The 72,089-nt window shown below is 36.6% G+C and overlaps 3 long non-coding RNA genes across 5 annotated transcripts in view; all 3 read left to right on the forward strand.

The window, feature by feature from the left end:
* The window catches only part of LOC138707969 (uncharacterized), a 4,292-nt gene extending 3,419 nt beyond the window's left edge, over positions 1 to 873 (forward strand). The window contains exon 4 of the long non-coding RNA XR_011334499.1: positions 1 to 873. This exon is cut by the window's left edge and continues 1,085 nt beyond it. This is a non-coding gene — a long non-coding RNA (uncharacterized lncRNA).
* A 16,590-nt stretch (positions 874 to 17,463) lies between these two features.
* On the forward strand, positions 17,464 to 22,426 carry LOC138707330 (uncharacterized). Its single transcript, XR_011334179.1, has 3 exons — positions 17,464 to 17,756; positions 18,209 to 18,338; positions 21,491 to 22,426. It is a non-coding gene; the product is annotated as an uncharacterized lncRNA (long non-coding RNA).
* Positions 22,427 to 26,316: 3,890 nt separating this feature from the next.
* LOC138707970 (uncharacterized) lies at positions 26,317 to 35,800 on the forward strand. Of its 3 annotated transcripts, XR_011334502.1 has the most exons (6): positions 26,317 to 30,631; positions 31,604 to 31,760; positions 31,861 to 32,111; positions 32,374 to 32,499; positions 32,721 to 32,928; positions 33,223 to 35,800. It is a non-coding gene; the product is annotated as an uncharacterized lncRNA (long non-coding RNA). The 3 variants fall into 3 exon arrangements; XR_011334500.1 differs by lacking the exon at positions 26,317 to 30,631 and having other exon boundaries at positions 31,275 to 31,760; XR_011334501.1 differs by lacking the exon at positions 26,317 to 30,631 and having other exon boundaries at positions 31,275 to 31,760; positions 32,377 to 32,499.
* The last annotated feature ends 36,289 nt before the right edge of the window (positions 35,801 to 72,089 follow it).

Below are 72,089 nucleotides of genomic sequence, written 5' to 3' on the forward strand. Positions count from 1 at the left end.
GTTTGAGTAGCACAATGGACAGTTAGGAGACTGATATATTCCAATTCTATGCAGCAAAATAGTCCCCCAATCGGATTTCTGGGCGGGACTACTTTAATGGTACAGAAGCAACTAAATTTTTTATAATGGAATGCTTGTCGTATAACATCAGCTAAGAAGAGAGTAAATATGGTACAATATTTTGTCTCTTCTCACTTTATAGATCTCTTGGATGTGGAACAACAAGTTTTGACGGAGAAATCATTGTAATAAGTAAAAGTCTCAGGAATCTTCTATGCCACATCAATAAATTTAAGAATGCAGTTATATTGTCAGACTCCAAAGCAGCTATTCTATCAATAGTCTCTAAATACATACTTTCATCTCAAACAGCAGAAATAACTAAAATGCTCTCTCAATTAATATCACTCAATAAAAGAATTGTATTCCAGTGGATACCATCCCATTGTGGAATCCTGGGAAACGAGAATGCTGATGCTTTAGCAAAGAAGGGCAGCACTGCTACTTACAGACCTGTTACTAAATCTACGTATTACTCTGTGAAAAGATTTATTAAATCTACATACTTAGACTTCAACAAACAAAATTTGATAACACAAATCTCAAGGGAAAAAATGGAACACACTGCATCATAATCCAATGTTAATTCCCGATTTACCACTAAAATCGTCTGTAGCTGCATTTAGATTGGCAACAGGCCATGACTGTCTGGCCAAACAAACACCTCCATAGAATTGGAATATATCAGTCCCCTAACTACCCACTGTGCAACTCAAACCAAGAAATGGATTCGGAACACCTCAAAATCTGTGCTTCAGTGGCTGGCCATGATAATATCTTGGAAAAATATTGGAGTGCAAGAGGTCAAATGACTTTGTCAAACCCCTGGCATTAGAATACAACAACGACATATTTTGAGCAATGGGGCCACAATCAAATCAAACACTCAGTATCAAAGCTCAAAATTAGGAAATGTTGCGAAGTATAGACTTATCTCTAATAAATTGTATTGCACTTTTTCTAATATGTTCAGTGTTTTGAATCAACTATACATCAGAGAATGAAAAATAATTTTTTTACTTGTATTTCTTAATGGTGTTTTTATTAAAAGTCTAAGTTAATTTTATGTCTGTTGTAGACAAATAGTTTTCTTTGTATTCTTTATCAGTGGTGATTATTGATTACTTAGATTTTTAATATCCATATATTAAACTAATGGCAGTTACTTTTAAAAATAGATGTTCAGCTCTGACGGTATAAAACAAATAAAGTGGTGTTTTATAAATGTTTATGAACGTGCGTTGTACTATGTCACAGCAAAACATCTTATGACTATTTTCAAGCTAATGTTTGACATAAAAAAGTTAAGAGCGAATTATAATTATATAACTGACCAATAATAACTTCGAAATCAGTATTCCAAAGTCAATCTTTGTTTTTATCTTCCAATACATGATACATAACATTATTTAAAAATAGTGCTTAAGGTGTTTTGGAGAGAAGTATCCTATCCTATTCGCATCCTGTATCTCAATTACATATTTGATCTAGAAGATGCAAAAACTTTTATTAGTCAAATTTGATAAATTAATTTAATAAAAGGGTTAAATGACGGTGTGTGTTAATGGTTTTCAGTTTCATATTCAACCATTATATTTATATTCACATGTTAAAACAAAAATGTGATATAAATATTGTGGTTAAACATGTTATTTAAACTGATAAACCATTACACACTCCTTTGGCGATATGAAAAATACCAGTATATGTTGGTATAATAGGTATCTGCAGTACCGATCGTGCTCTAATGTTGGCATAACGGATACCTGTAATACCGATCGGGCCGTGTAACAAGGGATGTAGTTCCGCATTCTGCCGCTATGTGTAACGAGACTTAGTTCCGATGTTTTGCCGCCAAGTGTCTCGACGTCGCGTCAATAGCGTGTCGAAGGTAATGCATTGAGTTGGGGGTCTTTCTATTTATTTGTCTATGCTACTACTAGGCCTATTACTACTACTGCATTAAAAAGCCTGTACTGACAGCTATACAATTAATAAATTGTTCAATGATAAAAATTTATTCTTGTTATGTTTTAAATCAGGTTTCCAGAATTTTGATAATCTCATATTTCACCACAACATTTTCTAAGCACCATATATCTTTCTCTTCCCTTGCATGAAAGGACTAAAATATAGATTATTTTAAATATTAGAGTAGTTATCTATTATTGTGGCCTTAATCAATACTGGTAATACTGAAAATTCATGTTGGCATTGCCATTATTCAATATTTCACTTACTTATCCCGAGTATAAACTTATATGGGTGATTGAATTGATTTTATAATATCGCCAAAGATGAATCATATAATACTTCAATAAATACAGCGCTCCTCTGCCATTCATCTTTATTTCATTACGATCCATCCTTGGTAAAAGATGTTTAAAACAGTGTCTATCACCAGGCTACATCAATGTATTGTGGTACTGTTTCCGAATTTCGCGCCGCAAACACTCCCTTTAATGGCGGATTCTAGCCGATTCAATTTGTGACATTTTCCTTGCCTGCCACTCACGGGCAGGGGGGTTTAACTCAAATGATAGATGTTGGATGCTCATAGATGTTCCATAGTTTGCCGCATGTGGTCAGGACAGCGCTGGCTGTATTTCGATCACAGAGTTTGTAAAATTAGCAGTACAAAACTCTTTGGTTTCGAAAGTTCTTTGGTTATAAGTTTTGCCAATATGACGGTTTTAAACAGATATTATTAATATCCATTATTTACAGAATGTGTCAGTTTTATAATATTCGAATTATTATTACTAATACTATATAGCTAATTTGCATTTTCATTCGAGGTCAAAGTAGCCATATTAGTGTACTGTGTATGACCTATTAACCTCATTTGTTCAGTTGATCAATTGTTGGATGTTGGCATTCCTATTCTGTTTAAATCTTGTACATGGTGGAAGAATACTGGTGTGGCGGATCGTTGACACAAATGCGTCGGGTCTGCGCATGTGACGTCACACTGGGAGGTCAGAGCTGGGAATCAAGCACAGCAATCGCTTTAAACTTAGTTATGGTGACAAAGATTGCGCGAATTTTTTTAATCTATGCGAAAGGAATATGCAATAGAATGCCGGGCTGTGTAATGTATGGCTACAATAGCCACTCGAAGAAAACGAAATGAACCAACATAAGATACTACGGATTTCCGAAGGACAAAGACGTAGCGACTAGCGAGCTCGTGGATCACTGTCGAAGGGCGGACAAGTTCAATTTATAAGACGCTAAATTACGATTTTTAAAACAAGAATGTTTGTTGTGACATTCCAATAACTTCATAAAAGTAAAATACTTGTTAAAGTCTTTCTCAAGATAGTAGAAACATTTGAATGTGCGCATTTACAAATATATTAAATATCATTGATGTGGAAATAATAATAATAATAATAATAATAATAATAATAATAATAATAATAATTAGGCCTATTATTAAGTTATTATTATTACCATTACAATTATTATTAATATTATTATTACTACTACCATTACCATTAGTATTATAATTATGATTATTATTATTATTATTATTATTATTATTATTATTATTATTATTTTTTTTTTATTATTATAGAAATGCATATAGAGTGTTAGTTGGGAGGCCGGAAGGAAAAAGACCTTTGGGGAGGCCGAGACTTAGATGGGAGGATAACATCAAAATGGATTTGATAGTACACACTGGATTAATTTTGCTCAGGATAGGGACCAATGGCGGACTTACATGAGGGCGGCAATGAACCTCCGAGTTCCTTAAAAGTTGTATTATTATTATTATTATTATTATTGTTATTATTATTATTATTATCAACATTATTATTATTATTATTTACATTAATATCACTATTTTTATTGACACTTATTATTTTTCTATTTTTATTTATTATTTCTGGGTCCATAAGTTTTTCAAAATTTATGTTGGTTATGCAATAACCAGAGAAAATGACTTTTCGAATGCAACCATTAAGGATGATTTCCTATGTTTTCTTATCATTTATCTTAATGTTTCTTTTTTCTTTCAAATTTCACATAATTATTTATAATGATTGTTCTTTGTGAATTGATTAGTAGGCCGATCTATTGAACCCTTATTTAGGGCGGCTTTTCTTAATACAAATTTATTATTATTATTATTATTATTATTATTATTATTATTCATTTATATTGTAATATGTCTCACTGGCTAACTATCTTTTGAAAATTATTTTCATTTAATTTATTTAGAGACACTCTATTCAACCAATACGGTCCGAAATTTTAACATTTGTGTCCATTCATATTCTGAAACCAAAATCACTGTCAATATACAAAATATTACTGGCAATAATACGAATAATCATGTAAGTAAAACTTTATTGTCATGCAAAAATTTATAACAATAATGCAATGTTTCTAACAAGTAAAAATAATTATTTGCGTGTGCACTGCTGATATCCGCACTACATCCAAACGTACGCCATAATGAACCATTTTTTCGAAAATTAAACACACGCGAACACTGAAAATTAATTGAACTCTCTATATCAGGGGTTCTTGCTCAGGATAGGGACCAATGGTGGGCTTATGTGAAGGCGGCAATGAACCTCCGTGTTCCTTAAAAGCCATGGAGTGTGTCGCGAAATTTTGGAATTGAAAAATAAATTTTATGCCATTCAAAAAGTCTCTTTACAACGCATTTTTTTTTATTTATAACGAAGTCTCTGATATGGTACATTTTATTTGAGACAGACTTTACCAATGAAACGTGAACACCTGCAACATTGCTCAGTTTAATTTTTCTGCCTGGCGATAATTCGAATGGAAGTGAACGTTTACTCTTCCCACTAATAAAAACAAGAGTTTATAATCGTCAGAATATATTGGTCACTTTTAGTATATACGGTATGTGTGAGCGGGTGATAGTGCGACTATTTTATCAAAAGCGTTTTATTTAGATTTTATCATGGGCAAATTTTTAATGCGAAAGAGATAATATGAATCAAGTTCTGGGTTAGATGACAGCAGTGCTAATTCAAATAATGTGAGCGTAATTTCCCTCCAGGGTTTATAAAAACGTACCGGTACTGCGTTTCGTAAATAGAGTGATTAATACTTGCAATATGGTTTTACGTACCGTGAAGATGAATATAAACAAAATCCCAAGTGCCTTATATGCGGAAATGTTTTGTCGAAGGTGCTGAATAAACTAAAAATACACATAGAACTACTGTTTTGAACGTCATAATTGTGTGAATCAACATTTTCTACCATGAGAGTAGTGAAATATAAACAAAGGAACAGACTTACGTGATGATTATTTAAGTGTTGTCCTGTCAACTATAAGGCCATGTATAGAGAAACACTTTGCAACCTACCAAGCGCAGACTTCACATTAATTTAAATAGGTGAGTTTTCAAAAACGATCATAAAAATCTTTTATCGGACATCCAGCATAGATAGGTTAAAATTTTTGACGCATATCTTTGTTTTTTTCTAATGCTTCTCAAGTTGCTAATTGTTTCTTTATTATTTTTATTGCGTATTAACATCGACCTATCTACAACACTGGATATCCGACACTACATAGAAGTTTTTTTTTCCAGTGCTTTTCTCTGGCGGAACGCGCTGAACGGCGTTCGGGCATATTTTTGTTACATTTTTCATCATTGAACCGAAATATGTGTGAATAACTATGTTTTCAATATAATTTTTCTTTGAATTTCGCTTAGACCTTGACAGTCTTAATTGGGCGTAAAGGAAGATAAAAACGACAAAATTCCTGTGCAGTGAACAGTAATCATTTCCCTGTCGGCTATAAAATATTCTGCACAGAGTTCCATCACCTTTTTCTCCAGAAGAAAAGCACTGGTTGTTATTATTATATTGTTATTAATAAAAACAAATGTGTGTCGCGATATCGTACGTGTTCAGTAAAGTATGTCGTCAGTCAAAAAAGGTTGGGAACCACTGCTCTATGTTAACACAAAAACTGAAGTCACTGTCGATTATTAATTGAACTTAATTCAGTATACCGATAAAAAAAATCAGTTCAGATCACCGTCATTGCCATGGCCGACTCCCTAGAAATTAACTTATTAAGGGTACTAGGACGTGAAAATCGGCCAAAAAGTCACTTTTTGTTTTCATTGTTTTCGAATTCTTGAATAAATTCTCTATCCAAAAATATATATATTGTAGGGGTTTCTGGGTTTAAATGCCCTAAATTTAAAATGGAATTTAAAAATGGCGTCGTAGTAGCACGCCCCTTTTTTAAATGCCCAATTCAACTTATTAAATATGTTATAACCTCGTGTAAATTTTGTTGCAAAAAGAATCTTTGTGGTGTTATTTGCATCAGTTTTATTCAGCATTATTAGTGTGTGTGTGTGTGTGTAGTAAAAATGGGCAGATTAAAGAAGTTTGGCAAAAGAAAACCAGTGTTTAATGGTAATGTAAGTAAAAGCAAACATAATATAAGTCAACATAAACTGTCCGAGCCTAGCTGCAGTAGAGAAGTGCATTCAGCTTCTGCAAGAAAATTGTCTCACATAAAACCAGAGTGTGATGACAACTTTTATTTTAGTGATGAGGGATATTCAAAGGGTTTTATCATTGTGGACATTCAATTATTATCTAATTTGGTGAAGAAAACTGTACAGTGTAAATATTGTAGTGGCGTCGACTGTGTTGAACTTACAGAAAATAAAAATAGTAGGCGAGGGATTGCAACTAAACTGTCTGTTGTTTGTAATAAGTGTAAAGAGTCTGCTTCAAGTATGACATACAATAAGGTAGGGAAAACAAAATGTTATGAAGTAAATTTAAGATATGTGTATGGAATGAGAAGTATTGGCAGAGGCAGGAAGCCAGCACAAACTCTGTGTGGTATAATGGATCTCCCACCACCAACTGCCAAATTTAATTTCTGCACTTCCCAACTGTTGAAATGTCTGGAAGAAGTAGCAAAAAAATCTATGACAAATGCTATAGAAGAAGCAGTGGCTCTAAATGAAAACAGTAGGGACATAACTGCTGCTTTCGATGGGTCCTGGCAGAAGCGAGGCCACACTTCCCTCAATGGTGTCATCACTGCAACTTCACTAGACAATGGGAAAGTAATTGATGTCGAATGTTTCACAAAATTCTGCCATGATTGTAAATCAGACCAGCCTGGACATGTTTGCATGAAAAATTATGATGGCTTCAGTGGTGGGATGGAGAGCGATGGAGTAGTAAAAATTGTTCAGAGGTCTGAGAATTTATATCAGGTCAGGTATGTGAATTACTTAGGAGATGGGGACTCAAAGGGATATAAGAAAGTTGAAGAATTAAATGTTTATGGGAATGTGGAAGTAAGTAAGCTGGAGTGCTGTGGACATGTGCAAAAGAGAATGGGAACAAGACTAAGAAAATTATGTAAAGACATGAAAGGTAAAAAATTTTCTGATGGTAAACCACTAACAGGGAGAGGGTGGCTAACAGGTAGTGCAATAGATCAGTTGAAAACCTATTATGGACTGGCCATAAGGAGGAATGCTGGAAAAGATGTAGAAAAACTGAGAAGAGCAGTGAGGGCAATATACTTCCACAAGTATAGCACAGATGAGGAGCCATATCACACGTTATGTCCTCCAGGTACAGATGAAGACTGCTGGTGTGGGTACAATAAAGCTTCAGTCACTGGAAATAAGTATTCCCATCAGCATTCACTGCCTCCAGCTGTGATGGATGAAATAAAACCCATCTTTAGGGACCTCAGCAACCAGGAGCTATTGAAAAAATGCTTACATGGGAATACACAAAACCCTAATGAAAGCTTTAATCATTGTATATGGGAGCGCATCCCAAAAACAGTTTTTGTGGGTTTAAAAACCTTAAAACTGGGTGTATTAGATGCAGTCACCTGTTTTAATGATGGTTGTGTAAGTAGACTAAATGTGTTGGAGAGTTTGGGCATTGAAGTGGGCTCAAATACAAAAACTGCACTTTACACCATTGACAAGAAGCGCTTCGAAGATGGTGAAAAGTTTGCTTTGCAAATGATTAAAGAGGCCAGAACAAGAAAGAGGAATGCCAAAAGGAGCAGAGAGGACAAAGAAACACAGGAGCAGGATGAGTATGGGGCTGGAATGTTCTAGATTGGTGAGTGAAGTACAAAATACACGTTTTCAGTTTTTTGCATTTTCCCGTAACCTTGATTTTTTAAAACTTAGATACACTTATCTCATAAACTAATGAAGATAGAGTCATGAAATTTTTGTGGCAGGTACATATTAATTAACTCTTTAAAATGAATGGAGTGGTTTTCTTTTAAACTTCATCATTGAATTTTTAAAAATTATGTTAATAATTTTTTTTTAATTTTTTACACATGTGATGTTTAGTCAAGAAAGTAGTGCATTCATTTTGTCATTTGATATGTTCTTATTGTACCACAAAAAATTAGAGAGTTCTGACTAAAGTTCTATAAGATATGTGTACCTAACTGATGAACTATGCATAAGAATTTATTTTCTAATTACCTTATTTGGGGACATCCTATAAATATTCTATTGGAAATAAGTGATTTAATTTTTCATGAAAAGATAATATAAACATTGTTTAATGCATGGTATAAATTTCATAAACCTGTGACATAGGAATGCTTCAGTAGAGCCTACATGATATTTGCTAGTTCAAGAGCTAAAATAGGCACTCGTCACGTCCCAGTACCCTTAAACAATAATCAGAAGACGTTTTACATTTCTTTAATCTGTGACGTTCTGTTATTGTAGTTCTGCATTACGTGTATTAGAATAATGACAATCTAATATTTTATTGTATATTCAGTTTCATTACGCTTAAACAGCATAGGCTGTAGATATAAGCACAGTCTACTATATACAGTCGCGAAGCTTGAGGTGTTTTTTTGCAAATCTCGTGATAAAGCGCTCCAAGCGGTTAGCAACTAGAAACAATAGACTGTCCATGGTCGACTTTGGACTGTGTCGTATTTCTATCGAGTGCTAGCTCGTTGCGTATTTCACATTGATGCTTGTGAAATGTTCGTTATTGGTTATAATGAAAATGTTAATGGCTAAAATATAATAATTGGAATAATAATATGGGACAAGGAGGAGACGTTTGTAGTGCTATAAATTGTAGCAACAGTAAGAGAAAGAGGCCAGAGTTATCCTTTTTCCGATTTCCGAAAGATTCAGAAAGGTTCCTGGGTTTCCACAAGAATACTGTGCAGAAACAAAACTGTTAATTTGAAGTTCTTTGTGACTGTTGGAATACATTATATCCTTAAATTTCACATTGAAATGTTTCAGTCTAACCGAAAGGACATTAGATACCGGTTAAAGTTCTGTCACTTAGGCTGCTAAATTTCCAGAGAAATAAAGGTTAGGTCTACTTTTTTTTTCAGATGATATATTTTTAATTGTAGCGATTAATTTTGTTATTATTTTTATGCGTTATTTTACTAAAGACGTAGAAAAATTAAGTCTGTTTTAATGAAATTTATTGATCACGTTTTATTTTCAATTCTGGTGGGATTATTATTGCTTAGGCCTACTTTTCTCTTCAAAGGATATGTTTTTAATTATAGCTGTTAATTTTGTTGTTATTTTTATTTGTTGCTTTACTAGAGACGTAGAAAAAGTCTGTTACAATAAAATTTATTGATCACGTTTTATTTCCAATTCCGGTGTGATTATTATTGCTTAACTTCATCCCACTTTGTTAACTACGTCAGCCTACACTACAAGTACCGGTACACGTAAGTTACTCCATTAATTCATATTTGCATTATTATTGTTGTAAAGAGAAATGCAAATTAATATTTATTGGTTTCATAGTTAATTATCGCTATAATCTTGAATGAGTGAACTTATTATAGTAAATTTCAGTTCGTGTTGCACAAACAAAAATTCTATTAACTTATTTCTTGCAGGTATCTTCGAGTTTGTGGTGGAATTTAAAATACTTCATTAAAATAATAAATTAACTTTATGCATTTAATATTTCAATAATGGAAGGATGGTGTTAATTTTTCCAAAAGAACACGACAACGAAAGTGTAACATATTTTTTCGGCTGCTAGGAGAGAGATCTGCGATGATGAGGCGATAGTAGCGATCCCAGTGGTGGGCAACTACCCAAGTTTGCATTTTTACTACATATTGAGCTTCGCGACTGTATATAGTAGACTGTGATATAAGTATACAACACTCTAATATTTTGTATTCCTTAAAAAAAAAAAAGATTGATAAGATGCAGTACTTTTAATAATTAAATCGTTCTAATAACTTTTTCTAATCAGTATAGGGTCTAGTAATATTAATAACATTTACCCATAAAAGGTAAATTAAATAGGAACATAGGCCTACCATTTAAAGTGTTGTCGACACAAATTCCAAGAAACGTGGTACTATTCACAGCTGTAATATAATTATCAAAATTAAAAGAGAGTTCAATACTTGTTCGTAATTCACTGCTTTTTTTTTTTGCGGTTGTCCATTAATTCAGTTTTCACCTTCAGTGCACATTATTGCTGTAACGTCAGCATATTATCATTGTTCATAATTATAATGTCCCGTAACAAATATTTATTTTCATCAACGATGCCTTCAAGTAACATAATTATGATCAGAACCGCCTCAATGTAATGCTTTACTGTAGGCAAGGTTGGATCATGGTCCCAGCGTGACGTCATCTGTGCAAGTGAGAGGGGACGATACCTGCGCACCGCCACACCAGTATTCTTCCACCATGAATCTTGTATAAATTATGGAATGGACGAACATGGCTCCTTAAGGAAGAAATTTGAACAGATCGAGTTAATTGAGAAGTTACTGGCGCTTTCCTGCAACAAGAAATAATTCGCAACGTTAAAGGTAAGAAAGAAATATGTTTGAGATTACAACTACACGGTTCAACTTTTCTTTCAACTTCACACATTCAAGCAATGCCTGCAAGATTGGTATTTAATAATAACGGAAGTGCACACAATGAGCAGGATAATATATTATTTTAGCTTTCGCTGCTGCAGAACTTGGTCAGTGAAACTATAATATAATCACATGGTATTTTAATATTAATATGGCGTACCTTGCAGATAGAAAATCTTAATGTATTGTAATTTATTTCAACTCAACAATAGGATTTTATTCTTCCAACAATAATTCCTTTTCACTCAACACAGTATTCGTTATAGCACTCCACCGACGACAATGACAATTTACTTGGACTATTACGAACAACAATGAACTGTTAATCTTAACTAATATTTACAAAGCACTATTTACAAATCAGAACTATCAGTTCTCAGTTCACAGTTCTTCTAGCTCAGTCACTCGAGTTCACAGTATCTCGAACCACAGACCTTCAGAGACAGTTCACTGTACTAGAACTCAGGTCCCTCCAACTGCGGTCCACTGCACTCGAACTCAGGCCTTCGGATGCTGTCACAGTCGCGGACGCACACTCGAGCCGAACTCCGGTACACAAGACTGGCTTGCTTGCTCTGGCTTGCTCACTGACTGGCTGACTAATCAACTGGAAAACTGCTCGAGTTCGCTGGCGTTTCTACTTTTATAATCACAGCGACGTAGCCTCGAAAGTTCGACGCGTCTCCAAAGATTGCACTCCATAAAAATTCAGAGCCCTCTCCTCTCTACCAGCACCAGATGCGCGCGCACTCTCGTCGCGTTGACGTAATACACGCCCTCTTTTCTCTCCGCCGCGCGCCGTCCCAAAGTGCTCCGCGCGATCTTCTCTCTTGCGGGACGCTGGTCGTGAGTTCGAATCTCACGTCGCTGTCACATTGCTCCCTCCTTAGGGCTGCTCGTCCCGGGCAGTCCCTTCGTAGGCTGCTAATCGGTCCAGATGCACCACCATCATCTTCCCTCGAGGTTGTCGCTGGATGCGGTACACGACGTCGTTGATCCGGGTCACCACGCGGTATGGTCCATCCCAGGCACGCTGCAGCTTTGGTGATTTCCCCTTGGTCCTGGTAGGTCGATACAGCCACACCAGGTCGCCCTCCTGGAATCCTGCAGAGTTGGCTAATCTGTCGTAGCGTACTTTCATCCTGTCGCTGGTCATCTTAAGGTGCTCTCTTGCCAGTTGGTGAACTCCATTCAACTTCTCGGTGAGTTCTGCCACATAGTCAGTTGCTGGCTGGTCGGCGCTGGGTGGCGTGCCAAACAGCAGATCACAGGGCACGCGCAGCTCTCTCCCGAAGACCATGTTTGCCGGTGTCATCCCTGTTGTATCGTGGAACGAAGCTCTGTAGGCCAAGAGGAACAGTGGGACTCTGGCATCCCAGTCTCGCTGATGGTTGGACACCACCTTCCGCAGGTGCTCCTCCACGGTTTTGATGTATCGATCCACCATGCCGTCGGACTGTGGGTGGAGGGGAGTGGTCCTGGTTTTATGCACCCCCAGACGCTCGAGCAATTCTCCCATCAGGTTGGATTCGAAGTTGCGCCCCTGATCGCTATGCAATTCCTGGGGCACCCCGAATCGGCAGATGAAGTTGTCAAGCAGCGCGTCGGCCACCGTCGAAGCCTCTTGGTTGGGAATTGCATACACCTCTGGCCATTTTGTGAAGTAATCCATGGCGACTAGCAGGTAGCGGTTCCCGCGATCCGTGACCGGGAACGGTCCAGCAATGTCGATGGCGATCCTCTCAAAAGGAGCTCCCACGTTGTATGCTGAATGGCTCCCCTGCTGCGTGTCCTTGGTCCGCGACTGGCAGCACAGGTGTCGCATTTCGGCACCATTGTTCCGTTTCGGTTCTCTGATGTAGCCAGTAGAACCTCTGTCTTAACTTGTCCAGCGTCTTGTTGGCTCCCAGGTGGCCTCCAGTCACTCCAGCATGAGTCTCCCCCAGCACTTCCTTCATCTTGCTCCTGGGTAGGACAAGTTGTTCTATGCGGGTCCTTCCATCGGCTGATTCCCAAATCCTCTTCAGGATACCGTCCTTGACAGTGAAGGATTCCCACTGGGCCCAGTAGCTCTTGTAAATGGTGCTACGGTTGGCGATATCGGCCCACACTTGTCTCTGGCCGGACTCCACATCACGTAGTAGCTGCCCAAAATTTGGGTCCTCTAGCTGCTCCCTTCTTATGGCGGCGTTATCCCATCCTGGGCTCGGCTGGGCGGCAATTGCTCGGACTGCGTGGGCGCCATCTCTCCCTTCTACTTTCAGGCAGTGTTTGCAGCCATCCGGGCACTGGCGTCGTGATAAGGCATCAGCGTTGGGATGTTTCTTCCCTTGTCGGTGTTCAGAGGTGAAGTTGTACTCTTGCAGACGTTGAACCCAACGGGCGATCTGCCCCTCCAGATTCTTGAAGCCCAATAGCCAGGTGAGTGCAGAATGGTCTGTCCTCAGATGGAATTTCTGGCCATACAAATATTTGTCGAAGTGCTTCAGAGCTTCCACAATGGCAAGAAGTTCTCTACGCGTCACACAGTAGTGCCTCTCAGCCTTGGATAGTGTTCGGCTGAAGTAGGCAATCACCCTCTCTTGTCCGTGCTGTTCCTGAGAGAGTACTCCGCCGATGCCTACGTTGCTAGCGTCCGTGTCGAGCGTGAACTTCCTTCCAGGGATGGGGTATCCCAGTACAGGAGCAGTGCAGAGCGCCTCTTTCAGTGACTGGAAGGATGACTCCGCCTCGTCCGTCCATTGGAATTGCCGTTTCTCCTCGGTCAGCTGGGTTAGAGGCTTAGCCATGTTGGCGTACCCAGCTACGATCCTTCTGCAATAAGTGCAGAGGCAGGGAAAGGGGCGCAACTCTTGCTTGTCCCTCGGTCTCGGCCATCCTCTGAGAGCTTGTAGCTTCTCCGGGTCCGTGGCCACTCCGTTCGTCCCTACTACTTGCCCCAAGTAGCTGACCTTCTTCTGGAATAGATGACATTTCTTCGGGTTCAGCTTTAGCCTGGCTAGTCGCAGTCTCTCGAACACTTTCCTCAGGTTCGACAGTTGTTCGCCAAATGTCTTGCCCACCACGATGACGTCATCAAGGTACAGCAAACAGATGTCGTATGTCAGGCCTCTCATTACGGACTCCATTAGCCTCTGGAATGTAGCTGGAGCGTTGCAGAGGCCGAACGGCATAACGGTGAACTGCCATTGTCCCTGGCCTGTAGAGAATGCCGTTTTCTCCTTGTCCTCAGGATGTAGCGCCACCTGCGAGTATCCTGACTTGAGATCCAACGTCGAGAACCACTCTGCTCCGGCCAGGGTGTCCAAAGTGTCGTCAATTCGTGGAATGGGAAAGCAGTCTTTCCTGGTGACGTCATTCAGCCTTCTGTAGTCCACGCACAAACGCAGGTCCCCATTCTTCTTCTTCACCAGCACCACAGGTGATGACCAAGGGCTGTCGGATTCCTCGATGACCCCTCTTGATTTCATGCCCTCTATTTGGCTGTCAATCTCCCTCTGTTTAGCTAGAGGGACGCGTCGAGGAGGTTGTCTGATTGGGCGAGCATTTCCGGTGTCGATGCGGTGCTGAACTTTCTCCGTTCTCCCGTAGTCATTTTCAGACAGACTGAACAAGTCTTGAAATTCTGTCAGTAGATCGTGGACTTGTCTTCTCTCTCCTTTGCTTAAATTCGCCGGAAATTCTCGAGCCAGCTCTTTCAGTGAAGGGTCTAGATCTGGAAGTGGTCGGTGACACTCCTCGTTTTCTGCCAGCGACGTCACAGACACCACCGTCTCGACGTTAACTAGTACAGTTCCACTAGGCACCTCCTTGTCCCGATTGGTGACATTGAGGACCCTCACCGGTACCATCTTCTGCTTCGGGAGTAGGGATCTGGCCACATAAACCCCATCTATCGGAGTTGTTTGCGAATCGAGGAGCAGGTTTCTCTTAGGTTGTCCATCCAGTCTTGCCGTCACCACCATCTCGCAGCCTGCTGGGATTGTCACATGATTCTCCAAGGTGAGTCTGCTGGCCATGGGTTGGTCTTCGACGTCCTTCAGGAACATTTCATCCTGACCAAAACGCAGGATACGGCGCCGGACGTCCACCGTTGCATCGAAGATCCGCATGGCGTCCAGTCCCAGGATGACGTCTTCAGTGATGTTGGCGACGAACACCCACATCTCCAGTCTCCTCTCCCAAAGTCAAATCCAGGAAAACCTCTTTCTGGATGGGCAGGCTCTCGCCCGAGGCAGTACGTAGCTCATATCGGCGCAGCGGCGTCCTCCCAGGTAGGCCACGCACGACTTCCGGTCTGGCGATGGTGAGCGACGCCCCGGTGTCTACCAGTACTCTGCATGGGCGGCCTCTTGTCCATCCGTCAGCAATCAGCCCATCGTCGCATCTTCTGTTAACCGTCTTAAGATCAGCCGAGGGGTTGGTGATGACGGCGCCGACATGCCCCTCATCGCATCGGCCCCTTTTAGTTTTCCTGTTTGTAACCAGATCGGTCACAGTCCCTCCTCAGGTGTCCACTTTCGCCGCAGGACCAGCAGGTAGGCACTCCTCGTCTTCGTCGCTCGGGTGATTTCGGTTGATCCTCCTCGACGTCGGCCGCCGCGACGCTCCTAATCCGGTGCGATGCCGAGACGTTCGCGGTCAACTTGGCTGCCTCCATCCTGAGGGCCACCGCCAGAGCTGCGTTGATGGTGCGATGCTCTGCTAAGAGTAGGTGTTGTCTTATTTCCGGGTCTCGAACTCCGCTGCCGAAGGTGTAGGCCGCCTCTCCAGCGATGAAATCATTAGGTAGGGCCCTGAGTGCCTTATGGGCCAGTTGTTCCACCCCCATCGCGAATTCTTGTAGGGACTCGCCTGACTGTTGGACCCTCGTTTTTAGTTGGGTCCTAAATGCTGCAGCAAGTTGATGTTTATCATAACGTCCCTCCAGGGCCGCCATTATCTCAGCGGCTGTCCCATCTTCTGGAACGCAGTGAAGAATCTCCGACGCCTGTCCCTGAAGCGCGGCCAGCAGCTGAGTAGTTTTCTCTGCTGGCGTCCACCCATTGTGCTCTGCGATGGCCTCGAACTAGCGACGGAATATCGCCCAATACGTCGTACCGTCGAACTTCGGCGTCTTGACGTTGTAATCTCTGGCTGAAGGCGATTGTTCCGCAGGGCCACTATATGGAGTCCTCAACTCTGTGGCCGCTTCTTGCATGGCACGTCGAACCTCCTCGGCAACTATCTGTTTATGTTCTCTAGCCTGGCGATCCACCAACGCGAGGATGTGCTTGTTTTCTTCAGCATGTCGGTCCATGAACGTGAGTATGTGCTTGTTTTCCTCGGCGTGTTTGTCCATCAACTCACTCGTCTGCTCTTGACGACGCTCGAGATCGCGGATTTTGCCGTCGAAATGGTCTACATCCTGTCCCAACTCGGCTACTCTCTCGTTTATAGTTGTAAAATTCTGGTTTAGTTTATCCAAATCGGCCTTAAGTTCGTCTTTCACGATGGCGGCAATTCCATCTACGTGGGCCGAAACGCTTTCAACTTGCGTAGTGACGTCATCTTTCACTCCGCTTATGTCGCCTTTCACTCCGCTTATATCGCCTTTCACTTCACTTATGTCACTTTCCATCTCCGTTTTCACTTCACTTATATCGTTCTTAACCTCACTGATGTGCTTGTTCATGTTATCTTTTACTTCACTAATGTGCATGTTCATTTCTGCTTTAATTTCTGCAATGGCTTGCAGGATCTGCTGTAGGTTCTCCATTGTCTATGATGTCCCGATTCTGACACCAATTAATTTATTTCAACTCAACAATAGGATTTTATTCTTCCAACAATAATTCCTTTTCACTCAACACAGTCTTCGTTATAGCACTCCAGCGACGACAATGACAATTTACTTGGACTATTACGAACAACAATGAACTGTTAATCTTGACTAATATTTACAAAGCACTATTTACAAATCAGAACTATCAGTTCTCAGTTCACAGTTCTTCTAGCTCAGTCACTCGAGTTCACAGTATCTCGAACCACAGACCTTCAGAGACAGTTCACTGTATTCGAACTCAAGTCCCTCCAACTGCGGTCCACTGCACTCGAACTCAGGCCTTCGGATACTGTCACAGTCGCGGACGCACACTCGAGCCGAACACCGGTACACAAGACTGGCTTGCTTGCTCTGGCTTGCTCACTGACTGGCTGACTAATCAACTGAAAAATTACTCGAGTTCGCTGGCGTTTCTACTTTTATAATCACAGCGACGTACCCTCGAAAGTTCGACGCATCTCCAGAGATTGCACTCCAGAAAAATCCAGAGCCTTCTCCTCTCTACCAGCACCAGATGCGCGCGCACTCTAGTCGCGTTGACGTAATACACGCCCTCTCTTCTCTCCGCCGCGCGCCGTCCCAAAGTGCTCCGCGCGATCTTCTCTCTTGCGGGACGCTGGTCGTGAGTTCGAATCTCACGTCGCTGTCACAGTATCTTAATTCAACATGCGCTTTAAACTTGATTCTTTCAATATTCTTCCCAGACTGCGTGCGTACGAGCATAAAAAACTGAACCGTGTAGATGCAGCTTAACTGCACCGTCATGTTTTCTAATTTAAACTGAATTCTTCCATCATATCTTAAACGTTTATTAAACTGAGATCTGTAATTGTTTTGAGGGATAAACTTCAGAACGCGATTACCTTCCTTCTACCACTACCACATGATGAACTGACTTCTGTGTTGAATTACAACAGTGTATTAGGCCTAACTACAATTACGCCAAGAGCTTTAAAGGTAAGCTAACAGAGTTAATATACACTTTGGGTATGAACGAACATCTTATTTTTGTATATAGCTAAGTTAAGTTGGTCAGACATCTTAAAATTCGTGGGACAGAATCTGATATGACTAAATATGTTGTTCCCGGTGTAATTCTTTACAGTTGCGTTACCAAAGAATGGGGTACCTTAGCTTGGTAACGCAATAGGAAAGAAGTGTTGTTCCCGAAACGATATATTTTAGAAATTTGACTTTACAGTTAACAGTAGTACCTTTACTGGAATAATTTTGATAAAATAAAAAGAGTTAAATTGCCGGAGATAGTTATTATTTTTATAGACTCGTGGATAGAATTCTTCCAGGAATATTTCACAAACGTTGATTATACTGCAATCCTTCAATTGTTCTATGAAATGTAGTGTTATTAATGCATTATATGATACTAGGCTACTGCTGGTTTGTTTCAGTTAATAGAAAGACAAATGGCGGAGTTTTACACTGTGAATGTGCTGCAGTGTACTGTCAGAAATCGGATAGTAATGAGAAGACCTGGTTATTCCTGTTTCCTGCGCCAAGTAATGCAGCACAGCTTAAAAGGTAATCAATGGCATTGGCATAAGCTCAATGCAAAGATATCCTTATATATCATCAGTAAAAAGTCAAGGTTGATAAACTGTAGTAATTTTAAAATTTAAGTGAGAATTACTTGTCAAATTCAGATTTGTTTATTAAAATGAGTTTTTGCCTTCTTCTGTAATTCATTTAAACTTAATTTGTGCATTAGTTCCTACATAATTGTGTATTTTGTTAATGTGTTATTTTAAGTAATTAACAACATCGCTTCAAAAATAGTTTACTATGTTTACACATAGTCCTCATTATTAATACATGAAGAGTTACAGCACTAATAAACTGCACTTAATGATAATAATAATTAGCTTTGACTTAGGCAAGATATTATGCTCAGTTTGTTATTCATTAGAAAAGAATTCAACTATTTAGGGAGATTAATATTTACAAATAAATTTATCAGAAGAGCTTAGCATTGTGTGTTTTGAGAATAAATGTCGAGTGTCGTTTCAAATCGTATTAAATGCAGAAAAACAAATTTTACAGGAAACGTAAAAAACGTTTCACGGCTAAGATAATGGAAAAATTTTAAATATCTTAATGTCACTTTTTAGGCATTGTGAAATGACACCAAATGTAATAAACACTGACACTGATCGTTTAATCTAATGCATTGTATTGTCAATTGAAGTTTGCACTTAATACGTTTTGCACCGACACAGTGTATTTAATACGTTTTGAAGCGATTTTGTCACATAATAGGATTTGCATCTATAAACCACGCTGAATTGTGCCCAGTCATTTGTCAGTTTTTCTGTGGTTCTTACAGCAGCATACTACGTATGACGATATATCAATAGTTTTTATTGCTTTCCACTGGAAAATAGTGTTAAGGAACGGCGAGTTTCTTACCTGCAACCCTTCGAACGGAGCTGCCTAAAGAGATATACTTTGGATCATGCGGCCACCCGGGTCGATCTCTAACTCACATTGAATATAAATTTTAAATAATTATGGCATCTACAGGGTGAGCACAAAGTTCCGTTACCCCCTTAAATATCTGAAATACCTCAAAAATGCACACTATTGATGTAATTCTGGTCATAATTCAAACATACAAACAAAATAACCACTGTACACTAACTGTGTTTACCTAAGTATCTAAAGAGTCAGTATGTTCCCCATTATTCTCATGACACAAAATAGTATGGACTAATGGGACTTTTTGCCCACTCTGTATATTTTATTCTTCAATTCTTATGTATATCATTCATCGGCGAACAGCCTAATACATTTGATGAACTGTCGAAATTAAATTCACTGATAAATGTAGTGACACAAGATGCCACTTCAATAGCGCCCGCCCAGCCTGTGCTTCATTTCATGTAAAGAAATTTGGCTTCTGTGAAGCTTTATCAGTTACACAGAGAGTATAGAAAGCTAATTGTCTTGAATAATATACTTCACCTATGCTGAGTTTCGAGAGCGGTTGCAGTTGCTGTAAGTCGATACAAAATGACTGTATCTCATTAGGTTCTGTTCTCATAATTTTATGGAACATATTGGCACGAAGCTTATGTGCGCCTAAATCGACTTAGAGCCTTGTCTTTTTCGGTGTATCATCGCAGTTTCTTATTGGGAACAGCATTCATCATTGGCCGGTGTACAAAATCCTATAGCCTATTGAATTCTGTCCGAGAAACATTTGGGGGAGGGGGGAATCTTTTTACTCTTAAGTCGGGTATTAACACTTTAATTGTACATTTTGAAGAGCTTTGTAATATTTAAATCGGAAGCCAAATAAAGTCTCTGACTTTTACTCCTATTGTAATATGATTCCCTTGCTCTTTCTTATAGTAGGTTATTTTACGATGCTCTATCAACATCTGAGGTTATTTAGCGCCTGAATGAAGTAAAGGTGATAATACCGGTGAAATGAGTCCGGGGTCCAGCACCGATAGTTATCTAGCATTTGCTCATATAGGGTTGAGGGAAAACCCCGGAAAAAACCTCAACTAGGTAACTTGCCCCGAACGGGAATCAAACCTGGGCCACCTGGTTTCTCGGCCAGACGTGCTCACCGTTACTCCACAGGTGTGGACCACTTGCTCTTAATTTAGAGATAAATTACACTACTTCCCTCTTCTTAGCTACATATAGTGCTGTCTTTCGGGCACTACCTCTCGTCTCTCTGGTTCCCTTACTGCTCTTAATAGATTTTGCTATTGTAGATACCTTGTTAATCACAATGTTGTAAAGCAGCGGGAAACTCAATAATGGTGGGAAGATACAGCACGCTGGCCAACGCTGTCCATTTAAGATTTTAACTAATGGAAGTTGCACTTAATACGATTTGATCCGACACATCATAGAAGTTGTACATAATACGATTTGATCCAACACACAATTTTCATCATAGAAAAAAGGCGGGAAAGAATACGAATTGCTCCAATCTGAGATCAGGGTCATAAAGAATACAGTCTCAGCTATGCGAAATCGCTTTAAACTAAATTTCGACCGAGGATGTATTTAATACGTTTTGAAACGACACTCCACAAATACGTAGTCCATTTGGCATTGTGCAACTTTTACTTTGAATATTGTTATGAGCTACAACTATTCATTTCAATCCTCAACATCATACTGTGCTTTAATTAGGTGGTGATTCCGAAAGTAAGCTCTACTTGACTACCTGTACCATGTGTTCTGTTGCTCCTTAATTAGGAGTTGGGAAAAGACATATGAGAAGCAAACTTTCAAAACCTGTCCATTTCTTCAGAAAATGCTAGAATTATGTCTGTAATAAACAAAGATTTTTCTGTGGTGAAATTTTATATGAATTTATAACAAGAAAAATATATTTCACCATAGAAAATATTTTGTTCATTGCAGAGATGCAAGTTTGCTACTCATATATATTGCTAATAATTTTAAGAAGCAGCAGAACAGTCATATGTAAAAACGTTTATTTATTTTTTTTTTTTCAGGAAGTTAATTTCTCATCTTAATCATGTTAGGTGCATATAATTTTAATCTGTGATTTAAGTAGTAACAATTATTTGATGTAATTAAAATGAAAATTATTTTATTTACATCATGATTAAATCATTAATTTAATTTAATACCAACCCTGGTTTGTGTATTTTTTTAAGATAATAATAGAATTTTGATTGTAATAGGTACCACATGTGGGCAGCTGTGGCAGAAAATCCTCATCCTTACAGAAGGGCCTATATATGTGCAAGCCATTTTCGCAGTAATCAGTACAACGGTGACTTCAGATATAACTTACTAAGAGGGGCCATTCCATCAAGGGATGCTTGGTATCCCGCTCAAGAACTACGACCCACTTCATCACCAGCCTACTTACATTAACCTTTTTCACCACCTAACATAATTGCTTCATTCATTGCACTTCACTGTGGCATCAATTTGAACCTGTATTCTCTTTCATTGAGTGATTCATTCATTGTCTTTATCTTTTAACAAAATTGTGTTTAATTTTGTTGACAAGTGGATGGTAATGGACTTCATTCATTATTATTATTATTATTATTATTATTATTATTATTATTATTATTATTATTATTATTATTATTATTATTATTATTACTATTAAAGGTAAAAGGTAAAGGTATCCCCGTTGGTAGTAGTGACTGAGGAGATAAGATTGCCATAAAGCAGCTCTGTGTTTTCATACTCATATTTAACACAATTCTCATATATATATTCATAGCATCATATTTAAAGATACTTAAAATACACACTAATCATTTGATATATAAATCATAAATTCATAACATCCATTTTCCACGCAATTTTGTAATAATATACTTCGCATTTCATACACAACATAAATCGCCATATTGTAAACAGTTAACCTCAAATCAACACTTTGGTCACTATTCCCGACCTTTTCTTCTTTTAACTTGAGTAATTCTTAACTCATAAGTTGACTAATTTTAAGGCTCTTTGTTATTTGTAAAGTTGAAATATTTAATTGATACATAAGTAGGCTTAATTTTAACACCTAATATAGAACGTGTTTACATATTTTAACAAGGACTAGGCTAAATTATTAATAGCACATTTCAATATAAATACTATTGTTGGTTAAGAAATTGCGTGTGTTAACCCTTCGTTACTCGCGTTAAATTTCGTAACGCCAGTACTCACCTGGATTACAATGGTAATCCACATTTGTTTTTGTTTACAGACAAGGTTTAAACATTGCAAATAGATTTAAATGTTAAGAAATATATTGTTTTCAGTTATTACAGTAATGAGAATGGATATGTTACGCATAATGGAACGTATTAAATATAAATATTAATAATGAAATATATTATAGTACACAAATTGCATTCAAGTGACATGTTTGCATAATATTTCCACACTGGACGTGTCTCTGAGTCATAATTTATTGTTGCACCATAGTTATGAGTTAGTTCACTATCATATAATTATGTAGGATATCTAGCATTGTTGCTCACTCGATGTTTGAAGGTCACGTGAACTCTTTATGTAATCTCTTCCACAGGAAACGCAAGTTCACTATTGCTGACCTTTCTTACGTCATATTTGATAACTAAATACCTCACTCAGGGGTGTAGCAATGACAAAATTCAGGGATGTAACAATAATTCTCATTTCACTTGTAATATTTTACAGAAGTTTTTGTGTGTTGTAAGAAGGATATTGATGCACTTATTTTTATGTTTGCTGTTCACACTTTACACACGTGAGTCTAATCTACATCTGATTCAATTATCTGAGTAGACCTATGCATTTCTTCTACACAGTTCAAACAAATTACATCTGAATGAGTAGGACAAATTCTCTTCAAGCACTGGAAACAAGATTGTCTTGTGCTCTTGTTTCTTGTTCTACCACACATGTAGCACCTACCAAAACCTTCTGGCCGTGTTCCTTCTTCTTGACTTGTTTGTGGAATGCCTAAAAGTTGCTCTCCTCTTCTCTTTATTTCTCTTGAAATTATCTGTTGGGTGATACGCTCGAAAATTAGTGGCTTCATTAGGTCCAGAGAAAGCGTTTTTAGGAAGTTTTTCCGTAGAATCTTTTTTTTTTCTTTTTTTTTTTGTTTGCAGAATAAACAACAAGAGCATTGACACCTGCTATGTTTCGTAAGTCAAAGAAAATAGTCAAGAGGCCAGCGGGGTGAATTTCTGCTTACATCATAGGCTGAGCATAACTGTTTCAGGACATCCACAGCACAATTAGTTCTATTATAGAATGATATTGTTTCAGGTTTCTGGCTTCCTCCCGTTTCCTCATCCATTTCCTTATCATAATGCATGGTTGATAATGCTAACACTGTTTTGTTTTTCTTTGGTACATACGAATTAATTGTGCAGCTTTCATTGAATCCAAACAATGTACTGTTAACTTGCCTGTCTTGACTAGTTGTGAAATGGGGAGGGATTTCTCTCTCTCTCTCTTTTTTTTTTTTTTTTTTCCCCCCCCCCCCAAGGTTCCTACAAGTGTAAGTTTATCATTTTCTAGAAGATCTAAACACAGAGGTATGCTCGTGAACCAGTTATCGGTGGTCACATTTCTTTCTGTTCCTCTGATGGAATGAACCAGCCTCTTTACCACTGCATGTGCACTGTTACTTTGGTGAAATGGACAATCTGATTGAATACCAGCATAAATTTCCAAGTTATGAGTGTAATATGTTTTCACATCCACCATAGCAAAAATTTTGATCCCATATTTTGCTGGTTTAGTAGGTATATACACTTTCATGGGACATCGTCCTCTCAATGCAACCAACTGTTCGTCTGTAGTTACATATTCGCTTGGAATGTAGCACCTTTGTGAATTCTGAACAAATAACTCGAACACTTCACGTACAGCAGGCAGTTTATCAATTTCTTTCCTTTCCTGCCTGTTATGAATGTTATCAAAGCCTAGACATCGTAACAAAAATTGGAATCTATTGTAGGTCATAGTCAGGTAAATTGACTCTATACCTGTGCCATTTTTATCCCATAGTTCTCTTACGTTCAGTCTTCCCGATTTCAAAGTACCAGCAAGATACAAAATACCTAAGAGTGCTCGAATTTCAACGTCATTTGTCAATTTGCAATCTCTGTCACGTCCGTAATTACGCTTCACTTTTTCAATATAAATATTAGTACACCTTACTATTACATTGATTATTGTCTGATCAATAAAGCAGTCAAAACATTCTGTGTGTGTCCGCGCATTTTTTGCAGCTCTTTTAGGGCCCGGTAAATGAATCACTATATTTTGTGCTCTTCTTCTCCCTCGTTGAGCTACTGGTTCTTTCTGCCAAATTGTCGTGTTGTCTCTCCCCTTATAGCAGTTTTAATCATTTATAGACATTAGTCTTTCATCATCATCACCATTATCATCATCCTCCTCCTCATTGCCTTGTTCTGAATTAGAATCGTGAACTTTGAAGCAGTAATTAGGAGAGGGAGAGACCGATTTATTAGCGAAGTGATATCTCCATATTTCTATTACATGTATTCGCGGGGATGTTCTGGCGACTTCGTTAGAATTAGCTTCCCACACAGGTGTTTCGTCACTTGTCAGCATCGGACAGATTTAGGGCCACCTTGAGCGGGGTTTCGTATAGACTCGATGAAGCATAAAATCCTAAAGTCGGACTAGACCCGTGGGAAAGATACTGCCAAGCTTGGGTTTTCCAAAGAACGGGTATTCTTGTGAGATATACAAACTAATTTGAGGTTATGGGAAATCCAAAGTCTAAATTTAGAGATGACATATTTCGCGCCCAATAAGAAGAGATCTTGGTCCAGCTTATGAGGTCACTTTGGACCAATAGGGAATATATTTTAGGCCAGTTAGTGACGTAGTTTTTAGCCAATAGGATAGTTAGTTTTAGCGTAGGATAGGTTTTTATAAATAAGGGTGACGGGGAGCGGAGATCAAAAAAACAACTTCACATCGTGTCGGCGGCCCTACATACAGGGCACAATAACTACTTCGTTTGGTGTCGACAGGACGACGACTTCTTTTCGTGTCGACGGCACGACACACTGAGTTTTTTTTGGTGTCGGCGGCCCAACTTAATAGTCTTTCTTCAGGCGAAGACTCGATAGATTGAACTTTGTCATCGGCGAGACTACTCGCCAACGTTTAGGAGCTTCGATCGTAGTGTACGGGACAGAGTATTGAATTTATAGTATCGGATAGAGCTTATTCAGAGCTGCAACAGAGTCGATACAGAATTGCGACCAACGATTGAATTATAAGTCAGCCGGAAATACATACTCTAGGGTTTACCAAGTGAATACGACAATAAACTTATAGTTTTGGAATTTACACTGCCTTTTATATAAGTAGCCGGCTTGGGATTATTCCCGACATCAACCTACACCACAACCGTACCTCGGCTACCCTGAGTGAATCTCACGCAACACCGAGACGCACCCACCCTCAAATGGCGCCCAACGTGTAGTCACAATAACGACACCACCCACAAATGGCGTCCAACGTGGGACCTCAATAACGACATCTACCCACAACTTTGTTCAAAAGATCTTCTCTGTTGCTTTCATCATACTTTCATTTTCAAAGCCATCATCCAGATCTTCATCTAGCCACTTGAAAAATTACTTGTATTTTCCGTACCCATTGCAGCCAACTACAAAGACGATGGAACGATATCACACATTTTTTTCATGAAGTTATTGCATTGCATCACTCAAACCATATAAAAACAATTTCACTTATCTGATAACGCCAGTACTCGCGTGGATTACAATGGTAATCCATTCGGAAAAATTGTGTATCACTTGATAAAACTCCGTATAACTTTGCAAAGCGTTGCGACAAATACGTCTAAACACCAGTAATGCCTCACTTAGACTGTGAGGAGAAATTGCATTGACGCACAAATACGCAGTGCTGCAGGTGGTGACGTAATAAAGGATTAAATATCAATGGATTACTATTGTAATCCACGCGAGTACTGAAGGGTTAAATAACATAAATAGTGAAGTTGCATCAAGACTGAAATATAAGTGCAGTGAAGTGACGTATCGTGTAGACTAACGTCGACAAGTGTTGTACCGGTATAGTGAAGTGATAAAGTGTAGTGTTGGTCCATTGAAATATTGTAGTGTGGTGATACTTCAAAGTAGAAATAATTTAAAACATAAATAGTGAAGTTTCATCTAGACCGAAATATAAGTGCAGTGACGTGTCGTGTAGTTTCAACGTCGAAAAGTGTGGTATAGTGAAGTGATAAAGTGTAGTGTTGGCCTATTGAAATATTATAGTGTGGTGATACTAAAGGGTAGAAATAACCTGAAACTAATATACGTAAGTACATTAAATTGAAAAGTGAGTGAAATTGAATTTGTAAATAAGGTAAAGTATATACATAATGTGTGCTATGGCTGCTCTGTCTGGAAACTGTCGTAGTTGTAGAAGGATTGTAGTGAAAGGATTGGTATGTAATAATTGTAATTTCTGTTTTCATTGGAAATATATAGATATAGATCCTGATAATTTTGTTGACAAAGGTAGTTGGGAATGTAGTGATTGTATATATGATAGAAAGATGCGCGATCAACTGGAGAGAATCAGAGCCCTAGAATTGGAATTAGATGAGGCAAAATGTGAAATTAATAAATTGAGAGCTTTGAAGGATAGCATTAGTGTTTCGAATAAAGGGAGATCTCACACTTGGATGAAACCGAAGAATTCCAAATCTAGGAGTAGACGTTTCTCTGCGGATGATGCTGCATCAATCAAACTGACCAAGAAATTCAGTGCTCTTCAAGCAATGAATGTTGATCAGGAGAACTCAGACCCAGTATCGACACTAGTAAAGGTAAGTCAGAAAACAGATAAGGTTAATGATTGTAGTTGTAAAGTATTGATTTTAGGAAGCAGCCATGCAAGAGGTATTTCCTCACTTTTGAAGTCGAAACTGGGCGATGAGTTTGAAGTATCTAGTGTATGTAAGCCTAATGCTCCTCTCAAGAATGTTGTTGAGGATATGATGAAATTGAGTTCAGATTTTTCTAAGAGGGATCATGTAGTTATAGTGGGTGGGCCAGGTAATAGTATTGATAACGATTGTAACTATTCTATTGAGAAAGATGTCAACAACATAATTGAGATAAGCAGCCATACCAATGTGGGATTTCTCAGTCTTTTCAGCAGTTACGACAAGCCGTATCTTCACAGGAGGGTGCGGAATGTGAATATGCGGCTTGAGCGGGCTCTGATGAGACCTGGGGCATCACACATTGGTTTGATAGATGTAAGCCCTATAAGAAGGTATGAATATACGTCACATGGCCTGCATCTGAATGGTAGAGGCAAGGAGCACCTTTCGGTTCTTATTGCTAATAGCATCAGAGGCAGCCATTTTAAAAAGCAGAGCTGTAATATTCCTGTGTTAGTTAATGCTAGGGCTTCTCCTTTTTTTAGGTTAAACCTCCCACCAGTAAGGTGTTTGAAACAAGTTCAACTAAATTGTAAATGCTCTGATGTTTCTAGTAATGAACACAGTAACTTCACTATTTTTCTACAAAATATTAGAGGATTAAAACAAAAAACTGATGAATTGATCACTTCTTTAGCAACTCAAAAGCATAAACCTCAGATATTATGTATAACTGAACATCATATGAAGCAACAGGAAATACTACAACTGTCTTTACATGAATATGTATTAGGTTCTCATTTCTGTAGACATGTCTTCCAAAAAGGGAGTGCCTGTATCTTTATCAGAGAGGATCTATTATTTAGTAAAATTGATATATCTGATTTTTGCCTTGAACAAGATATTGAAATCTGTGGAATAAAAATTGGTTATGAGATATCAAATTTAATTATCTTATGTGTTTATAGGGCGCCAATGGGAGATTATAAGAAATTTACAACTAACTTAGATTTATTACTGAAAAGACTTTATAAACCACATACCGAATTTGTAATCTGTGGTGACATAAACATAGATTATCTATCAGAAAGCTCACGTAAAAGAAAATTAAACTCACTTCTTGAAACTTATAATCTTAGTCACACAGTAAGTTTTCCAACCAGAACATAAGCTGGAAGTAGTACTGCAATTGATAATATATTTATAGATAAAAGTAGATTGAATTCCTATTCAACAGTACCATTAGTCAATGGCCTGTCTGACCACGATGCACAAATTCTAAGTGTTTTCAATATGAGTGAAAAATTCCAAAGTGTTAATCTAAAAATAAAAAAAAAGGATTATAAATGCTGAATCTCTTCATCATTTAAATACATGTCTACAAAATGAATCTTGGGAAAATGTATATAGTAACGATACCATTGATATTAATACTAAATTTAATGCATTTTTCACTACATTTACGAATTATTTCAATGAATGTTTTCCAGTCAAGGTGGTGAAAAAATGTAAAAGTAAAAACATGTGGATAACTCAGGGAATTAAAATATCATGTGCTAGAAAAAGAAATCTATATTTAATGAGTAGGAATAGTGATGATCCTCATGTTCTTAATTACTACAAGAATTACTGTAAAACTTTGACAAAAGTTATAAAAGATGCAAAGAAAATGTATCTGAATGAAAAAATACAAAATTCAGATAATAAAATTAAAACTATTTGGGATATTATTAAAAATGAAACTAATCGATATTCAAAGAGTGAAAATATTACTTGCATTAAAATCAATGATAGTAAAATAGATAACCCAAAATCAATTGCAATCATTTTAACGACTTCTATATAAATATTATTCAGAACTTAAACATTCAAAATTGTGCAGAAGATGCTGCACTTGGTTACCTAACTGACGCATTTAACACTGAGTTTTTAGGTCTCAAATTTATTCCCACTACCGCAGCAGAAATCATGCATGTGATAAAACAACTAAAAACAAAATATTCCTCTGGATATGATGAAATTCCAAGTAAAGTTCTGAAAGCTTGTTCTGAAATATTATCCCCTCCGTTACGCTAGCTATGCAATTTGTCAATGCAATGTGGTATTTTTCCAGAAAGACTCAAATATTCAATAGTAAAACCAATATACAAAAAGGGAGATAAATGTACTATTGCTAATTACAGACCCATATCATTATTAAGAACATTTTCAAAAGTGTTTGAGAAAGTTATGTATAATAGATTATATCATTACTTGGAGTCCAACAATATATTAGTTTTAGAACAGTTTGGATTTAGCAAACAAAAATCGACAGAGAATGCTGCTTTTAGTTTGGTGGATGAAATACTAAATTCATTAAATTCGAAGCTACATGTAGGTGGGATTTTTTGTGACTTGGCTAAAGCATTTGATTGTGTAGACCATAGTATATTAGTAAAAAAATTGAAGTTTTATGGTATTAAAGATGAGATGTTGGGTTGGTTTATATCGTACTTATCAAATAGAAAACAAAAAGTAGAAATAAATGTACCAAATAGTCATAAAGTTACTTATTCAGAATTTAGAAGTATTAAACATGGTGTTCCGCAGGGGTCAATTTTAGGTCCATTGTTGTTTCTAGTTTATATTAATGATTTAGCCTTGACCATAAACAATTCATCCCATGTAATTTTATTTGCAGATGATACAAGTGTAATTATTTCAAGCAAACAATACGATCATTTTATAAACACTTCTATAGGGAAGACCAGGTAACTTGATACCCTAAGGGTGAAACCTAACCATTTTTCCCCCATTACTACAAATGCTAGTGGATTATGGTGATTTTCTAGTTTGAAGGTTGAATTTTCTTTTGCCAACTTCGTTTCGAATTTCGATACTGACAAATACTATAAATGGTAGTGATTTTGTAACTGGTATGTTGGCAGCTGAGGCAAATATCGACAATATTTGCCGGTACTGGAGTTCCATGAAATTAAAATTGTACTAGATTTCTCAGCCGGTTACTGGAAGATAGTGAAATTCGAACTTATTAATAATTAATTAATATTAGTATTAATATTAATACATAATAGTTATTTTATGTGTTGCGTTGTGGTTATAATTCAAGAATAGTCAGATAAGTACGAATAAATATAATATACTTGGGCGTGATAATGCACGTGGGTAATGGATAGAAATATTATTTCAAATTTTAATGAATTTCTTTCGTGTTTAGATTTTTATTACTATGTCAAAAAAATGAAATAGTGTTGCAGTGACTCCTCCAAGGAAGAAAATGTGTGGCATTCAGAGTACGCTTCAGAAATCTGTAGTTCACGTTTATAATGAGTTGAAGAAAGAAGATAATGAAGAAGGAATTATGCTAACGGAGACAGCAATTACAACCAGAATAGGAAAATTATTAGGAGTAAGTATTCTTAAGCATACATTTCAAAGTGGTATTCAGTTTTAGGAGTTTGCACTAATAATTTCATGATTGTGGTCAAACAAAACAAATTTTTAAGTTAGGCCTAGATGTTTAATCAAGTCAGTGATTTTCATATTGCCAAACTAAATACATTTAAGATACTGTAATACTGCAGTAGGTGATAGCTTAAATACATTTACAAATTAGACGAACAAATAATCAAACAGCACGAAAGTAAATTTCCAGTTTTCTCTTTTAGTATTAAATTAACCGTTCAGATCACAATTTACATGCCACATCGGCCGAAGAAAATACAAGTCATATTGTAATTATTAACTTGATATTGCAGCAAATATTACATGAATGTTGGCCTGTTATGGTGCTTAAAAATAATTCAGTTTTATATAATAACTATATAACATACTCTATAAAGCATAGGAACGTTGACTCTGGCTGAATAATTTATTCATGACTGGTCTAAGTAATATTAAATATGGTGTTTCTTCAGAAAAGCTACCCCACCCAAAGTACTTGTTAAGATATAACACTCGAGAGGACGACGACGCACTACTGGGAAACTAACCATTTCTCTTCGTCATGGACCTCTCGCATGTTATATTGGTAATTAGTAACAAGTTATTAATTTGTATTGGTAATTAGTAACAATGCATTAGAATATACAGGTAAGTGTCAAAGGATTTTTGTGCTGAAAGTATTTGTGGCTGTGCACTAAAACCACGTGTTCATCACTATGTAAATATCACAGAAATCAATTAAACAAAATAAAATTATGCCTTCTTTGATGTAGCTTTTCTGGAGAATTACCTAAATATTAGCCTACTTAAACCTATCGTAGACCCAACCTAACATATTGATCATTTTCTATTCATATAGCTGCAAATGTTGGTATCATGCATGAATTTTATGATATAACAATTTTTAGAAGTGTTATGTTATTGTTTGTTATTACAGCTTGGCTTTACTACAGCCACGAATGTGAGAAATTCACAGAAGGGGACCCCACTTGTGACACCAGGAAAACATAGACTACGTAAACATCCAGTGACTGATGCTGATGATTTTACGAAAGATGCAATTGCGAGATTTATTTATGACAAGTTACATAAAGGTAGGGAAGTTACAGGAATTATTGTGTTGATTTATGCAATGTAATTCTGATATTAGTCATATGTATAAAAATATGGCATAATTTTCATTTACTGTTACAGGAGAAGTACTAACAGCAGCAAAAGTTCTGGAACATATGAATGATGATTATGAAACATATTTATTTAGAGTATCCTTATCATCGGTGAAAAAAATTTTGAAAGAGATGAAATTTCTATGGAGCAAAGGGGATCCTTATACACATGTACGAGAAAGTGATGTTATTCGTTTTTAAGAGAATATATAAGAAATGTGGAGCGTGAGAACCCTAAACCCGTAGTATTCTTGGATGAGACTTGGATTTTTATGAATGGTAAATTTCAATGTATTGTGAGACATTGAGTGATTGAATTTTTTACTAACAAATAGGTTAACACTTATGTGGAATATGAAATTGCAATTAATATAGGCTACTAGTAATGAATTCAAGTGGGAACAACATGTTTTGCAATTAATAGTTTCATATTATAACTAGAGGTTAGTTATAAAATTCTTGAACGGTTTTCCTGTCTTTAAAATTTTTGTGTCTCTTAGAGTGTCAATGTGATTTGCTTGTCTCTCTCTGTTTTTTTAAGTAGGATCACCCACTTATTCATGAAATAAACCAGGTGAAGTTTCCAGTGACATGAATAGTGTTATTCATAGACCAACAAATGAGGGTGGAAGATTAGATGCCGGAACGAAAGGTGGATTTATACTCGGTAAGTTATATTGATTTATATTTTACATAAATTTGGCAAGAGTAATTTTTTAAATCAGGGTACAAAAATATAAAAATTGGTGACTAAATAAAAACGTGGGAAAGCCTTTCACCAAAGAGGATCTCGTGTCATGTTATGTTATGTTATGTTTTATTTTCTTTATTTAAATGCTGTGAATTCATGTGACGTAATTATATGCCCAGGTATAATTTTTATTGCAGGTGCTGATTTAATTTTTTCATGCAATTGAAAGAAAAGTCAGGACTACCATAGTGCTATGAATAGCCCTGTAGTTGAGAAGTGGGTGCAAACACAGTTGTTGACCTGAGAACATTAGGGCAATGCGTTATTGTCATGGATAGTGCTGCATATCATAGCAGACTTGTGAAAAATCAGCCAACAACAAAATGGAGGAAAGAACAGCTACTGGTGATTGCAACTGAATATAATAGATTTGTTGTACTAAATGATAAGAGTTGATGGTGTAAAATCACCTTTTGATATTATATTTCAATATTAATTTCCATACTTTGCAGTTATTATTATTATTATTATTATTATTATTATTATTATTATTATTATTATTATTATCATTACTACTACTACTACTACTACTACTACTACTACTACTACTACTACTACTACTACTACTACTACTATTGCAACCGTTTCTCTTATTTCTCATAATTAGGCATACTTATAGATGCTACTTTTTTCTTTCAGGTGAAATTGAATCTACATAAGAATCCTAAAACAACAGAGCCTTGCCAATTACTGTTCTGAAGCGGCCTTGTCTTATGTGTTGTGTCTATATACAATTAATTCTTTCAGTTTTTTTTTTTCCCCCTTTAATCTAATGAAGTTGTTGGTTGATTGATACCAAGTGTTCAGCAGTTGATGTCATTTGTTATCTTGTACTCCAATATTTAACCAGATGATTGAAAGCTGTGTAAAGTTAAACAGTCAAGACAATGATCCATATCTTCATTGAGATTTCAGAAATGGCATGGGGAGATTCTGAAATATCAGTTCTTTGTAAATATTTGAGACAATCATGGCCTGTGATAATATGAGTACTGCCACTGTAGATTTTCATAGAAGTTCAGTTATTAAATTAGGTGTATTATTTTTACTATGTATTGTACTATATTTTTGTTTCGCTTAATTGATTAATTATATATGCTGTAAATTCAATAGTAGACTGTAGGCCTATAGCTTAACTGATGAATTGTATGTGCTATAAATTAAATAGTAGGCTGTATACCACAAGTGATGAATTGTTTATGCTTGTAATGTGAAGTAATTTGCATGATATTTATTATCAATTTCTGTATATTTCAACTGATTGAATTGTTTATACTTTTAAATTGAATTAACTTGCTTGCTATGTATTATATTTTATAGCTTAACTGATGAATAATTGTTTAGATTTGTCAATTTAATAATCTGAGTGCCATGTACTTCATATTTTTAGTGGAGCCACCAATGTAGCTTAGTCGGTAGACTCGTTGGCCTGCAAATTCAGAGCTGCACTCGAGGGTAGTTTGGATCCCCCATTTGGTCTGATTAGTTGGTTTCTTCTGAGGATTTTCCTCCATCGTGGAGCGGATGCCGGATGGCCTATTGCAATTTTTTCATTTGCTTTAGAATCATTCCGATTTTTGTTACCACATTGTCATGTTCTGATCTTGTTATTCTTTTAACAGTGTGGTAAGATGCAGGTATAGATAACCTTACAGTAATTTTGCTACCTTTCAACTACCTCATTACCTCCCACTCCATAAAGTTCATGGATCCACAGAAGTACCAGTCATCGATGTAATTCGACCATTTTGCTTAAAATATTAAAACACTGTAAAATATTGAGATTTCATGCTGTTACGTCCAATACTGCAGCAAGAATATCTGATTTTGAGTCTGATAGTATGACAGCCTTCTCAGATTTATGAAGTTGATACTGGAGATTTTGTTAGCTTAAAAGTGTATCTAAATTTTCACTATCAAAATTAGTCAGTGTTTGAAGTTAGTTAGTTAGTGGTGTTTAAAAAGGGCGCGTCAGCTACTATGGCTATTTGCACCCTTATCTAAAATCTTTCACTAAACACAAACACAATACAATAACCAGAAAGTTTAAAAAACTAAAAAGCATTGTCACGGTTAAAATGGGGCAAACAAGTGTTTGAATATAATTCCCTGTAAAAGGGAATATACTGGTATTGTACTACAACACCACTACATCTATGGCTTGGTAAACAGGATCCATCTATAAAAAATACTGTATGTAGTCACTCACTGACCAGATCATTTATCGTTTCTAATGATTTTTTAAAATGTCTGGAGAAGTATCACATTTCTTAACATCATCTGTTAAAGTTAACTTATATACTATTCATTTTGAAATAACTTGGGATTGTGTTTTATTAGTAAAGTTTCCCTTGATTGAGCAAGTTTGAGTTCTCCAAGTAGAGTCAAAAAGTCTGTTGGGATTTTGGCTCAGTTTATTAATATTTGTGGACTGTGATTTTTTGTTCTAGACAACCATATTATCTGCAAATGATGAGATTATCATAAGACCTATTTCTTTAGTTAGACCATCGACATTAATATTGGAAAATGTATTCCTGAAAACAACAATGTGGGAAGCCCAGATGAATCTGTCTCTATTTACATATTTGTGACAATGAATCAAATAATCAAGTCACTGACCCAATGTAACACTTTATCATGGACACCCTAAGTTTGCAATTTCTTAAGTGATTTATATCTACAGAGCCATATGATCCTTGAAAATAAATTAAAATTGCTAAGGTGTTTTGTTTTCTGTTTAAAATATCTTTAATATCTTGACTAAAATTTAAAATCTGTCCATTTGTTGAATGTAATTTTCTAAAGTCAACTCAATAAGATGAAAGTTAGTTACTAGATTCCAGGAACCAATTCAATCTATGAAATCATCTCTTCCATAATTTTGGCTGTCATACTGGTAAGTGGTATCTGTCGATAACTCGAAAAGATATTAGTTGAATAATTGCTTTTCAAAATTGATGTTATGATAGATTTTCTCCAGACAGATATTGTATTTTAGTTGAGATTACAAGATAAAAGTAGTGAGTTTGCTTGTTTGCCAACATATTTAAGAAAATCAGCATGTGTATTGTCTGGACTTGGAGATGTTTTGGGTCTTATGTTATTAAATGAATAGTAATATTCAGTTCTTGATTAAATATTGTTATATAAAGTAGATTGTAGATTTAATATTTCTTTCAGTTTTTCCTTAATAGTCTGACGTACACAGATAAAACTAACACCCACACCACCAACTAATCTAATAGAAATTAAAATATAATTAAATGTAGAAAAAGTAATTAAAATTATAAATACACGTAATAAACCATACCCCCTAATTTCAACAATATACTATTTTATTCCCTTTTACAGCTTGTAGATAATTATTAATTATAGTTATTACTTATTAGCATAATATTTATTGAACTTATTGGCTATTTCACTTCGTTTGAAAGATGTTATTGTGTACAAAAAGCATTTTTTGATGATCGTTTCATGCTGTATGTTGTGTATAAATCTATGATTTCTGGCCATCTGTTCTGTGTAATCCATCTTTTGTATAGAATTAATAAAATACTCTTTTGGTAGTAATTATTTTATTAATTGAGTATTTAATTTTCACCAGCTCACATTTCTTGAATCATTTGTTTTTTCTTATTTAAATTTAGGACACAAGAGCCAAAAAGAGACTTCACAGTTATGTATCATACATTTTTTCAATGACAGACGTGGAGTTCCAGAAATAATAAGTGTAAGTGTAACATTATTAAGCAATTTACAAACAAATGAAATCTTTAAAAAGGTATCTAGAAGTGAAATTACTTATGGCTTTTAAGGACCAAAATTATTTTTGTAAGTTGATTTATTATTATTTCAGTTTTAGCCTAGTTGTATTATCCATTTCCTTACTAATTTCAAAAGATAATCAGAAGTTCATTCGAATTCCAACCAAAAGTCAATTGGTTATTAATTTATCTACCTTTAGGAAGTACAGTATATGTACGCTGGAATCTTTGAAGTGAAGTGACAATAATTTAATTGGTCTTGGAACAGATTTGATTCTTGAATATTATATACTATACTTTGTTGTATATTTACGTCTAGTAACCTATTAATGCTAATACTAATAATAATGTAAAGAAATAAAAGAATAGAACATAGCAATACATTTCTCATTATTATTGAAACTATTTAGAATAACCTTCCAACATTAAGGTAAAGTACGGTGAGTAAAGAAGTCATTCAGTACATAGGATTTTACTACATGTGGTGATATCTGGTAACAGTTGGCAACACTGACAAGGCGGAAATATTTGCTGTTTGGGAACTGAACTTACGTGATCCTCACTATAATACAGTGCTGAATCTAATGAATGAATGGTTCCATGCAAATAAACTAGCACTTAATGTTGATAAAACCAGTGCAGTCAAATTTAGTACACACAATAGTGCTCAGGTTTCCTACAGTATTCGATTAAATGGAACTCATCTCAAAGAATCTATAAGCACAAAGTTTCTTGGTTTAGAATTGGATAATCACTTGAACTGGAAAACGCATATAGAATGTATTACTCGTAAATTGAGCTCTGCCTGTTATGCATTAAGATCCTTATCTACTATTGGTGATATAAACTTACTTAAAATGTCATACTTTGCATATTTTCACTCTGTAATGAAATATGGATTAATATTCTGGGGTAACTCGTCTGAAGCTAAACACGTTTTTGTTTTACAAAAGAAAGCTATAAGAATAATGGCCGGTGTGCATAAAAGGACCTCATATAAAAATATTTTCCGAAACTTAGAAATCTTGACTTTACCTTGTGAATACATTCTTTCCCTAATGATGCTGTATATTAAGAACCAAGATAAATTCAGTACTAATCAAGACATTCATCATTTTAATACAAGACATAAATCAGATCTTCATCTACCCTCTGTTAGTCTAAGCTGTTTTAAAAAAGGAGTTCGCTATTCATGTATAACAGTCTTCAATGCACTGCCTAATTATCTTAAAGATTTGAAGAACAACGAGAAAAGGTTCAGAAAAGAATTAACCAAATTTCTACATACTCATACCTTCTACACAATTGATGAATTGTTTATGCTTGTGAATTGAATTATTCTACTTAAATGACATGTACAATTTTATATAGCTCAGCTAAAATATGTTTTTATATTGACTTAATCTGTTTACTATGTATTGTATTTTTTGTTTAGCATAACTGATGAATTGTATGTACTGTAAATTGAATAGTATACTGTACAGGTCAACTGATGAATTGTTTAAGCTTATAAATTGAATTAATCTACTTCATATGAATTGTATAGCTTAATGAAAATAAGTCTGTAAATTGAACTATTTTGATTGTATATATTTGTATAGTTTGGCTGATGAAATGTATATGTTCTTAAAATGATTACTAGTCTGTGTAGCTCTACTGATGAATTGTATATAGACCTACTGTAAATTGAATGGTAATATGTATAGCTCAACTGATGAATTGTTTATGATTATAAATTGAATTAATCTACTTGATATTAATTGCACAAATTTGTATAGCTTAATGAAAGTATGCTACTTTGTATTGTATATATTTGTATAGTTTTGGCCGAAGAATTGTATATGCTTTAAATTGAATAGTAATCTATATAGCTCTACTGATAAATTGTTTGTGTTTGTAATTTGAAGTAGTTTGCATGATATGTATTATCAATTTCTGTATATCACAACTGGGTGAATTGTTTATGCCTTAAATTTAATTAAATTGTTTTGTATTATAATATAGCTCAACTTATGAATGATCGTTTACGTTTGTAAATTTAATAATCTGATTGGCTATGTATTGTATACTTTTAGTAGAGCCATCGATGTAGCTCAGTCGGCAGACTGGCTGGGCTGCTGATCCGGAGCTGCGTTCGGGCTTGGGTTGGATCCCCCTTTGGACTTTGGTTTCTTCGGAGGTTTTCCCCAGCCATGGGACTGAAGCCGGATGGTCTATGGCGAGTCCTTGGCATCAACCCCTTTGATTTGATTACCCCCTTTGATTTGATTACCTGGTTGGGTTTTTCCGAGGTTTCCCCCACCGAAAAGGCAAATGCCGGGTAATATTTTGGCGAATCCTCGGACCTCATCTCATCTCACTACATCTCGCCAAAATGGGGGAAAAAAAAATTGTACAAAATTGTAAAAATTGTAGAAAATTACTAAATTGTAAAACTATAAAAATTTTTAAAAATTGTAATTGTAAAATGTTCACATGTTCCACATCTTAAAGCTTCATTGCTCATGTAAGATCTATGGAATAAAATAAATGAATGAATGAATGAATGAATGAATGAATGAATGAATGAATGAATGCCAAGAAGGCATTTGGGGGGCATGGAGGTAGAGCCTCATGCTTTCCATGACCTCGGTACTAGAATGAATTATTATTATTATTATTATTATTATTATTATTATTATTATTATCTCATTTCGTTTAATGTGTTGATTTCTTCAGTTAATTGAAGGAAAATAAGGGGAATTCATTCATTCGTTTTAAAAAAAAGTAGAGTACTTGACTTCTACATGATGAGCAATATAATTTTTGTAATATATAGGGCAATGATAAATCTAACGATCTTTAAGACCCTAAGTTAACATTACATAGTAATATAAATACAAATAATAATTACTAGTACAATGAGCATTTCAGTTGTGTCATCTATAGGGCATAGGAGGGAGTCCAGTGGTAGCGATACGAATCTGCAGCTTCTGCAACTGGTGAGATTTGGGTGCATTATTTAGAATGTTTAGAGAGTAAATATGTTGTTGTTTTCTAATGTCAGGCGTTTGACAATAAAGTCATTTGACCTCTTGCACTCCAATATTTTTCAAAGATATTATCATGACCAGAGTAAATATGTTGATGTTTTCTAATGCCAGGCATTTGACAATGAAGTCATTTGACCTCTTGCACTCCAGTATTTTTCAAAATTATTGTCATGGTCAGCCACTGAAGCACAGATTTTGAGGTGTTCCGAATCCATTTCTTGGTTTGAGTAGCACAATGGACAGTTAGGAGACTGATATAATCCAATTCTATGCAGCAAAATAGTCCCCCAATCGGATTTCTGGGCGGGACTACTTTAATAGTACAGAAGCAACTAAATTTTTTTATAATGGAATGCTTGTATAACAGCAGCTAAGAAGAGAGTAAATATGGTACAATATTTTGTCTCTTCTCACTTTATAGATCTCTTGGATATGGAACAACAAGTTTTGATGGTGAAATCATTGCAATAAGTGAAAGTCTCAGGAATCTTCTATGCCACATCAATAAATTTAGGAATGCAGTTATATTGTCAGACTCCAAAGCAGCTATTCTATCAATAGTCTCTAAATACATACTTTCATCTAAAACAGCAGAAATAACTAAAATGCTCTCTCAATTAATATCACTCAATAAAAGAATTGTATTCCAATGGATACCATCCCATTGTGGAATCCTGGGAAACGAGAATGCGGATGCTTTAGCAAAGAAGGGCAGCACTGCTACTTACAGACCTGTTACTAAATCTACGTATTACTCTGTGAAGAGATTGATTAAATCTACATACTTAGACTTCAACAAACAAAATTTGATAACTCAATCCCAAGGGAAAAAATGGAACTCCCTGCATCAAAATCCACAGTTAATTCCCGATTTACCACGAAAATCGTCTGTAGCTGCATTTAGATTGGCAACAGGCCATGATTGTTTGGCCAAACACCTGCATAGAATTGGAATATATCAGTCCCCTAACTGCCCATTGTGCAACTCAAACCAAGAAATGGATTCGGAACACCTCAAAATCTGTGGTTCAGTGGCTGGTCATGATAATATCTTCGAAAAATATTGGAGTGCAAGATGTCAAATGACTTTGTCAAACCCCTAGCATTAGAATACAACAACAACATATTTTGAGCAATGGGGCCACAACCAAATCAAACACTCAGTATCAAAGCTCAAAATTAGGAAATGTTGCGAAGTATAGACTTATCTCTAATAAATTGTATTGCACTTTTTCTAATATGTTCAGTGTTTTGAACCAACTATACATCAGAGAATGAAAAATAATTTTTTTACTTGTATTTCTTAATGGTGTTTTTATTAAAAGTCTAAGTTAATTTTATGTCTGTTGTAGACAAATAGTTTTGTTTGTATTCTTTATCAGTGGTGATTATTGATTACTTAGATTTTTAATATCCATATATTAAACTAATGGCAGTTATTTTTAAAAATAGATGTTCAGCTCTGACGGTGTAAAACAAATAAAGTGGTGTTTTATAAATGTTTATGAACGTGCATTGTACTATGTTACAGCAAAACATCTTATGACTATTTTCAAGCTAATGTTTGACATAAAAAATTAAGAGCGAATTATAATTATATAACTGACCAATAATAACTTCGAAGTCAATATTCCAAAGTCAATCTTTGTTTTTATCTTCCAATACACGATTCATAATATTATTTAAAAATAGTGCTTAAGGTGTTTTGGAGAGAAGTATCCTATCCTATTCGCATCCTGTATCTCAATTACATATTTGATCTAGAAGATGCAAAAACTTTTATTTGTCAAATTTGATAAATTAATTTAATAAAAGGGTTAAATGACGGTGTTAAAAGAGGGAGTGTGTTAATGGTTTTCAGTTTCATGTTCAACCATTATATTTATATTCACATGTTAAAACAAAAATGTGATATAAATATTGTGGTTAAACATGTTATTTAAACTGATAAACCATTACACACTCCTTTGGCGATATGAAAAATACCAGTATGTGTTGGTATAATAGGTATCTGCAGTACCGATCGTGCTCTAATGTTGGCATAACGGATACCTGTAATACCGATCGGGCCGTGTAACAAGGGATGTAGTTCCGCATTCTGCCGCTATGTGTAACGAGATGTAGTTCCGATGCTTTGCCGCCAAGTGTCTCGACGTCGCGTCAATAGCGTGTCGAAGGTAATGCATTGAGTTGGGGGTCTTTCTATTTATTTGTCTATGCTCACGGGTATGTGTCTCTAGTAAGTATTACAAACTCTTTGCTTTGATCATTTAAGTAACAGACGTATTTGTGTACTCGACCAATCACATCACATGAAACTCCATTTCGCCAATATATGAAAATTTAATACTTTTAATTATTTTTAACAATACTTTATATTTTCTGTTGGTGAAATATGAAAAAGCAAGCTTAGAATAATCTATTTTAGTAAAAAATATAAACATATGTATCGATAATAGTAAAAATACAGCGACTTCAGCTCTGCTCCTTAGAGATTTTTGTGAACTGTCGTTGGCGATATTGCGTAACCAATAATGCGTATTTGTAAATTTCTTTAGCTGATTTTGTAGAGTTCATCAGACTTTACAAACTAATAAAATAGCATTGTGAAACACAATTTACAAGCATTTGTAACCTTTTACTTGTTATTTGTAAATTGTTAATTTGTAGTTTGTAAGGATTGTGAAACGGGCCCCATTGTAATTTATTCAGTTTAGGTATCATTCTGCTGATAATGATTTCTGTAACATTTTAATCTGTGTTTCCAAAAGTGCGTATGTTTTCTTTGATGTATGGGGTAAATGTTGTTGTAGGTTAGTAATTATTTTTTGTATTGCGGTAGTTCAACCATCAAATATTGTGGTAGTTCTCGTTTATTGTCATTATTAGATTTATGGCGAAGTGCATCAACATCGGTTAAAAACGCAGTAATCATAGATTACGAAACGACGGTTAAACAGTAACGGTGGTTAAAATGTAATTTCTGTGCATCATTCATAATCACCGATTACTAAACTTTGGTTAACTGACACCTCATTTAACCAGAGTAAAGTCTATGATGGTACACTGTTTCTACAAAATGACAAAAGGAAAGCATCCATACCGCTGCAAAGATAATAGTCAACGTTTAAAAACGACTGCGCTCACTCCGTTCTACATCGAAATGAACATGTCCTACATTTTCGCGTTGCATTTGTTTGCCTTTGGGCGATGTTATATTTGCGAGTTGCATTTCTTTGTTTTTCAGTGCTGTTAGGTTAAAATCGTACAAAATAGAAAATTGAATCCAAAAACGATTATATTCCAATATGAGGTTAAAGTATCGATAGACTTACTTACTATATTTAAATATATTACATAAAAAAGAAGGAATATCCATAAAGGAAAAGGATGGAGAAGATTAGTAGGAATGTGTGTACGATCCAGGACCTCATTTACACCAGGTTACTGTTCATTATCCTAAGATCCATCCATAACTTCTCTTTGTTCAGCCAGTGACATAGAGAAAGAGATATTCAAGTATTCCCTCTTAAAATATAGAAAATAAGTTACATATGCCCACGTGCATCAACGTCTGTTAGTGTAACCATCGGTTAAAATTGTGACCTAATCCCCGATTAAGCATTTTTACGGTGGATCGACCTCGGTTACGACTTAAATAGGAAGTTAACCACAGTAATCTCTAACCGGCCAAATATGAGCGGTTAAAGGAGATAACCAGCGATTAGTAGAGCAAGTAAAGCAAAATGACGGCCATAACCACAGGTGATTATTTCGAAGACGATTATTATTGTGCAGTACTTGAATTACTTGGATAGAGCATGAGCGTGAAGGTTATTTAGTGGAAAGAGAGAATTCTTGCGAGCAATTAGGTGACAGAAAATTTCAGGAGGGATTTCGTTTATCAAAATCTACAAATGGATCAATTGAAATAACACTAGAACAATCATATTTCTCCTACGGATCGGCTGCTTATATTACGATTCTATGTAACTATTATTTTCTGTATTTTAAGAGGGAATACTCGAATACCAGTATCTCTTTCTCTATGTCACTGGCTGAACAAAGAGAGGTTATGGATGGATCTTAGGATAATGCATAATTCCCTGGTGTAGTCCAAGATCGTACACACATTCCTACCAATTTTCTGCATCCTTTTCCTTTATGGATATTCCATCTTTTTTATATAATAGGCCTACATTTAAATCTAGTAATTAAGTCTATCGATACTTCAACCTAACATTGGGATATAATCATTTTTGGATTCAATTTTCCATTTTGTACGATTTTAACCTAAAAGTACTGAAAAACAAAGAAATGGAACTCACAAATATAACAGCGCCCAAAGGCAAACAAATGCAACGCGAAAATGTAGGATACGTTCATTTCGATGTAGAACATAGTGAGCGCAGTCGTTTTTAGACGTTGACTATTATCTTGCAGCGATATGGATGCTTTCCTTTAGTCAATTTGTAGAAACAATGTACCATCATAGACTTTACTCTGGTTAAATGAAGTGTCAGCTAGCCATGTTTTAGTAATCGGTGATTATGAATGGTGCACATAAATTATATTTTAACCACTGCTACTGTTTAACCATCGTTTCGTAATCTATGATTACTGCGTTTTTAATCAATGTTGATGCACTTCGCCAATAGAATCGTAACATAAGCAACCGATCAATAGAAGAAATATGATTGTTTTTGTGTTATTTCAAGTGAGCCATTTGTAGATTTTGTTAAACGACATCCTCCTGAAATTTTCTGTCTCGTAAGAATTCTCTCTTTCCACTATAGAAACTTCACACTCACGCTCTAGGCCTATCCAAGTAATTCAAGTACTGTACAACAATAATCGTCTTCGAAATAAACATCTGTGGCTCTGGCCGCCATTTTGCTTTACTTCCTCTACTAATCACTGGTTATCTCCTTTAACCGCTCGGATATGGCCGGTTAGAGATTACTTTGGTTAACCTTCTATTTAAGTCGTAACCGAGGTCGATCCACCATAAAAATGCTTAACCAGGGGTTAGGTGACAATTTTAACTAGTGGTTACACTAACCGACGTTGATGCACGTGGGCATTAAGATTTGTTTGGGATTTTGTTACTGCTGAAGAATGTGTGTAAGCAGGTCCAGAATGTATCTGTTTTTCTCTCATTTGGTTTGGCCACTTCGTTGTTTGTGTGGACGGTTTTTTTGCTTCTCGATCCTTCTTCTGGGAAGTTCCTGACCTTATTTTCCGTTTCTGACTACCAGTTAATGAATCTTCTTGTGGTTTTTGTAAATGAGGAAACTGTTGTGTCTGTTGACTATTGTCTTGGAATTCATTGTTGTGTAAGTGCTTTGGAGATGAATGTAACAAGGGGTGTGTGTAACGTCTTGCGTCAGTTTCAGGACTTTTGCCGTGTAAAATTCCGAACCGTTAAGGATCTGAATGGCTTCGTAACGCGATATTTTCAATTCATTCACTTTCTTCATTTTGTTGTCTTCTTTTTTGAAAATTGTACAAATAGGGTTGTCCGCTTTATGAGTACATGTACAATTGACACATTTTATCACATCGGATTTGCATTCTTTGATATTATGGTGCCCTGCACATTGGAAGCAAATAGTCTGATTTCGGTATATCTTTGTTGAATGCCCGTATTTTGCACAATTTTTGCATTGTAAAATCCGTTCTTCATATTGGATTATCGGTATACTGCTATAGAATAGTTTTAGTTTTTGGGGCAGGAATTGCGATCTGAATGTAATTAAACATGTACGCGTTGGTATCAGTTGAACTTCCCCCGTTTCTGTTGTAATAGTTTTCCTGAAACGATACACATTTGTGATTGAATATCGTTCATCTGTCTGGCCATAATTCCTGATCTCTTCCTCCGAAATCTCGGTATCTACATTTTTGATAATACCTTTTGAATGAATGTGAGAGAATGGGATAAATGCTTCAAACTTATACTTATTCAAAAACTCGGACCTTAGAAATTTGTTTGCAGTTCTATAGGAACTGAATGTCACTTCATATCTATGTTTACCTGCTCGTTTGAGTTTAGTAATACTTGTGTCTTGGTAGTATTCATACAGTATTTTCCCTAATTTGAGGGGATGCATTGGTTGTGATGCTCGATCTTTGGCTTGTAGGATCACTATATATGGCCCTGAATCCAAAATGTTATATAGGTAGTTTGTTGTCTTTGCTGTTTCCGAAGTATTATTCATGTTAATGTTATCTTTCCTAATTGGATAAGTATCCTCATGTTCTTTTGTGATTGCTGAAGATCTGGCTAATTGTGTCTCATTAGGCAAATTCATTTCTATTGCTGTCGAAATTTCAATGGTCTGTGCAACTGGAATGTTAGTATTGTCGCTACTAAAAAGTAATTCATTCATATTAAAGTCATTATCTGATATACATATTTTATTTCATTTTGTTGCGATATACTATCATCAGTCACCATGTTTTCACTTTCATTTCGTTGACTTTGTGTCCTCGCCGCCATTTTATTTATTCCACAAAAAAAAAACCACACACACACACACACACACGAACTGAATGTCTGTTACTCCCCGGAGAAACCTCGCCGGGAGGAGAAAAAAAAAATGTCTTTCTTATCCTATTACTAATAATTGATTACATGCACAACAAAACAAAAAAACACTGAGATTCACAAAAGAAGTCACAAATAAAAATGCAAACGAAAATATTCACTCGCACACTCTCTATTTAAAAGCGACCTTTCTCACGCAAAGTACTTAAACAGAATGAATTTCTATGTTCGAAGGGTACAATAGACAAATTACAGTCCTGTATACCACATTAATTACGCATGCGCACTCATAAGTAATAAGTGCGCTCTATTGGTAATATTAGGTACTATTTGTGTTTCGTTCCATCGATCGAACACTACCACTAGTTCGTATCGTTGTTTACACAATTAAGCACAGAATACAGTTTATACCAACCAAAGAGTTTGTAATACTTACTAGAGACACATACCTTTGTGTGGCAAGCAAGAAAAATGTCACAAATTGAATCGGCTAGCATCCGCCATTAAAGGGAGTGTTTGCGGCGCGAAATTCGATAACAGTATCACAATACATTTTTGTAGCCTGGTGATAGACACTGTTTTAAACATATTTTACAAAGGATAAGTCGTGATGAAATAAACATGAATGGCAGAGGAGCGCTATATTTATTAAAGTATTATAATGATTCATCTTTGGCGATATTCTAAAAAATAAATTAAATCACCATATACACTCGGGATAAGTATGTGAAATATTGAATAATGGCAATGTCAACATTAATTTTCAGTATTACTAGTATTGTTTTAAAGACATAATAATGGATATTTACTGTAATATTTAAAATGATCTATATTTCAGTCCTTTCATGCAAAGAAAGAGGAAGATATATGGTGCTTAGAAAATAATTAGTGGTGAAATATGAGATCATAAAAATTCTGGAAACTGATTTAAAATATAATGAGAATAAATTTTATCATAAAACAATCTATTCATTGTGTAGTTGATGACCACCAAGTTAGAGGTCAGTACAGACTTTTTAATACAATTAGTAGCGGTAATAGTAGGCCTAGGAGTAGTGGTAATAGTAGGCCTAGTAGTAGTGGTAATAATAAGTCTAGCAGTAGCAGTAATAATAGACCTAGTAGTAGTGGTAATAATAGACCTAGTAGTAGTGGTAATAATAAGTCTAGCAGTAGCAGTAATAATAGACCTAGTAGTAGCGGTAATAATAGGCCTAATAGTAGTCGTAGTAGTAGTAGTGGTAATAGCAGGTCTATTAGTAGTGGCAATAGTAGGCCTAGTAGTAGTGGTAATAGTAGGTGTAGTAGTAGTGGTAATAGTAGGTTTAGTAGTAGTGGTAGTAGTAGGTCTAGTTTTTGTGGAAATAGTAAGCCTGGTAGTAGTGGTAATAGTAGACCTAGTAATAGTGGTAATAATAGGTCTAGTAGTAGTGGTAATAGTAGGCCTAGTATTAGTGGTAGTAGGCCCAGTTTTGTGGTAATAGTAGGCCTAGTAGTAATGGTAATAATAAACCTAGTAGTAGTGGTAATAATAGGCCTAGTATTAGTGGTAATAGTAGGCCTAATAATAGTGGTAATAATAGGCCTAGTTTTGGTGGTATTAGTAGGCCTAGTAGTAATGAGACCTAGTCAGTGGTAGTGGTAATAATAGACCTAGTAGTAGTGGTAATAGTAGGTCTAGTAGTAGTGGTCATAGTACACCTAGTTGCAGTGATAATAATAGGCCTAGCTAGGCCATCAGCTATATTTTCACTAATTTCTGTGCATTTAATACAACCAAAAACTAGAAGTACATGCTGTACAAAACGGAAATTATATGATTAATTCATTTATTGTGAAACAAAACAGTTTTAGACAGATATAGTCTGCGGATTTTCTTATGCACTCTGCTATTATAATCCACTGTAATGTGATGGCACCTAACCCTTACATACATTGTTGAAATCAACCTTATATACCTGATTAATGTATTTCTGGAAAAACTTATCAAAGAAATATTCCGACATTCTGTAACCACATTCAAAGGAGGAACTGCATTTGGAACATTCTTCCAAATATTAAGATATGCATGTTTTCCTGGGCATCCTACAATATTTGCGGCGTAGTATTTCACCATTTTCTTATTACTTCCCTTCAAGTGTACTTATATTTATTCGTACTCCTCAATAATCATGAACTGCTTGCACTCCCGGTGAAGCATCAACTCCCTTTAATGGCGGACGAACAGCGGTTCAATTTTGTACGCGAAACTAGCGCCGTTGGTGTCTCTAGTTATATATTACAAACTCTTTGATACCAACGAGTTAGGGTACGTACACATTGGAGCAACGGTAAACGATAAAAGAAATTACCTATAATCACAGTTTAGTAGTTAGAGGAGCCTTTAGAGCCAACCTCAGCATGATATTCTGCATGTGATATTCCATACCAGTGGACTGTATAGCAAGTTTGCTGGTCGACCAATATTAAACATAAAAAAAAACAGTTTAGTATATACAGTCACGAAGCTTGGGATGATTTTTTGCAATTCTCGGGATAGTTGCTAGCCGCTTGGAGCACTGTGAGTACTAGGAACAATAGACTGTGCCACAGCCATCGTGAACTAAAGGCCTCCCCACACCAACGCGAAATATTCGCAGCTGTTACGGCGACCAAGTCCCCAAAGTGCCAGCTGCGCAGAAGATATGACTGGACCCAAATAGAAGCCGTCGCTCGCTGCCATCTTGAGGTCATAATGATAGCGGACGAAAAGCAATCCTGATAGAACGCAATCGTAAAACACACCAGGATTTATTACTGTGTATCATAAAAACAACCAAACATTAACCAAATATTAATTAATAACCAAACATAAGCTAAAGAATGACGAGAAAATAATAGGTAAATACACCAGCATTCCTGTAAATAATTAGAAATATTATGCCGAAACTATCAGTCAGCAATCCTCATCAATTTTGTTAATTAATAATAGTTTTATTTTAATAATAGTTTTATTTATTTTCCCTGGCAGAGTTAAGGCCATAAGGCCTTCTCTTCCACTCAACCAGGATCAAATCACATAAAAAATACATACCGGAATATAAATATTAACTTAAATATAATAATAAACATAATTAAGTAAAAAAGAGATTGAATACATATACACAGCACTGACGTATTTTAGTAGGTTATTTTAAAACGCTTTATCAACAGCTTAGGTTCTTTAGCGTCTGAAAGAGATGAAGGTGATAATAATGATATAATAAAAGAAAGAGACTGAATACGTAATCACAAACAGGAAAATACATCTAGTATACAGTAATAACTAAAAAAAAACAAAGAATTAATACATATGAATATAATTTCACAACTAAAGGAATAGTAGAATTAGTATGATCAGCACAGCACGTCTTACATTGAGACAACGACAATTACCTAGATATAAGTTTTAATGGAAAAATAAAGTAATGACTGTGTAAAATAATAATAATAATAATAATAATAATAATAATAATAATAATAAATAAAAATTATACCTAAAAACTAATTCTTTGCATTTAAAATATATCTAAACAACCTAATTCTAAACAACTGAGGACTAAGACTACCCTGATCTCTAGCGGCAGCGAATTCCATGAGCGGGCCATGGCTATTGAGAAAGAACTTGAGTACAGAGATGTCTGATGACGTGGTATTGATAACAACAGATTGTACTTTGAACGTGTATTTTGATTATGATGTGAAGCTAGGAGAGTAAACCGAGAGGGAAGGTAGTTGGGTGTGGAATCATGTATAATTCGATATAGCAGGCAAAGAGAATGTACTAAACGTCTATCTTGCAAGCGGAGCCAGGAAAGTCGTAGAAAATATTCCGATATATGATCATGTCGGCGGATATTGAAAATAAATCGGACGCAGACATTATGTACACGTTGAAGTTTTTGAGAAAGTTCAGCACTTAGGTCCCTATATAAAACATCACAATAGTCAAGAGTCTGTACTAGAATTTGTTTGAGTTTAGTAGGAAGGAAATTTTTCAGGCGTTTCAAAGAATGCATGATAGAGAAAACTTTTCTACAGATATATTTGATTTACGTATTCCAGTTCATATTAGAGTCGAAATAGATGCCGAAGTTTTTACAGTAGCACTGAAAGGAATTAATTTGTTGTTGAGAGAGACAGGCTGAAGGGTGTTCATATTGTGACAGCGACGTGAGATTCGAACTCACGACCAGCAGAAGGAAGTGCAAGATCGGCCGGCGCGGAGGTTGCGCGCGCATCTGCTTCCTGTGGCATGTGCTGTGGCTTAGGGAGCAGAGGGGAGAATGGGGAAAGAGCGACCGCGGGAGAGTAGCGAGGGGAGCAGCAGCGTGACAGATTCTGGAAGCCGAATCATCGAGTGACGGAAACGACCAGAGATCGAAGGTTCGCGAAGTGTTGCCTAGCAAATAAAAGGAAACCAGCCTTCGAGAGGAGTCAGTCAGTCAGTAAGCCAGTCTTGTGTAGCAGTGAAGCCAGCTTCGAGACCAGAGCGCGACTTGAGTTGTGTCCGTAACTGTGGAGCCTGAAGCCCGTAGTTCGAGTGCAGTGGACCGCAGTTGGGGGACCAGAGTTCGAAGTTCAGCGGATCGTCTCTGAAGGTCTGGGGTTCGAGATTCTGTGAACGCGAGTGACTAAGCTAGAAGAACTAGCCAAGACAAACGAGCTGTGAACTGAGAACTGACAGTTCTGTGTTGTAAATAGTGCTTTGTAAATATTAGTTAAGATTAACAGTTCATTGTTTTGTCGTAATAGTCGAAGTAAATTGTCATTGTCTTCAGTGGAGTGCACTAACGAATACTGTGTTACTGTGTGGAGAGCAAATCCCATTGTTGAAGGGAGTGAAATTAAATTGTAGAGAGAGATAATTATTGTTGAGATAATAAAATTTACATTGTTGTTCAGTATAAAAATTTACACTGGTGTCAGAATCGGGATATTTTCAACAATGGAGAATCTACAGCAGATTCTGGAAGCCATCAAGGAAATGAACAAACACATCAGGAAGGTAAAGAACGACATAAGTGAAGCAAAAGCAGATATGAACAAGCACATTAGTGAGGTTAAGAACGACATAAGTGAAGTGAAAACGGAGATGAAAAGTGACATAAGTGAAGTGAAAGGCGACATAAGTGGAGTGAAAGATGACTTCCCTACGCAAATTAAAAGCGTTTCGGCCCACGTAGATGGAATTGTCGCCATCGTGAAAGACGAACTCAAAGCCGATTTTGACAACCTAAACAAGAATTTTACAACTATAAACGAGACAGTAGCCGAATTGAGACAGGAGGTAGACCATTTCGACGGTAAAATCCGCGATCTCGAGCGTCATCAAGAGCAGACGAGCGAGTTGCTGGACAAGACGAGTTAGGTGATGGACAAACACGCCGAGGAAAACAAACACATACTCACGTTAATGGACCGACATGCTGAAGAAAACAAGCACATTCTCGCGTTGGTGGATCGCCAGGCTAGAGAACAGAAACAGATAATTGCAGAGGAAGTTCAACGGGCCGTGGGAAGATCGGCGACAGACTGGAGGACCTCATGTAGTGGCCCTCCGGAAACATCGCCCTCAGCCAGACATTCAAACGTCAAGACGACGAAGTTCGACGGTACGACGTCTTGGGCGATATTCCGTCGCCAGTTCGAGGCCATCGCAGAGCACAATGGGTGGACGTCGGCAGAGAAAACTACTCAGCTGCTGGCCGCGCTTCAGGGACAGGCATCGGAGATTCTTCATAGTGTTCCAGAAGATGGGACAGCCGCTAAGATAATGGAGGTCTTGGAGGGACGTTATGGTGACCATCAACTTGCGGCAGCATTCAGAACCCAACTGAAAACGAGGGTCCAACAGTCAGGCGAGTCCCTCCAAGAATTTGCAATGGCGGTGGAACAACTGGCCCATAAGGCCCTCAGGAGCCAACCTACTGACTTCATCGCTGGAGAGGCGGCCTACACCTTCGGCAGCGGAGTTCGAGACCCCGAAATCAGAAAACAGCTACTCTTGGCAGAGCATCGCACCATCAACGCAGCTCTGGCGGCGGCCCTCAGGATGGAGGCAGCAAAGTCGACGGCGAACATCTCGACGTCGCACCGGATTAGGAGCGTGGCGGCGGCCGACGTCGAGGAATGTCAGCCGAAATCATCCGAGCGCCGAAAAAGAGGAGTGCCCACCTGCTGGTCCTGCGGCGAACCTGGACACTTGAGAAGGGACTGCGACCGGTCTGGCCACAGGCAGGAGAGAGAGGTGGCCGACGTCGAGGAGCGCCAACAGTCGACGGAGCGGCGGAGACGACGGGCGCCCACCTGCTGGTCCTGCGGTAGACCGGGACACTTGAGGAGGGACTGCGACCGCTCTGGCCACAGGCAGGAGAGAGAGGTGGCCGACGTCGAGGAGCGCCAGCAGTCAACGGAGCGGCGGAGACAACGGGCGCCCACCTGCTGGTCCTGCGTCAGACCGGGACACTTGAGAAGGGACTGCGACCGCTCTGGCCACCGGCAGGAGAGAGAGGTGGCTGACACCGAGAGGAGCCAACAGTCGCCGGAGCAACGGGGACGACGTGTGCCCACCTGCTGGTCCCGCGGTGAATCTGGACACTTCCGGAGGAGTTGCGACCGACCAGGCTGCAGTCAGGTGAGAGAGAGGGGGCCGATTCTCGGAGGAGCACGTCGGCGCCGTCATCACCGTCTCCTCGGCTCGTCCTGAAACCGGTCAACAGAAGATGCGACGATGGGCTTATTGCTGAAGGACGGATAAGAGGCCGTCCATGCAGAGTACTGGTGGACACCGGGGCGATGCTCACTATCGCCAGACCAGACGTGGTGCGTGGCCTACCTTAGAGGACGCCGCTGCGCCAATACGAGCTACGGACTGCTCCAGGCGAGAGCTTGCCCATCCAGAGAAAGGTCTTCCTGAACCTGACCTTGGGGAAGAGGAAACTGGAGATGTGGGTGTTCGTCGCCAACATCACCGAGGACGTCGTCCTCGGACTCGACGCCATGCGGTTACTCGATGCGACGGTGGACGTCGATGCGACGATGGGCTTATTGCTGAAGGACGGATAAGAGGCCGTCCTTGCAGAGTACTGGTGGACACCGGGGCGATGCTCACTATCGCCAGACCAGACGTGGTGCGTGGCCTACCTGAGAGGACGCCGCTGCGCCAATACGAGCTACCCATCCAGAGAAAGTTCTTCCTGAACCTGACCTTGGGGAAGAGGAAACTGGAGATGTGGGTGTTCGTCGCCAACATCACCGAGGACGTCGTCCTCGGACTCGACGCCATGCGGTTACTCGATGCGACGGTGGACGTCCGGCGCCGTATACTCCGTCTTCGTCGGGATGAAGTGTTCCAGATGGACGCCGAAGACCAACCTGTGGCCAGCGAGCTCTCCTTGGAGGGCCAAGTGGAAAAGCAAGACGGCGCCCACGCAGTACGAGTATCGCTGCCCAGCCAAGTCCAGGATGGGGTGGCACCACAATAAGGAGGGAGCAGCCGGAGGACTCCAAACGTTGGACCGACTAGCGGCCTACCAAGAGACTGTCCGGGGCGGCCAGTTCTAAGGAGGGAGCAATGTGACAGCGACGTGAGATTCGAACTCACGACCAGCAGAAGGAAGTGCAAGGTCGGCCGGCGTGGAGGTTCCGCGCGCATCTGCTTCCTGTGGCATGTGCTGTGGCTTAGGGAGTAGAGGGGAAAAAGGGGAAAGAGCGACGGCGGGAGAGTAGCGAGGGGAGCAGCAGCGTGACAGATTATTCTGGAAGCCGAATCATCGAGTGACGGAAACGACCAGAGATCGAAGGTTCGCGAAGTGTTGCCTAGCAAATAAAAGGAAACCAGTCTTCCAGAGGAGTCAGTCAGTCAGTAAGCCAGTCTTGTGTAGCAGTGAAGCCAGCTTCGAGACCAGAGCGCGACTTGAGTTGTGTCCGTAACTGTGGAACCTGAAGCCCGGAGTTCGAGTGCAGTGGACCGCAGTTGGGGGACCAGAGTTCGAAGTTCAGCGGATCGTCTCTGAAGGTCTGGGGTTCGAGATTCTTTGAACGCGAGTGACTGAGCTAGAAGAACTAGCCAAGACAAACAAGCTGTGAACTGAGCTGACAGTTCTGTGTTGTAAATAGTGCTTTGTAAATATTAGTTAAGATTAACAGTTCATTGTTTTGTCGTAATAGTCGAAGTAAATTGTCATTGTCGTTTGTGGAGTGCACTAACGAATACTGTGTTACTGTGTGGAGAGCAAATCCCATTGTTGAAGGGAGTGAAATTAAATTGTAGAGAGTGATAATTATTGTTGAGATAATAAAATTACATTGTTGAGTTGAAATAAACTTACAATATTAATGGAGGATAAAAGCCTTTGCTGCCCCAAGAGAATGACTTGGGTTTTTTCTGGATTGATATTTAGCCCAAATTTCCTTTTCCAATTATTAATTGACAAAAGATCGTCATTGAGGCTCGACAAAAGTTCATTAACAGTATCAGGCTGAGTGTATATATACTTGAAAGGTGTCCGCATACAAATAATATCGGCAGTGCTCCAGAACTGAAGAAATGTCATTAATATATAGAGTGAAAGCAGAGGACCTAGTACAGACCCCTCAGGGACACCAGCTCTCACGTGCCGCCAAGAAGAAGAACGTTTATCATGATATACACATTGCTGGCGGTCGCGAAGGTAGGAGTCAATCCATGTGACTGCACTCTCAGAAAGATGCATCTGTCTTAGCTTTGAAATCAATATGTCAATGTCGACAGTGTCAAAAGCTCGGCTGAAGTCAATTAGAGTCAATTATAGTAATTTCACGTCTGTCTATAGCTTCACGAATGTCTTCAGAGATCTTGAGTAGAGCAGTAGTCGTACTATGTTGATTTCTAAAACCTGATTGACAGGTGTCCAATAGATTGTGTGTACCAAGGTAAGCAGTCAGCTGTTTGTAAACAATGCGTTCTAGGGCCTTCGAGAGTGTGGGAAGAATGCTGATTGGTCTATAGTCATTTGCAGTTATTGGTTTGGCGGTTTTAGGAAGTGAATGAACGAGGGCGTATTTCCATTGTTGTGGGTAGGTAGAGGTGATGAGGGAAGCGTTGAAAATGTGAGACAAGGTAGGGAGAATTATATGTAAAATCAAATTTAACATCAAAATATTAATGCGATCTGTGCCTTGAGCTTTAGTTTTAATCCTTTATAGTGCTATTTTTACGTCTAGATCAGTGACATTAGTGAAGTAAAATTTGTCGCAGTCTGGGATAGCAGAGGTTGAACGTTCATCGATGACTTGTTGTTTCAGGTCAATATTGGGATGTGAAGTGGAAGCGGATGTAAAATGGTCATTAAGTACATCTAGGGGAATGTTGATGGGATCCGTTGGCGTCCTATTCTGTCCTATTCCCATTTGTCGTAAGTTGTTCCATAGTTCACGTGCATTTGTGGACGGCTCGATTATGCTATGGGTGTGTCGGAGTTTGGAGTTACGTATAATTTGTGTGGTTTGTTTTCTAAATTGCTTGTATATTTGCCAGTTTTCATCAGTTTTATTGCGTTTAAATTTACGAAAGGCTTCATCTCTTCTACTCATGTGATCACGAATTGATTCTGTGAGCCATGGTGCATGACAGCGCTTCGGACGCTTTGTTTTTGTAGGTGCGTGTTTATCATACAACTGCAATACTAAAGAATTGAAAATGTCGATTTTTTTCATCTACGGTGCGTAAGTTCCAGATAGAACTCCAGGGAAGCTGAATGGCGTCGGCTTTGAGCTTTGTGACATATACACGTATATTAGGCCTATTCATACTGTGTGTGCATAATTGAAGACTTGAATAAAAAAAGCTCTAAGGGCCATAATCATAAATTTGAGGAAAATGAGTTTTAAGTGTACTAGGTAATTATCGGTCATAATTTCAATATTAATGTGTTTTAATTGAAAGATAAGCATAGTATGGAGGTAGTGTCCGAAGGAACTTACGAACGTAATATTGCAATAGTATGAAAAATGTACTGGAAGTGGAAATTTAATGAAAGTCTCTAAGTTCCATAGTTCAGAATCAGGAAAAAGATTGTGAAGAGGACAAACGAATGAAACAAAAATGGTTTTTTGTTCATAAAATAAAAGTTTATTCTATAATGCTTCTGGAAATCTATTTGTGGTCATCATTTTTATCAGTTACTATATCATTTCAGTCAAATTCTTCTTCTTTTCGGTTAATACCTGGATTTCCTTCTAAGTTAACTAAAATATTTCAGAAAATGTTCCTCTGCAAACTTGTACTAAGTCACCTTGCTTATCTGGAACAGAGTAATGAATAGTTGCTAGTCTCCTGCTCTGTGAAGGGTCATCGTAGGTACCATGACGTCTTCTTTTAACATGTGATACTTGCATCACCCCATCAAGTAACTCCCTCGCTTTTCAATATCTTTCAGGTCATAAAAATCTTCAAACAGCCCGATCTTGTGGTCATAGCTGAGGTTCTTGCATTTACACTTGCATGCATACCGACTCTTAAAGCAAGATGGAGAATCCTGTGCACTATATTTCATTAGGTCTACTAGTTTTTTTTTTCCGTTGTCACAACCAACATAATTTAGTTAGACCTTATGTTGCTTTCATGCAAAAAGAACAAGAATAAACAGTCTGTCCAGGTATGGTGTAAGTTAGCGATCAGTAATGAGACTAGCCTCCTGTGCTGGACGAGCTTTTGCAGAAACATATTTATTATTTGAACTTATGTATTCATTTCCTCCATTCATCAGCTTTTTTTTTCATTGCAGCCGCAGTACCTTCTCCTTTAATTCGTCGTTTCTTTCCACTCAAACTCTTATAAATATCTGCCGCATCCACCATTTAATCTATGGGGAGGAAGCGCGCGGGACATAGAGCCTTTCATATGTTAACAGCAGCGGCAGTTAAACCGCATGTTACCTGTCGATTGCACTTCGTACTATATTTTCATTCGTGGTAGTTCGATCCTTTTATACATTATAGGGCTTGGCATATAGATCCCATTTTGCACACAATTTCAAAATTCCTTATTATGGCACTTAGAGCCTTTTTTATTTCGAGTCTTCAATTCATCATCCGTACATCCTGAAATATTTCAATAACCGAGTGAGAACTTTAACTTAATATTGCACATTGTGTGCATCTTGCGATCGTGACAGTAGCTGACGAAAAGCATTGCTGATAGAACGCAATCACAAAACATACTAGGATTTATTACTATAAACACGGTGCGAATTATCAGGGGGAGGATTTCCCCCCTGTTGGAAAGTTATCCCCCTTATCATAGATTCATATTAACATCCCTGCCAAGGATACCTTCTATTCCCCTCAGAAATTAATATAATTATTACTTTTTTATTCTTACTTCCAATGTTTACATTTCATCACAGTAATAACAGCAATAATAATAATGATAATAATTTGATACATGGTATTTTCTATCAAGGATTCTACCCTACCCCCAATCAGAAATGTTAGTTCGCACCCTGACTATAAATCATAAAAACAACCAAACATGAGCTAAAAGGATAACGAGGATAAAAACAAATAAAAATAGTGAAACGAAATCACCTGAATTCCTCTAGTATACCGCAAATAATTAAAGATGTTATCCTGAAACTGTCAGGAATCGTCGTCATCTTTACGAATTAGGACTAAGGGTATAGGCCTATAGTATTTATTAATATAGTACAACTGTTATTTTTTGTTTCATGATTATCCGATTCCAATGATATCTTTAATAATCTGCAGGGTGGTGGCTCAATTTGAAACAATATTTTTGCACGATCGTGTTTTTTGTTGTATTTACAGCTATTGTCGTTAGGTCTTGAAAGTGAGAATTCCACATAAACTTGTTGATAGGGAAGCCAGTTTTCATAACACAGAACTGTACTACAATAGACACATTACAGTGCACTTATTGTTACTTAGTTACAATTACATGCAGTTTGCAAAGACTTTAGAATAATATTGCTCTAAATTTTCGCAGTTTTAAAAATACGATCGTGCAAAAAATGTTATACAATACACGTTTGTGAAATCCATTACAAAATTTCTGAAATTGAAAAACTCGCTCAGTTTGTTTTTCAAACTATTCCTCGATTTTGTAAAAAGCACTTCCCAACCTTGTATCATATTAATATGCAATTAAAAGTCGTAAGAATGCTGAATTTGGATATAGATTTCATCGCGTACAAAAACATTAACTTATGAACATTTTAGTTATGACGAATTTCAAAATATATATGTTATAAATGACTTTCAATACCGTACTTCTAATATATATGAATAAATAAATATAGAATATATAATTATTTCAAAGTGTTGAAATTCTAATTATAGTAGGCCAATGACATTTTAGATCATGTTTTATGATTACCTTTATGAGATGGGCTGGAAAATTAAAAACTGATGAAACTGAGTCAGCTTTTCAGTAACTTTTTACAATTAGAATTGCAGAAACACGATTATATGAAATGAAAAGAACAACGCCTATGGTATGAATTTGTCGCGTTTAACAGTAGATAACCATTTAGTGAGAAGCTCAGGATTTTTCAGTGGAAATATAAAAATAAATTCCAAGTTTGCGCTTATTCCTACAAAACACTCCCTTTTATTATCACAATAAAAATGTACAAATGGTTTTCAGTCATTTTACAATATCTTAATACAATGTACCGTATGTAATCAACTTACTTGTGAAAAGATATTTCCGAATCCTTCTTACGTCGATTCGTAGCCTACAGTTATATGCAGCACAAGAATGCAACATGATTCCACTTACGGAGTTCTACACAGTAGTACAAATGAAATAAATTAAATAAACACTATTCGTCTAGTTGTAAGCCTATGCAGCAATAGAATATAACATGATTTCATGTAATCCACCGAAGTACAATTAAAATTAACTATATAAACACTTTTTGTACAGTTATCTGCAGCATAAGAGCACACGATGGTTTCACTTTAGTATAGAAGTCTGATTAAAATAAACTATCGCATATTAACAGTATTTATACGGTTATATACAGCACAAGAGTACACCACAAATTTATATATATCACAAAACAACGATTACAATAAACTATATAAACACAGTATACACACGCTCTATTGATTAAATTAGTACACATTAAATAATATTAAATGTCATTAAGTAGCATTCTATGTTATTTTAAATCGACGGGATCGTGATGTAAACATGCAGCAGTCATATATCTCTTGACCTCAAGATGGCGATGCGCGAAATTGTTCAATTTTGGTTCGAGGAGCAGCGCTCGTAGTGAGTCTAGGTAAAACTATAAAACATCTTTGGCGACAACGAATATTTCGCGTCTACAGCGGCAACGAAATTCGCACGTTTCCCCACACCAACGCGAAGTATTCGCAGCGATGGCGGAGACCAAATTTCCTCGTATGCAATGGAATATCATGTCGTAGCTCCTATGATAGTCAGTCAATCGCACTGTTATTTTTATGATTGGCAGGTCAATGTCTGAGGAAAGCATAGAACAAATTTTGATATCAAAATTGTTTTTAAAACGCGGAGGAAAAAAAAATACTGACTTCGAAGTGTTCTGCTCAAAATAGACATTTACACCTTCAAAAGTGGTTAGAGGCACACTTTTTTATTTTTCACGTTAGATGGGGGTCAAAGCGAGTGAAATGTTGAGAAAGAATGGAAATTACTTTTAAAAGTTGTCGCTATTCAAAATCTTTACTGGTTTTCAAGTTACGCAGAGTTAAAGAAAATAATATTTTCACTTGACGAAGAACTCAAGCCAAAACTCTTGTCTGTTAATACAGTAATCTTCGCTCTGATTTCAAATCCGCTTACAAAATGCTTTATCGCTTAAATTATTTTAATTATGTGTTTTGAAATGTAACTTAATAATAAATACTGAAATAAATCTAATTAAAATATAAATAATGCAATTAAATATTAAAATAAATGTAATCACAATGTTAAAATAAATGTAATTAAAATGTTAAAATAAATGTAACTGAAATACTAGAATACATTTAATCACATTATTAAAAGAAAAAATCAAAATAGCGAACGATGATACCTAGTATACTTGAGTAATTCTTAACTCATAAGTTGACTAATTTTAAGGCTTTTTGTTATTTGAAAAGATGAAATATTTAATTGATACATAAGTAGGCTTAATTGTAACACCTAATATAGAACGTGTTTACATAGTTTAAGAAGGACTAGGCTAAATCATTAATAGCACATTTCAATATAAATACTATTGTTGGTTAAGAAATGGCGTGTGTCAAATAACATAAATAGTGAAGTTGCATCAAGACTGAAAAGTGACGTATCGTGTAGTCCACACCTGTGGAGTAACGGTCAGCGCGTCTGGCTGCGAAACCAGGTGGCCCGGGTTCGATTCCCTGTCGGGGCAAGTTACATGGTTGAGGTTTTTTCCGGGGTTTTCCCTCAACCCAATACGAGCAAATGCTGGGTAACTTTCGGTGCTGGACCCCGGACTCATTTCACCGGCATTATCACCTTCATATCATTCAGAAGCTAAAAAACCTAGATGTTGATACAGCGTCGTAAAATAACCCAATAAAAAACGTATCGTGTAGATTAACATCGACAAGTGTGGTACCGGTATAGTGAAGTAATAAAGTGTAGTGTCGGTCCATTGAAATATTGTAGTGTGGTGATACTTCAAAGTAAAATAATTTAAAACATAAATAGTGAAGTTTCTTCTAGACTGAAATATAAGTGCAGTGACGTGTCGTGTAGTTTAACGGCAAGTGTGGTATAGTGAAGTGATAAAGTATAGTGTTGGCCAATTATTTGTATGACTTTTCATTGAATTGTACATATTTTGTATATATTTTAATAGAGCAATTTATATTATTTCTGCATTTCTTAAGTATTTTACATTTTAGCTTAATTACATATATTATTAATTTAATCGCTGTGATTTTGGATTAAGCCTAGGTAATGTATTTTTAATTAGTTTTTATAGTCTGGGTTACAGTTTAGATTAATTATTGTAATATTGCATTTCATTGTATATAAGAAGTGATTTTAGTGCTACTGATAATGCACGAGGGATATAAACTGCTAACAATAAGTGTGTAATACTAGGAAGTGTGAAGTGTAGGCCTAATTGTTTTCGTGATTTATTGTGCCAGTGACATGAGTGCTAAGGCGTGTGATTTGAGTGGATATTGTGGTGCGTGTCGTAGGAAAGTTAGACAGGGAGTATTTTGTGACAGTTGTAGAATGTGGTTTCATTACGGATGTAGTAACACTACTAGTGATGAGGTTAGTCTATGCGATAACTGGTCATGTGAACTCTGTCACTATAAAACATTCGTTGTAAAACAGGAGGAAACCATCGCCAAACTACGATATGAGCTGGAACTTTTCAAAATTCAATTGGGCAGTAGAAATGTTGCTTCAACTTTCAATTCAGATTTGTTTGATTTTAAGGTTGTATCCAGACGAAATCGTAGGAGGAGAAGTTTCTCTGCTGAGGATGTTAGTGAAGTAAAGTTGACCAACAGATTCAATGTTTTAGAAACAATGGAAGTTGATCAACCATCCCTAAATCCTCCACAACAGGCTTCTGCTGAAGATGATGGCAGAAAAAGTAAAGTATTGTTACTGGGAAGCAGTCACGGGAGGGGAATAGCAAACCTGTTAAAGGAGGAATTAGGGACTAACTATGAGATTTGTAGCATAGTAAAACCTAGTGCTGGACTTACTCATGTTACAGAAGATCTGGTAAAACTATCTTCTGGTTTTACCAAGGGGGATCATATTGTAATAGTGGGTGGGCCAGGGAACAGCCTGGGTAGAGATGTTAGTTACTCTGTTGAGAAAGATCTAGAGAACATAATTAAGGACAGCAGCCACACAAATGTGGAGGTAGTGGAGCTTTTTGACAGGTATGACAAGCCGTGGCTTCATAGCAGGGTGAGGAGTATGAATGCACGACTTGGACGTGCCTTGATCAGACCCAATGCCACTCATATTGGTGTGACAGAGGTATGTAGCATTAAGAGAGATGATTATACATCTCATGGCCTACACTTGAATTCTAGAGGCAAGAAGAAGCTTTCGCATCTCATCGCTAATAGAATAAAGGGTAGGATTCCAGTGATTACCAATATAATTCCTGCTGTTCATCATAGGGCATCTCCTTTTTTAGGGTAAAATATAAATTAGAAAAAGAAAATTGGCCTAGAGGTAATCAGAACAGAGAAGTAAATACAAATCATAAATTTTGTAGGGTTAATTCAAATTCAAAAACAAAAGATACCGGAAGTCAGTTTAGTTTATTTCATCAAAACATACAAAGCCTTAGAAACAAGTTACCAGAATTATTAACATTCTTAGAAATAGAACAAATAAACCCATATATAATATGCGTCACTGAACATCATATGAAACAACAGGAATTATTGGCACTTTCACTTGAAGGATACAAAGTAGGAGATAGCTATTGTAGACAGAATCTACAGAAAGGAGGTGTGTGCATATTTGTTAGAAACGATAAAAATTTTAAAAATATCAGCCTTTCAAAATTTAGCAGAGAAAAAGATTTAGAGCTGTGCGCGGTATAATTAGAATTAAAATCTGGTAATCTTATAGTTATAAGTATATACAGGTCGCCCTCTGGAAATTTCAAACATTTTTTTCATCTACTAGAAAATACATTACAACACATACATGAAAAAAACACGAATACATGTTTTGCTGAGATTTAAATATTGACTATCTCACTGAGAACACTAAAAAAGAATTTAACACATTATTAGCAACCTTCAATCTAGCACATACAGTCAATATTCCAACTAGAATACAAAAAGGATCGATTTCTGCAATTGATAATATAATTATAAGGAAAGATAGATTAGATAGTTACCGGACAGTTCCCATTATAAATGGTCTTTCAGACCATAAAGCTCAACTAATAAGAATAAACGATAGCATTCCTGCATCAAAGCACCCGAATAAATTTAGGTTAAGGGTCATAAATGAAGAATCTTTAAAGGACTTCGAAGCTAAAGTAAAAAATGAAACATGAGAATCAGTATATAATAATGGTAATATGAATAGTAAATTCAATGTGTTTCATAATACATTCTTAAATATCTTTGAATCCAGTTTTCCTGTAAAGTACAAAAATTCTCAAACATCTAAAAACAATTGGATTACACAAGGCATAAAAATCTCTTGTAAAACTAAGAGGTCTCTCTATATTCAAACTAGAAATAGTAATGACCCCAAATTAATAGCTCACTTTAAAAAGTACTCTAAAATATTACACAAAGTAATTTTAAATGCCAAATAACTTTACTATAACGGAATTATTTTAAACTCGAATAATAAAATAAAAACAACTTGGAACATAATAAAAAAAGAAAGTGGAAAATGTAGAAGTAAAGAACAAGGTTACACTCTTGTAACAGGTAATAGAAAAACATCAGATACAACAGAAGTTGCGAACATATTCAACAATCATTTTCTCTGAATAACTGATAACCTAAACATCCCACAGAATAATAATAATAATAATAATAATAATAATAATAATAATAATAATAATAATAATAATAATAATAATAATAATGCCATCGATTGTTTGAAAATATCTATTCCTGTAACTTTCTCAAATTTTCAAATTTTCCCAACAAATTCACGAGAAATAATTACAATTCTAAAGCAATTGAAGTCTAAAAATTCCTCGGGATATGATGAAATTACTAGCAAAATATTAAAAGCCAGTTCACAAATAGGGTAAAAATTGGTAATTTCGTGGCAGTGGTTATTTCGTGATACTTTTCTTTGCTCTTTTGTGAACTAACCAATGGTGTTACGAGATCCAAATTTCCGCCAAGGGATTGCATATGTTGTCCAGTTTCCAGAAACATACAGCTAAGCTTTGTGTGACTATTGTAGTTGCTTCAGTGAGCTTTTATGTTCGGAGAGAGCAAGTTTGCGTCGACTTCTCAGGCATACAAATTTTGTGGATGTTTGTAGTTACATTACAGGTTTATTACTAAAGGTAAGCATATGATATTTGGTACAAAGATTTATTGTATCTTCATCAAATTTTAGGAAATGTTTTTGGGATTTTAGATACATCTGTAGTCTCCATATAGGCTTAGCTTTACAGATAGAAATCTTAGCTCTTTGAGGAGAAATTTTGTTGAGCATTAAGTGTTACAACTTTTAACATAGTATAAAATGTATTACAATAGGAATTTTAGAAATCTGAAGACGAGATGTGATAACAACAAAGAAAACGGAGACGCAATTGGTTCAGTGTAGCTTCTGTTTGATTTGTTATCATGCTAAGCGTCAAAGATAAGTGCTAGATGACTTGCAAAAATTGTGACAGAAGATGGAACATGGCTCCACCATTTTGGACCGGAGACAGAGACAGACACTGGAGTGGCATCATGCAAATTCACCAAATAAATAGAAATTCAAAAGTACACCTTCGGCAGGAAACGTTATGGCTACTGTGTTTTTCGATTCAGAAGGAATCTTGCTTGTGGACATCATGCCACACGGAACCACCATTAATACTGACGGGTATGTTGCAACTCTCAAGAAATTTCAAGTTCGACTGAGTCGTGTTCGACGACATCGGGAGAAGGAGGATGTTCTGCTATTGCACGACAACGCACAGCCATATGTCAGTCACAAGACCACAGACCAGATCAGAAAATTCGGATAGACAACACTGAAACATCCGCCTTACAGTCCTGAACTGGCACCGTGCGATTACCATCTCTCTGGTAAACTGAAGGATCTCTTCGCGGAACGAGGATAGAAGATGACTTCCTTGTGCACGTTGCTAAAGAGTGGCTCAGACGTTTTGGTCCAGACTTTTAACACAGACACAGAGTCGAAATGTAATTTGCTTGCATGTCATTATCAACATGTATTCACCCCAAACGAGAATAAAAATGAACAGACTACCTCTGAATTAGAAAAAGAACTTATAAAAAATATTAATAAACCGACTGCCCCAGAAAAAATTTCCTATACTACTCCACAAGAATTGTCTCACTTCATTCAAAGGCTTCCAAATAAAAAATCTCCAGGCCATGATCTTATACCCAACATTGTACTAAAGAAGCTCACCAACAAAGCTCTTATTTACTTGACGATAATTTTCAATGCTGCCCTTTTAATTGGGTACTTTCCTCGAGCCTGGAAGCTTGCTGAAATCATTGTTTTTCATAAGCCTAACAAACCTAAGCACTTACCATCAAGTTATCGACCTATTAGCTTACTGCCCACGCTATCGAAATTGTTTGAGAAGGTTATTCATCATCGCATTTGTAAATTTACCTTCCAAAACAAGATAATACCAGATTTTCAGTTTGGCTTTCGTCCGAAACATTCTACAACACACCAACTGCAAAGAGTCACTGAATCCATTATAAAAGGCTTTGAAGAAAAACAGTATACCGCCACTGTGTTTCTGCATATTGCCCAAGCATTTGATACTGTTTGGCATGATGGTTTAATGCTAAAATTATATAGAATTGGTTTTCCTGACTATCTCACACGCATTGTAAAAAGTTTTTATCTGAGCGTCAGTTCTCAGTACGTATAGATGGCATTAAATCAACGCTTCGTCCAGTTTTAGCCGGAGTACCACAAGGATCCATACTGTCACCACTTCTCTTCAATATCTTCACATATGACATTCCATGTTTACAACCGTCACACATAGCTATGTATGCTGACGATACAGTTCTCTTTTATTCTCATAGTAACCTAAATACTGCAATAAGCATTCTTCAGACATCCTTACAGGAGCTGTCTAAATGGTTCTCTGACTGGAGATTACTACTCAACATTACCGAGACAGGAGCTAAAATCTTCTCTTTAAGGCCTATTCATAATCCACATCCTTTGGTTCTTCTAAATGAACAAGTTACATGACTCTCTAGTCAAGAAGCTGTCAAATATTTGGGAATATTATTAGCCACGAAACTTACATGGAATGCCCATATAACTCGCATTGTTACACTAACCTCTTCTAGAATTCGAAAATTATACCCTTTGGTTAATAGACGTTCACAAATTGGATTGGACTGTTCAATGCTACTCTACACCTCGCTTGTACGACCTCTTTAACTTATGCAGCGCCAGTGTGGGGGACTGCAAATAAGACACACATTCATCGCCTACAAGTTCTCCAGAACAAGTTCCTGCGTACTGCAACAAATGCCCCCTGGTTTGTAAGAAATCAACAACTGCATCAAGAATAATTGGGAATTGTTCCATTAGAACAGTACATCCATTCAATGTCAAAATCTTTCTTCAACAAACTTCCTGGTGTTCCTACAGGTGTGACATATAACATTGGAGCAAGATCTTGTCAGCCATCTCGACTTAAAAGGAAACTCCCTCAAGACATCCTTCTTAGTGATACTGACGACTCTTGATAATTTAACACAGAAAATCATCATATTTTTTTCACATAATTCACAACAATGTTCAATTAATTAATTAATTAATTAGAGGAGCCTTTAGAGCCAACCTCAGCATGATATTCTGCATATGATATTCCATAATTTAACAGTGGCCTGTATAGCAAGTTTGCCGGTCGGCCAATATTAAACATAAAGAACTTTTACCGTGCTGGTCTACAGGCCCTCGTTCCTAGGTTACGTAAGGCAGTTGAAAGGGACAGGGATTATGTGGAAAAGTGACATTTTGTTCCTTAAGGATGCATCTACAATATAAATATAATTTTTAAACAAACGTTATGCATTACTTTTGGAGTGATCCTAGTAATATATATAGGCTATAGTAAAGTCCGTAATAAATGTGTTCACCCTTTCAGGGCAAAGAAGATCCCTTTTCAATTTCAATTTTTACTTTGATTTCAGTCTTATTATGTGTTGATATGTATTTCTATGTTTTCTTGCTACTATATTAGACGGAATTACTATGTTTGAAGTCTTGTAACAATAAAAGAGAATTACATTTTACTTTAATGAATTTTTCGAAAATTCTTCTACCTCTCACGAAATTATCAATGCAATATCACGAAATTACCAAGGTTATCACGAAATAACCAACCTGAAAGCTTAAGTTGTAAAAGTGGTTTTTGGTACATATTCAAGAACGTATCCAATCTTTTCTGTCTCCAGATTTGTACAGCAAGTTATCGTCTTTTAGATGAAAAAAATCGGAATAAGTATATATTTACACATTTGCATTTTAAATTAGTTTTAATGAAATTATCACGAAATTACCAATGTTTACCCTAATTGCCAAGCTCCTATCTTATTTATGTAACTTTTCAATGTTTAATGGTGTATTTCCAGAGCGACTGAAATATTTAGTTGTTATTCCTTTATTCAAGAAAGGAGATAGAACCTCGCCCGAAAAACTACAGGCCCATGTCCCTTCTACCAGTCTTCTCAAAGGTCTTCGAAAAAGTTATATATAAGAGAGTATATCATCTTGATAGATACAACATTCTCATTCCGGAACAATTTGGATTAAGAAAGAATAAATCAACTGAGCAAGCGACGTTTAATTTAACTGATAAAATTCTGGAAGCTATTAATAAAACATTACAAGTAGGAGGGATATTCTGTGATCTCTCCAAAGCTTTTGATTGTATTAACCATACAATTCTACTACAAAAATTAGAATACTATGGTATTAAAGGCATAGCATATCAGTGGTTTGAGTCATATCTCCTAAACAGAAAACAAAAAGTGGAAATCAACGCATTTAATAACTCCTTTAAATCTACTTCAACATGGGGAAATGTTCATACAGGGGTCCCACAAGGATCTATATTAGGGCCTCCTCTTTTTCTAATTTTTATAAATGACCTTGGCCCCATAATAAAAGGAATAGGTTATCCTATACTATTTGCAGATGACACAAGTATCATAATTACAGACAAGAACTTTGCCAGATTCAAATATAAAACAGAAATAATTCTCCTTAAAAATTTATGACTGGTTTACAATCAATAAACTATCATTAAACATTAATAAAACTAACATAATTAAATTTAAAGCCACTTCAAACTTAATCTCTGAAACATTGGACACAACTATCAACAATATACCTCTACTAGAAACATCAACAACCAAATTTCTTGGTTTGCATATTAATAATACAATAAATTGGAAAAATCATATCAAAGAAATAACTTCCAAACTTAGCTCAGCATGCTTCGCAATTAGGTGGTTACAACAATTTCTAAACAGCAGTATCTTAAAGACAATATATTTTCCCTATTTTTATTCCATTATGTCCTACGGAATAATATTTTGGGGAAATTCTGCAGATAGTAAAAATTCAAAAAGAGACATTAGAATAATAGTTGGAGCAAAGGCTAGAGAATCATGTAGATTATTTAAAAAAATTAGAGATTCTAACCTTAACAAATCAATACATATACTCTACAATAAATTTCCTCTTATGTAATAAAGAAAATTTTCCAACTGACTTAGCCATACATAGTGTAAATACCCGAAGAAAGAATGGCTTTCATACGCCATCATCAAATTTATCATGCTTTCAAATGGGAGTACGTTACATGGCGATAAAAATTTTCAATAGTCTTCCTGAAGACATTAAGAATCATAGCCAAAACCCTGCATTATTTAAGATAAAACTAAATAAATTACTTAATATCTCACACTTTCTATTCTGTAGATGAATTATTGACATTTCACAGTACTGTGTAAATATTATAATAATATTAAATGGTAAATATATTACATTGTATAAAATATTACTATTATTAAGGTATTAAATCTGTATATAGTTCATATTTGCATTTTATATGTATTGCATTTTATTGTTAAACGTAAGAATTGGACATGTTCTTTATTCTATGCTATAAAGCAAATGTAAGAATATTATGGAACGAATAAATCTATCTATCTTCTATCTATCTATCTATCTATCTAGACAGTCTTAGATGTAGTGCTTGCGGTTGAAAATGTTGTCAAGGAACTTATAGCTCTGGAGGAGAGAACACATAGAAAAAATAAAGGAGTGTGGGTGAGAAAGTAAAGTCCGCGTAGAAAATAACATAAGTGCATCAGAAACAAGACGCTAAAGATATCTGAAAAGATTAATTACCTAAGAAATGTATATTCAGAGAATCCCTCATAACATGAATTACCATCCCAGCACATAATTATAAATAATTGAAAACAGTGAAATGAAAATAAAAGATCATTACTTTTGGTAATATATTTTTTTATTCCTCCTCAGACAGATGACATTGGAAGATTATCGGTCATTTAGAAATTTTCTAAAAATAGATGATAGTACGCTCAACGAAATCCTAAATCATTTTAGTGCCGTGAAATCAAAACATTTAAATTTGGAAACAATTATTTTACTTTATTTTCCCGCATTTAAATTATTATAATGTAATGTAATACGTCTAAAAACCCTCAAAACATATTTTTCATTTCTTCATCATTAGATATGATAGTGCAAAATTAGTATAAAACACATTATGGGCCGGTTTCACCAAATCTCTCTTTACCGAGATTAGTTGAACGTGAGTAAGTATTACTCTCTGTTTTAACCCAAGGGTAGTGGTTTTGAGATTCACCAGGACAATTTTTTTGTGTTTAATATTGGTCGACCAGCAAATTTGCTATACAGGCCACTGTTAAATTATGGAATATCACATGCAGAATATCATGCTGAGGTTGGCTCTAAAGGCTCTTCTAATTAATTTAAATTAGTTAAATAAACATTTTTGGGAATTATGTGAACAAAAATATGATGATTTTCTTTGTTAAATTATGAAGAGTTGTCAGTATCACTAAGAAGGATGTCTTGAGGGAGTTTCCTTTTAAGTCGAGATGGCTGACAAGCTCTTGCTCCAATGTCACATGTCAAAGCTGCAGGAACACCAGGAAGTTCGTTGAAGAAAGATTTTTGACATTGAATTGATGTACTGTTCTAGTGGAAGAATTCTCAATTATGCTTGATGCAGTTGTTGATTTCTTACAAACCAGGGGGCATTTGTTGCAGTACGCAGGAACTTGTTCTGGAGAACTTGTAGGCGATGCATGTGTGTCTTATTTGCAGTCCCCCACACTGGCGCTGCATAAGTTAAAAGAGGTCGTACAAGCGAGGTGTAGAGTAGCATTGAACAGTCCAATCCAATTTGTGAACGTCTATTAACCAAAGGGTATAATTTTCGAATTCTAGAAGAGGTTAGTGTAACAATGCGAGTTATATGGGCATTCCATGTAAGTTTCGTGGCTAATAATATTCCCAAATATTTGACAGCTTCTTGACTAGAGAGCCATGTAACTTGTTCATTTAGAAGAACCAAAGGATGTGGATTATGAATAGGCCTTAAAGAGAAGATTTTAGCTCCTGTCTTGGTAATGTTGAGTAGTAATCTCCAGTCAGAGAACCATTTAGACAGCTCCTGTAAGGATGTCTGAAGAGTGCTTATTGCAGTATTTAGGTTACTATGAGAATAAAAGAGAACTGTATCGTCAGCATACATAGCTATGTGTGACGGTTGTAAACATTGAATGTCATGTGAAGATATTGAAGAGAAGTGGTGACAGTATAGATCCTTGTGGTACTCCGGCTAAAACTGGACGAAGCGTTGATTTAATGCCATCTATACGTACTGAGAACTGACGCTCAGATAAAAACTTTTTACAATGCGTGTGAGATAGTCAGGAAAACCAATTCTATATAATTTTAGCATTAAACCATCATGCCAAACAGTATCAAATGCTTGGGCAATATGCAGAAACACAGTGGCGGTATACTGTTTTTCTTCAAAGCCTTTTATAATGGATTCAGTGACTCTTTGCAGTTGGTGTGTTGTAGAATGTTTCGGACGAAAGCCAAACTGAAAATCTGGTATTATCTTGTTTTGGAACGTAAATTTACAAATGCGATGATGAATAACCTTCTCAAACAATTTCGATAGCGTGGGCAGTAAGCTAATAGGTCGATAACTTGATGGTAAGTGCTTAGGTTTGTTAGGCTTATGAAAAACAATGATTTCAGCAAGCTTCCAGGCTCGAGGAAAGTACCCAATTAAAAGGGCAGCATTGAAAATTATCGTCAAGTAAATAAGAGCTTTGTTGGTGAGCTTCTTTAGTACAATGTTGGGTATAAGATCATGGTCTGGAGATTTTTTATTTGGAAGCCTTTGAATGAAGTGAGACAATTCTTGTGGAGTAGTATAGGAAATTTTTTCTGGGGCAGTCGGTTTATTAATATTTTCTATAATTTCTTCTTCAAATTCAGAGGTAGTCTGTTCATTATTATTCTCGTTTGGGGTGAATACATGTTGATAATGAGATACAAGCAAGTTACATTTCGACACTGTGTCCGCCGCTATTTGAGAGTCTAAACGAAGTATCGGGATGACTGTTGGCTCGCGTAGAATACGCTTTGTAGCGTACCAAAGAGTATTATCAGCTTCAGAAAGAGATGATAAGTAAGACTGATATGACTGCAGGCGATGTTGTTCAAGATTTGTCTTGACTAATCGTATGAGATAATTTTGCTTCTTTCTTCTGTCATGGTTGCCTCTGTCGTTGCCATTGTCTACGAATACGATGTTTTTCCTTAATTAATTGGAGTATCGAAGATGGTAAGTAGTAGAGCGTTAATGACCGCTTAGAGTACATTGTAGAATAATTTACACATGAGCATAGTGTGTCCGTAAAATGTTGAACATCATTATCAATATCTGTTGCTGTTATGGATGATATTCTGTGCCTAATATTGAGTCTAGAGTCAACTGAAATTTATCCCAATCAACAAAACCATTAATAAGGCGTTGCACTTTAGGTGTTACATTAGGAGACAAGTGGAAAGTAATCAACACTGGACAATGATCTGAATCAAGTGGTGTTAATGATGTAATATAAGTTGGTAAATGCATATTCTTTTGAATTCTGATGTCAAGAATTTCGGGAAGATTGGCGGGATTATATGCGTAGTGTGTTGGTTCAGTTGGTGCGAGAATATGGAGACCAAGGTTGTTAATTCAGTTGTAAAGACGATGTCCATTTGGGTTCGTTACTCTGCATCCCAATGATGTGTGTTTACAGTTTAGATCGCCCACAAGAAGTGTTGAACCGACTGAGGGAAATAAAAGA

This window comes from Periplaneta americana, chromosome 10 (assembly GCF_040183065.1).
Source record: "Periplaneta americana isolate PAMFEO1 chromosome 10, P.americana_PAMFEO1_priV1, whole genome shotgun sequence".
Lineage (NCBI taxonomy): Eukaryota > Metazoa > Arthropoda > Insecta > Blattodea > Blattidae > Periplaneta > Periplaneta americana.